We start from the raw sequence: 62,058 nt of genomic DNA on the forward strand, positions 1-62,058 counted from the left end.
TTGTTTTTCAGAGATCATCAGAAGATGTTCATCAGGGAATGTCTCCTTGATATGATCTCATTCTTGTGGGCTTGCCCTCTCTAATCGAGATAGGTGGTCAGCCACCTTGTTATCACTTCCTCTCTGGTCCTTGATCTCAAGGTCAAATTCTTGGAGCAACAGTACCCATCTAATTAGTCTTGGCTTGGCATCCTTCTTAGCAAAGAGTTGCTTGATTGCTGAATGATCAGTGAATACTGTGACTTTGGAGCATATTAGATATGAACGAAACTTGTCACATGCAAATACAACTGCCAGCATCTCCTTCTCCGTCACTGTGTAGTTGGCTTGTGCCGGAGTAAGAGTTCTACTAGCGTAGTAAACAGTTCTGAAGACTTTGCCTTTTCGCTGCCCAAGAACTGCTCCCAAGCCGAAATCGCTGGCGTCACACATTAGTTCAAAAGGAAGACTCCAATCTGGGCTTTGAATGATGGGTGCGGACACCAGCCTCGACTTGAGCTCCAGGAAGGCTGTCAAACTTTTTTCATCAAAATTGAACTTCTTGTCTTGCTCCAGAAGTTCACAAAGTGGTTTGGCGATTTTGGAGAAGTCTTTAATGAAACGTCTGTAGAACCCAGCATGTCCCAAGAAGCTTCTGATCCCTTTTACTGTGGTAGGGGGAGGTAGCTTCTCAATTGCTTCCACCTTAGCCTTGTCCACCTCGAGGCCCTTGCTTGAGATTTTGTGTCCTAGCACAATGCATTCTCTTACCATGAAGTGACATTTTTCCCAATTCAGCACTAAATTGCTCTTGACACATCTTTTCAATACCTGTTCAAGGTTATTAAGGCAAGTAGGAAAAGAGCAACCAATGACAGAAAAATCATCCATGAAAAATTTCTACTGCTTCTCCTACCAAATCAGTAAATAAAGCAAACATGCATCTTTGAAAAGTTGCAGGGGAATTACATAGCCCAAAAGGCATTCTTCTGAATGCAAACGTCCCAAAGGGGCACGTAAAAGTTGTTTTGTGTTGGTCTTCAGGAGCAACCGGGATTTGGTTGTATCCCGAATACCCGTATAAGAAACAAAAGAATTCTTTCCCAGCTAGATGATCCAGCATTTGGTCAATAAAAGGAAGGGGGAAATGATCCTTTAGGGTAGCATTATTTAATTTCCTGTAGTCTTGACAAATCCTCCACCCAGTTATTTTTTTGGTGGCTATTAACTCTTGTTTGTCATTTTCAACTACAGTAATGCCACCCTTTTTTGGAACGCATTGCACAGGAGCAACCCATTTACTATCTGAGATGGGATAGATTATACCTGCATCAAGCCATTTGATGATTTATTTTCTTACCACCTCCTTCATATTGGGATTCGGCCTCCTTTGATGCTCCACAGATGAGCTGTCAGGGTCTTGGAGCAAAATCTTGTGCATGCAAATTGTTGGGCTAATTCCTTTTATGTCAGCCATAGTCCAGCCGATTGCTCCTTTATAATCTTTGAGCTTTTGTGTGAGTTGAAGTTCCTGTTCATGGGTTAGCAAAGAAGAAATAATCACAGGGAGAGTGTTGTCTTTACCCAAATAAGTGTATTTCAGGTGTTCAGGTAAGGGTTTTAACTCCAAGGTAGGTGGTTGCTCTACTGAAGGCAATTTCGGTCTTTGCTCCTGCTCTGATCGGTTTAAGGATTCAAAGACCCTTTCTTTCCTTCCCTGGGGTTGGTGGAAACTGATGGATGCAAGGTATTCTTCCAGCTCTTCAAAGTCCTTCATGCCTATCTCTGGCTGCAAATGCTCCTGTTGTTCTTCTCTTATGACCGAGTCAAGGATCGAAATGCTAGAGCATTCCTCAGTGTTATCTTCATCAAACTTTATTGCTTTCATGACATTAAACTTCACTTCTTCTCCGTTTACACTCATAGAAAGTTCACCCTTTCTGACATTTATGATAGCATCACCGGTAGCCAGGAATGGTCTGTCCAGAATTATTGGAACTTCTTGATCTGCTTCAAAATCTAAGATGATGAAGTCAGCTGGTAGAATGAACTTGTCTTCTTGGACAAGGACATTCTCAATTTTTCCTTCTGGCTTGGCTATAGATCGGTCTGCAAGTTGAAGAGTGACTGTGGTTGGTCTTGCTGCTCCTATGTCAAGCTGCTTGAAGATGGAAGCTGGCATTAGATTTACACTTGAGCCCAAATCACAAAGTGCCCGACCAAGATAGTTCTTCCCAACTGTACACGGGATGGTGAATATACCAGGATCCTTTAGTTTGGGAGGAATTTTAGTCAGGTACTTGCACGATTGTTGAGTGAGGGCTACGGTCTCAAACTCTTCGATCTTTCTTCTTTTTGACAAAATGTCCTTCATAAATTTTGCATACGAAGGCATTTGCTCCAGAGCTTCTACTAGAGGAATGTTTATGTGAAGTTGTTTCATTAAGTCAAGAAACTGGCTAAACTGCTTATCCTCGTGTTGCTTTTTCAACCTCTGTGGAAAAGGAGGCTCAATCGGTTCACTCCTTCTCTTGTATGGGGGAACATAAGTTGGAACTGAAACTGATTCACTGACTTTTGTTGCTCCAAGGTCTGCTACAGGTGTTGCGTCATCCGGTTTGATTTCAGCAGACTCGTTGCTCTGGACCTTCTCTTCTGGTCCTGTCTGAGCTTCAAGGTGTGAAGGGTCAGTGGCTTCTTCAACTTCCTTTCCTATGGCTGTTTTGCCGGTTCGCGCTTTCGAGGTCGTGCCACTAAATCTGGGGGTGGTAAAGTCTTTCCATCTCGTAGGCTTATAGCATTACAATGCTCCTGGTTATCCTGAGACGGCTTTTCTGTGTCACTAGGGAGTGTCCCTGGTTGCCTCTGTTTGAGTGCTCCAGCCAGCTGACCAATTTGGGTTTCTAGGTTTCGCATGGCTACGCTGTTCTGATTCATGTACTCCTTGACAGAAGTCTCAAAGGATTGGGACTTCCCTTCACCCTTATCCCAGTTTTGTTGGTTCTGCCTGGGATACGGGGGTCGGTTCTGATAGTTTCCTCCACTACCTCCAGCATTATTCTGATTCCTCCAACCTCGGTTATTGTTCCCTTGATAGTTGTCATTGCTCCTGTTGTTGTTGTCATACCCTCCTGCATAGCACACAACAGCTAGATTGTTACAGTCCTCATATTCATGAGGACCTCCACAAGTGGGGCAACTCTGACTTGATTGAGTCAAGAGAAGTTGCTCAGTTGGTTTTTTCTGTTCTATGGGCTTCCCGTTTTTTATAGTGTTCTGGAGTGAAGCCATTTGGGCTGAAAGAGCATCAGCTGAGCTTAGCTCAAGAACTCCTGCTTTCTTAAGAGCACTGTATCGTGTGGAAGGCCATGAAATATGTTTTTTTGAAAGTTTTTCCAACAACTGGTAGGTTTCTGGATAAGTAAAATCCAAAAGATCTCCCCCTGCAGCTGCATCAACAGTTGCTTTCAATGGTGGGGTTAAGCCATGATAAAACGTGTGAATGATGCCCCAATCAGAAACTCCATGATTCGGGCAAATTCGTATCAACTCTTTAAAGCGTTCCCATGCTTCATACAAACTTTCTCCATCATACATTTGAAAGGAAGCTATATCAGCCCTCACTTGGGCTTGTTTTGCTTGGGAGAAAAATCGGGTAACAAACTGTTCCGCCAATTGCTCCCAACTGGTGATGGAGTTTGGGGGCAATGTTCTCCTCCATTCTTTGGCTTTTCCAGCTAAGGAAAATGGAAAAAGCCGCATCCGCATGTTTTCTTCCGAAATACCATGAACTTTGAAATTATCAACTATCTCAGTGAAATTGTCCAAATGACTGTGAGGGTCTTCCATGGAACTGACCAGCGTTCATAATCATTTGGAACATTGTAGGTTTCATTTCAAAGTTCGGGATATTCAAAGGAGGGGGAACATAGCCTCGTTCTGGACCATTTCTGAAGGGAGCAGCCATATCATTCAATGATGGCCCTCTTCCTTCATTCGGTCCTTGTTCAGGCTCATGATTATGATTTCCATTGTTATCATTGTTTACAACCTCCGCCATTGTAATGTTTCTCAACCTTTGAACTCTTCTTCTATTTCTGAAGGTTCTCTCGGGTTCTGGATCTAAAAGTACTATTTCCAGTCCAAGTTCTGTAGGTTCTGTGCTCATACAAATGGAGGAGGTCTATCAAGACAAAAAGACTGCAATTAAACAACAAAAATGTTTCCTCAAAAATGCCCTTTCTTGCCAAATGATCCCCGGCAACGACGCCAATTGCTTGGTCGAACCGAGAGCTGCTCGGGAATATCTTTTCAGAGAGCAAGAGTGCAGAGTAATAGTCAGGATTGCCAACAGGAGCAATCTACTCTGACTAAGAGCAACCCTCTTCAACTATACGCAAGCGTACGTGTCAAGCAATATAGGGTACTGTAGCCCCAGATTTATCGTACTCAGGGAGCAGTTGTGAAGTAAGAAGCGCTAAAGGAAACTTAATTTGTAAAATGGAGCAATAAAAGAAAGTACTATTCTCAGCTAAGCTTCACAAAGAACAATCTCTGGGCAGCTAGTTAAACAATGTTAACCATTCTGAACCAGATGAGAGCAGTGAATGACTTAGCACGGTTATCGAATAAAAAGGCATCAATTTAAGTAACTTCAAGAGCAGTCAACGAAATGAAAGTAAGAGCATCAGCTGGTAAAACACAGTTCAGTTATCGTGAGGAAAAGGTTGTGATAGAAGTTTGAGTTAAGATTAATTTCAGAAAAAGTCAAGTAGGTGTTACGGGTTCCATGTTTTCATCCCTTTGGTTAACCCTGCTTGGTAGCATATTTTACAAGTGGATTTTGCTCCTTCCCTTGTTTTGCTATAGGTAAGCAGAGGGTAAGGCCTTACTCTCCACGTTACTCCATAGTACTTGGAGTTATATGCAAGGAAACCATGCTGCCTTCTCAAAAGAGCATGGATTCACATGGCAGTGCTCCCTATTCCAGGTGTTTCTCCCTCCTTTCTTCAGGCTAAACTACCCCAGGATCTTGAGAATGCTCCACACGCCCTTGTCAGTGTTTCATCAACCGAGTGGTCCCGGGATGAGGTTGCCAGCCCAAAGGGTTTCACAAAATCAATAAATTAAACCAAAGAGCAACTCAAAATTCATTTATAAAATATGTGTTCCTTACAAAGTTATCCTGAGACAAAAGGGATTACTTCTATGGAACCCTCACCTACTTAGAGGAAGTTAGCTCCTAGTGAGCATTTTTACAAAAAGAAAACAAAGAGATGACGAGTCCTAGGATGGGCGCTGATAATTTCCTTTATGAGGATTGCTTGTTCCTTTTATAGGGTTCTTCATTTGATCTTCATTGTTCCTTTCATCAAGGGTCGTGCTTTGTTTAAATCCTCTCCAATGGTAGATTTGCTTCTTGCCATCTCAGCTCCGAATAGAAATCCTCTCCAATGGTAGCCTTGCTTTTTGCCAGCTTGGCCTTAAATGGAAGTGGTCCCCCTTGCTTTTGGCTCCCTTTGTGAGTGGGAGTATCGGATTCAGGGAGGCACCTCCACTCCTTCTGCTGCAGCTGATGTGGCAGCTTTTGATTGCTCAGCTTCTTTGCTTTCGTACTGTAGCAGAGGTAGCACCTCCACCTTCTCTGCTGTGGCTGACGTGGCGGCTTCCCATTGCTTCCTTTGACTGCTGTTGTACTACAGCAGGTTTTTTTTTTTTTTTTTTCTGCGCAACACTCCTTCTTCTCTCTTCATTTTGTGGTTCCTTCTGATGGGCCTTAGTTGTCCTGAACAAAGAAAACTAACCCAATAGTCATATGTGAAAAAGATAATGTTAAATTTGCTCCAGGTCTACCTTAACTCCCACTTTCGGTATTGCTCTGCTCCACTATTCAAAACAGTTGCTCTATATGGAAAGAAGAAGGTTGAAGGGAGTGATTTATAACCAAAACATGGGTTTTGTGGAACAATTTACACTTAATGGGCCTCAACTCTTGAGGACCATCACTAGGATATGTGTGGAATTGGATCTGAGCAAACCTTTGTATGCTGAATATAAAATAGAAGGAAGACTAAAAAAGATCGAGTATGAAGGATTGCATATTGTTTGTTACTCTTGCGGTCAATATGGCCATAGGGCTGAAAAATGCCCTAAAGGCACTGATGTCAATGGGGGTGTAGGCAAGGAAGAAGAGGCAGGGAATGGAAATATGGGCACTAATGAGGAAAGGGAGGTCATTCCAAATCAGGACATGGATGGCAATTTTGGGCCTTGGATGTTAGTTAATAAACAGAAAGGAGCAAGGAAAGGATCTAACTACAAGGCGGGAGAGAGCAAAGGCAAGGAAAACAATTCCCAAGTTGGGAGACGGGATAGTAGAGCAAGTTTCAATGTGTTGAGGACGATGGAACCTGATAGTGAGGATTTGAGGCATGTGGAGTTTGTCAAGGAGACACAATTGGATCTGGTGAAAGTTCACGAGGAGAAGTCTCATGATAGAGGAAAAAAGACCTTAAAAGAGAAGCCCACTTTAGTTGAAACGTCCAAAGCCTATCAATTAGTGTGGGATCATATTCAGAGCACAACTGCTTATAATAAGCAGGGAATGGTTGATAACGTGGAAATTCTGGCTTCTAAAACCCAAGCGAATAAGAATAAGGTGGAGGGTTTACAGGAGAAAAGGAGGAATCAGGATGGAAAAGAGGATGCTCAGCATGAGCATTTTCTTCTAGTTAATAATGGTCAGAGTTCAAAGGAGCTGGCTTCAATCCAAAAGGACAGGGTGCAAGTTATATCTGATTTGAATCATTCAAAGCAATCTCAATTAATGGAGACAGAAGGAGTTCCTGAACCAAAACCTCCAGACCAAAGCCAGGGGGTGCAGGGGAATCATAAGCTGTATAAAGGGCAACATCCTCAGTCATCTGATAACATTGCTCTGGAAGGACATTTGTCAGAGGTAAATACAGGTATGGCTATTGATATAGCTGATAATTTGCAAAGGGATAATTTGTCACAGGTTCAAGATAAGCCGGTAGCATCCCCTATGGTTTCTTAATGTCAGTCCTATTCTGGAACTGTAGGGGAGCGGCCAACCCCAAAATTGGCCGTACTCTAAACCTGATGGTGGAAAAGCATTCATGTGATGTAGTGATTTTATTGGAGACTCGAGCACAGAGTGATAAATGCAAATCTATTATGAAGCAGCTGAAATTTGATAAAGCTATTTTCGAGGAAGCAATTAGGTTTTCAGGTGGTTTATGGGTGATTTGGAACTCAAATAAAGTAAAGATTGATTGTATCTCTCAGTCTAATCAATTTATCCACATGTGGATTGATTTTGGTGGTGCGAGTAGATTTTTCTGTACTGCTATATATGCTAGTCCTAGGGAGGATCAGAGACATATGATGTGGGATGCTGTGAAGCTGTTAAAACAGCATATACATGGGCCTTGGCTGCTAGCTGGAGATTTTAATGATATAAAACTAGAAATTATTACTTGGAGAATGTGTACATCCTTCTATGCATTTTTTCCACTACTTTCTGTATGGAAAATTATTAAACCTATTAATAATATTAATTATTATGTTTATTGGGTGGAAAATTATTTAACATTTAAAATTCTAATTTTTTAAATTTGAATTTTGAATTTGATAAGTGAAAAAAGAGTTCAACATTTAATGTTTCGGTAATGGGAAAAAGATATATATATATATATATATATATATATATATATATGAAATTTGAATTTTAATATAAAATTATAGATTAAACAAAAAATATAAGGATGCTGATAGTTAAAGGTTGCATACTGAACTTGGCACAGAGGGTTTGTCTGCCCCGCCCGCCAACACGTTTTTATAATTAAATTAAAATTCTATTATTCTTTTTTTATATTTAAATTCCTAATTCATATTTCAATTTTTGTCAATAAAAATTTATAAAATTCCAAATTATAACGACACAAATCCTTGCAAAAAATAATTATTTATTATTATTTTATAAATCTAATTGTAATAAATGAAAGTTCATCTCTGAGATAAAATATAAAAACCTAGACGCAACTATAAGAGCCTTTTTGTGTGGATAAATATAAAAACCTATTACATCCTAATAGTTAGAGGTGGCAAACTGGGCTCGGCCCGGAGGGCCGGCCCACCAACACATTTTTATAATTAAATTGAAATTTCATCCCTCTTCTTTTATAATTAAATTCCTAAATCTTATTTTGATTTTTGTAAATACAAATTTGTAAAATTTCAAATACAAACGACAAAAGTCCTTGCAAAATATAATTATTTATTATTATTTTTTAAATATGATTGTAATAAATGAAAGTCCATCTCTAAGATAAATATAAAAACCTAAATGTGACGATAAGAACCTTTTTTTATGGATAAATATAAAAATCTATTGCAAGCTGATAGTTAGAGGTGGCAAATTGAGCTTGGCCCGAAGGGCCGACCCACCAACACTTTTTTATAATTAAATTAAAATTTTATCATTCTTCTTTTATAATCTAATTCCTAAATCTAATTTTAATTTTTGTAAATACAAATTTGTAAAATTCAAAATACTAATGACATAAATCCTTTCAAAAAAATAATTATTTTCATAAAATGCTGATAGTTAAATGTTGCAAACTGGGCTTGGCCTAGAGGGCCTGCCCGCCCCGCCTGCCGACACATTTTAATAATTAAATTAAAATTTCACTATTCTTCTTTTATAATTAAATTCCTAATTTAGATTTCAATTTTTGTAAATACTAATTTATAAAATTTCAAATACTAACGACACAAATCCTCGCAAAAAAAAATTATATATTATTATTTTGTAAATCTAATTGTAATACATGAAAGTTCATCTCTGAGATAAAATATAAAAACTTAGACGCAACTATAAGAGCCTTTTGTGTGGATAAATATAAAAACCTATTACATCCTAATAGTTAGAGGTGGCAAACTGGGCTCGGCCCACCAACACATTTTTATAATTAAATTGAAATTTCATCCCTCTTCTTTTATAATTAAATTCCTAAATATTATTTTGATTTTTGTAAATACAAATTTGTAAAATTTCAAATACAAACGACAAAAATCCTTGCAAAAAATAATCATTTATTATTATTTTTTAAATATGATTGTAATAAATGAAAGTCCATCTCTAAGATAAATATAAAAACCTAAATGTGACGATAAGAACCTTTTTTTATGGATAAATATAAAAATCTATTGCAAGCTGATAGTTAGAGGTGGCAAATTGGGCTTGGCCCGAAGGGCCGACCCACCAACACTTTTTTATAATTAAATTAAAATTTTATCATTCTTCTTTTATAATCTAATTCCTAAATCTAATTTTAATTTTTGTAAATACAAATTTGTAAAATTCAAAATACTAATGACATAAATCCTTTCAAAAAAATAATTATTTTCATAAAATGCTGATAGTTAAATGTTGCAAACTGGGCTTGGCCTAGAGGGCCTGCCCGCCCCGCCTGCCAACACATTTTAATAATTAAATTAAAATTTCACTATTCTTCTTTTATAATTAAATTCCTAATTCAGATTTCAATTTTTGTAAATACTAATTTATAAAATTTCAAATACTAACGACACAAATCCTTGCAAAAAAAAATTATTTATTATTATTTTGTAAATCTAATTGTAATACATGAAAGTTCATCTATGAGATAAAATATAAAAACCTAGACGCAACTATAAGTGCTTTTTTTTTAGGATAAATATAAAAACCTATTACATGCTAATAGTTAGAGGTGGCACACTGGGCTCGGCCTGGAGGGCCGGCCCACCAACACATTTTTATAATTAAATTAAAATTTCACTATTTTTTTTTTATAATTAAAATTTCACTAGTCTTTTATTCCCGTGCATCGCACGAGTTATACTTAACTTTGAAGGAGTTTTTTATGTAGGGTGCTGATTTGGAATATTATTCAAGAAAACTTAACGTTCTAAATGAAAAATCCATGTTATTTAAGGTCAACGTAAAAAAAACAATTTGGAGTCATATAATGAGCCAAGATATCATGTTTCATGTGTTTGAAGCAGCGAAGCTATTGTCACCTCATTCTTTGAGTCTTTGGTGGACCCGAATGTATGTTGTTGTTTTTTAAAAATTTATTATAATGGGTTCTTTATATTGTTACAAGTTTTTAGCATGTGTATTGATTTGATGCTGTTTAGACACATTTGTTCCAGTGTAAGCAAAAAATATGACTCATACGTGACCATTTGATTAATTTGCTTTCAAATCCTTTTCAGACAACGTTTTTTGGGTTCTAAAAAAAAAATAACCCATTTTTTTTGCTTAGACTATTACTTCTGGGTGTTAACATATTAGCGTAATTTATTTAATGAGCATTTGCATTTTGTATCGTAGGCATAAATATGATGGTAGAAGAGGATGTTCCTGGTAATGCATAAACATAGAAAATCACATGTTTGGTATGTGTTGAACTCATCCCTCCAATGATTGCTACGTAATGATACTGAATTAATAGCGTTTTCTTATTATAGGTACAAGCTGATCTTTTAATTTCATATTTGCTTAGTCTGTTTGTTACCTTGATTTTATTAGTGGCTGTTATAGTTAACAATAAGTTGTATGCATTTTTCTCTCTTTAGCCATCCTCATTTTAACATAGTCAACTATGGCGTATTTATTTTTTTCATAACTCATCGAGTAGATAACTATATTTGATTTGCATAATATTGATCACTCTGGATAGCAGATTTTTGTTTATGATTGATATTTGTAAAATTCTGTGTTAATGTTGTAGTTTTTTCCACCTGAAATATAAAACAAGATAGCAACACAGGTTTTTGTAAGTATAAGGTTTGCAGTGCGATTAACCAACCACGGCAGACGAAAAATATTTTGTTCTTTTTCCCCCGGGCATCGCACGGGTAATTCACTAGTTTATTTAAATACAAGAGTCAATGCAGGCATGCAGCCAACCGAGCCGAACCTCCTTGCCTCGGGTCTGAAGCCAACATCTTTAATTAGTCAAGCCTTTGGAATGGACTAAATAATACTCTTTCGCTTTGAGGATCTATAGTTGAGGAGAGATATTCTTACTATCAAAATCTTCTGCTACCAACTTACTACCTATCTAATCACCATCGGATCAATATTTTCTCTTTTTTCAAAAACTTTTTAGCATTCTCTCTCTTTGATTCAATGGTTATTAGATGAGTAGTAAGTTAGTAGTAGAAAATTTTGGTAGTAAGAATATCCTTCCTCTCTATAGTTAGCGCATATTTGAATTTTTTTTAAGTTAAAAATTATTTATAAATAAAAATTAGGCCAAATAAATTTTAAAAAAGCTCTTATAATGAATTTTTTTTTATAAATGAAAAAAAAGTTAAAAGTTAAAAGTTCTTAGAACGGATTTTTTAAGCTCTTATCTACTTTTCTTGAATTGTGTGCATTTTTTTGAAATGACGAACTATAAAAATAAAGAGAGAATTTTCTTGAAATATGTGTTTTTAAGCTAAAAATTTTAAGTAGTCACCAAATAACTTTTAGCTTTTTTTAAATTTTTTTTTCCTTTAACTTATAAATAACTTCTAACTTAAAAAAAGAGAGCAGTTATTTCCACTACATTAAATGAGCTTTCAAACTAGTGAAGACTATATATAGTTTATGGCCACTTCTTAGTTGTTGCTTCATTGAATTTGCTTCATTAATAGGATGACCGTGACAATGACCCCCTCTTTAGTTGGATTATTCATTAATAGGATGACCGTGACAATGATCCCCTCTTTAGTTGGATTATAGGAACAAATGCCCTAACCAAAATATGTTGCTATGACTTCAATCTTCAATAAATATATCATCGTAACCCGCAAAAGAAAAGTTCCACTTGAGTAGCCTTCTCTTTTCAATTGCTACCATCTATCCGGAGAACATGTTGCTTTTAGCATCCATCAGAAGAGGGAGCCCCACATGCAACGTGTACATAACTGTGGCATTGTTGGGGTTTGTCTTCTTCGCCACTTTGATCCCCGACACGTACACATTTTTTCAAGCAATTGATACTGTTCCGCAGACCCCTCCAATGGGCAGTGCTCTGCTCCATCCCTCTTAGGGGTATTCAGCAGACTCTTGTTGCATTTTGGTCCCGACACCTCTACCTAGGCCTCATACAAACTCTTCTTGTTGTTCCTCTTGTTGTGTTCACAGTTTTTTTGGGTACCCTTCTTGAGATCCATGAAGCTTCTCTCAGCTTCATTCTAAGGAAACCAAGGCTTCAGAACCACCCCACTAGGAGCCATAGTGGGTTTTCCAATTTGCTTCCTTTGCTTTTCTCTTTTTGGATTTTGATGGAACCCCAAAAATACAACAACAAATAACTCTAAATGCAAAGACATTTTGTATTGACAAATGAAATTGGAGACTAGCTCCTTACAATCCTACTAATAGAAATACAATAACAGTGCAGAACAATGGCAAAAAAATAAGACAGCAGCAAATAACACCAAAAGACCTCAGTTACTCTAAAGCCAAATATCTAGACCAAAGAGATTCTTTTCCAAAACTCCACTCTTAATATTCTGAATACATGCATAAAGAAACCTCACCCTAAACATCTTTATATATACTAATTCCTAATTAATGGGCTTGATTACTTTATAGAAGGCCCATCAATACTCCCTCTTTAAAATTCACCTTGTCCTCAAGGTGAAGGAGGATAAGGGATATAAAAAAAAAACTTCCACCTGGGTCTCATTGTTTAAAGCATATAGTCCCAGTTGTCTTTGTACCCAATACTCCCTTGCAATTTGTTGCCCCTCCTTGCTTCTCTATTGTGGTATTTCCTGTAACATTTTTTTTTCCATAAAACAAGGAATAACTCCCCCCTCTTGATGCTCTGTTTTTTGCTGCATTTCCTGCCACAAAACAGAGGATATTTGTTGCAGCCGTGGAGGGAAGTCTTCGTCCCCTAATTCTGGTCCATGCAGCTTGCTCTTCACTTGGCCCATTATTATTTCTTGAGCAATGACAAGTCGACAAGTACCATTACGTTCCTTCCTTCTATCTCTCCCCAAAACTTCAATGAATGACTTGATGTCAGTACCACAGTGCTATACACACTTAATCGAAGAGCCACTACTTCTCCATTGCTAATGACTATGCCCAAATGTTCTTCTGCAAACAGATTTGGGGCTCTTGCTCCCAAAAGCATTATGTGGATGTGTTTTGGGCATACGTGATCAAGAGAATTTGGTTCATCGCACTTAAGGCACAAATTCTGCCGTTGTTTATCGTTGAGCTCTTCTAACGTGTATGTATCACTTGAATTTCGCACCCCTGTGGCCTCCGTTCCCGTTATGATCTCGGGAGTTATTTGCCCCCTTTCTCTCATTCTCTGAACTGGGCTCGACTGGGCTCCTTTCCTTGGTCCTCACTATTAAATTTTGTCCTTGTCTTCCTGCTTGGGTCACATTTTGCTGTAGTATTTCCAGCCCATTTTGCCCAACTGTATTTCCGAAAGTGGGCCTTATATCATTATTGGTTGCAGCCCAATTTGCTAATGCAGTTTGGGTGTATGGTTTAGCCCCATACCCAGACCCACATCCAATCTTCCCAATCGAAGGACCAAATTGTTAACTAACCTTTTCCTTCTCTTTGATATCTTCTTCTCCTTCTTCGTCTTCTTCTGTCACTATTCCTTTTTGTTCTGCATGTTCATCTTCGTCTCTTCTTTCTTTTCCGTCTTCTTTCTCTTTTTCTTCATTTATTTCCGCATCTCTGTTTTTTCTCGTTCCTACAACAACATTGTCATCCTCTTCTTCTTTCATTTTCAGATCTACTTTTCCCCCGTCAACAACTTCTTCCTCCTTCTCTTCTTCTTTTTCTTTTTCCTTCGTTTCTTTTCTGTAGACATTGTTCACCTTGTCCATTGCAATTTCAGCCTCTTCTTCGATTATTTTTGCTCCTTCTTTTTCTGTTTCATTGATTTTTTCTTCTTCAATTTCATCACCCCCCGTTCTTCCTTCGTTGTGCACTCCATTCAGATTTCGACTGTCATAACACTGATCTATTACATCCTTGAGTCTCTGAATTATTCCTTGCAATTGACGGATAGCGTCTTCCACCCCTCACAATCTTTCTTCCCTCACTCGATCCATGCTTTTTCCACTTTCGTGATTTTTTTTTTGTAGATCTGGACCAGAAGCACTCCCTAGATCAGAAATGCTCTGATACCAAATTTATGGAACCCCAAAAATACAACAACAAATAACTCTGAATGCAAAGACATTTTGTATTGACAAATGAAATTGGAGACTAGCTCCTTACAATCCTACTAATAGAAATACAATAACAGTGCATAACAATGGCAGAAAATGAGACAGCAGGAAATAACACCAAAAAACCTCACTTACTCTCAAGCCAAATACCTAGACCAAAGAGATCCCACGATATCCTTTTCCAAAACCCCACTCCAAATATTCTAAATACATGCATAAAGAAACCTCACCCTAAACATCTCTATATATACTAATTCCTAATTAATGGGCTTGATTACTTTATTGAAGGCCCATCAGATTTTCATCATTGCTTATGAACAGCTTGGTGGTTTTGGGACTTTGGTCCTTCTGGGTTTGGGCTTTTATTTCACCTCAAACCATATTGTTTCTACTTTGTCTTCTTTCAGTAGCAGCAAGAGCAGTGAAATCAGTGTTTCTTTCACCAAAGGAATGTGAAGAAGTTGGAAATTATTGTGGCAGTTGGGCTAATTGCTTGTATGATTGTTGGATTTTCAGCCGCGATGATTGTCTTTTCTTATAAGATTGGATTTGAAGGGAAAGATGCGATGATTTCTCTGAAATTGCATGTGAAAGAGAGCAATTATGATGAGAAAATTGGTGTCAAGAAGTGGTTTTATGATAATTATGTTGCTTGGACGATGGATAGTTACGCTACCAAATTATATGAGACACTGTCTGATTTGGCCGCACAATATAATATGACTGAATTTAAGACTGACATTAAGCATTTCGTTATTACCCGTGAGGATTTAGTTGAGAAGGCCAAAGGATTTGCCATTAAAGGAATTGTATCTCAACATGTTTTGGCTTGTAATAGAGTTATGCTTGGAAGCAGTGCCAAATTTATGTTCTCCATTGCAAATTTCATAATCTCCGGAGCTGCAGAGGTTTTCAATTTTGTATCTCAGTTAATGGTATTCATTTCGGTTTTGTATTATCTCATCATATCAGAGTCTGGTGGGGTAATAGAACAAGTGTTGTGCATACGTCCAATTTCAAACTCTACAAGGGTCAGGTGTGTTCAAGTTTTGGATAAAGCTATTTCAGGAGTTCTTTTGGCCCCTCTTGAGATTGAATTTTTTTCAGGGATGCCTTACTTGGCTTCTATTCAGATTGTTCAAAATACATTTTTTTTGTACATGTCAATCGTCTTTGCCTTCATCAGTACCCTGCTGCCAATGTTTCCATCTTGGCTTGCAACAATCCTAGCAGCTATGCAACTAGTGCTTGAAGGCAGATACGTCGTTGCCAATGTCTTGTTTGTCATTCACCTTTTCCTCATATATTACGGGGCATCAAAAATTCTGGAAGATGTGCCTGGAAATAAAGCATATCTTACTGGGGTGAGCATCATTGGGGGAGTGACATTGTTCTCATATGCTCTAGAGGTAAATTTTTAACCTCTTGTCTCCCACTCTTGAATATTATAGAAGCAGTTTGTGCTTCAGTCTATAACTCTTGATGCATTATGTTTTACCTGAATCTCAAGCAGTGTTTAAAAATCCGGCCCGGCCATCGACCCCGTCGAGGTCAGGGGTTACGGGGCCAGGGGTTCAATCGGGGGGTTAGGGGGTCACTATGCTGACTCGGTTTTATATATTAAAAAAATATAAATATATATATCCTATATGAAAAAATTAAAAAACAAACCACCAATCATCAAAGATTTAAAATATACTTAACATAATTCACCAATTACAACCACAAGTCAATATTACACAACCTAATTAAAGTATCAAGATACCAAAATACAAAACTCATATTCTAATGGGGTCACTACACTTACCCGATTTTTCCTCTTTTGAGAAGGTCTCTGATAAAGGAAAATTTAAAGGAAATAAGAATGAGTTTTTGTTTTCCATCGACGACCGTAAGAATTTCATTTGAACGGGTAAATTTTTTACCTTTTCTAGAAGATTCACAGCAGCGAGGTGAAGATTGAAAACGTCTAGGTCGCTAGGAGAGAAGAGAAAGATTAGATTTACGTTTGCAAACATTTTTATATTATCTTTTTTAATAAAACAATGTTGTTTCATGAAAAAAAATTTATAAAAAAAATACATGCAGTGACCCCCTTTGACCCGGGAGTCACTGAAACCCGGACGGGTTTTGGGGTTCAGAGGGGTCGATATGCATATAGGGTCCAACTTGTGACCCCAACCCTCAGAGGGAAGGGGTCAGGGTTGGCTCAGGTCAACCGGGGATGGGTGGGGTTTTAAAAACACTGATCTCAAGGTTTAAACCCATATTGTTTCAGAGTGTTTGACAAATCTGTGAGTTAAGAATTTTATATCAACTTGCTTCTCTTGGAAGATTCTTGTTTTAAAATTGAGAACTGGTGTACCTGCATAACTTGATTAAATTTCTAATTCCACTAAGCTTTGAAATGTGAATTCCAATTGAAGACTTTGGTAAAAACTTTGTTTGGTTCAGCCTATCAGTGAGCTTCTTTAGATGCACTTCTCTTGTATCCAATGACATTCATAGATTTATTGGAGTATGATATTTTGCAGGGTGCTATTTTGGGCCCATTGATAACTACAGTTATGATTGCTTTGACGGATTTGTATGCTGAATTTGTTTTGGAAAGAAACCAAGCACAAGGTGTGAGAGGGGAGACTTAAGGAGTTCGCTCTCTTTGATTCTAGGATACAGTCATCTGAATGGTGTATAAAATGTATATTAGAGAGAAAAAGAGACTTAAGGAGATTACTCTCCTTGATTCTAATATAAAATCATATTATGTTAAAACTTCGCCTTGTACTATTATGGGCCCTTGGTGTTTGGAAATTGAGTTGTTTGAGGGTCCAGTTATACAAAGAAGTGAGTGAAAACTTAATCTAATTAATTGTAGTTAGATAATTGTATACGTTATTAATAAATTCAAAATTATTTTTTTTATTACAGAATAAATAAATAAAAATTATAAGTACAAATTTCGTTGAAAATTTTTATAATTTTGTAATAAAAATTATTTCGCTGAAAAATCTTGTAACAATTTTTGACGGAAAACAAATTCCGTTGAAAATTTTCGACGAAAAATGAATGAAATTCTGTCAAAAAATCTTGTATTAATTTTCGACAGAAAACAAATTACGTAAAAAATCTCAACAGAAAATGAATGAAATTCTGTGAAAAATCTTGTATTAATTTTCGATGAAAAACAAATTCCGTCGAAAAATTTTATAATTTTTTTTTAAAATTTCTCTCTATAAAATTAATACCAATTTCTGTATTGCACCAGATAAAAAAATATAATCAATTTAAACAACATATCAAAAGAAAATCTTATTAATCAATACTTTAAAGTACAAAAGTCCGTATCATATATTAGGCTAAGTATTAAAAAAGACTTATACAATTTACGGACGGTGTACAATAAGTATATATTGTACATGTATAAAATTAATAATAAAAATTAACATATCAATATACAATCCTTCTATTCTAACACATACAATATTCAACTTCACCAAATACTCAAACTTAAGAGTGATAAGTTTTGTAAATTAGGATCAGAATCTTCGTCTTCATACACATGAATAATGATTTTAAGTGGGTGAACATAAAACATTCCTCCCTGGTCAAGGCTCTCTTTGACTTCAACCCTTATTGGCTTTTTTCTATGTCTTTGACTGTCTTCTTCTTCATCAGGATCATCAACTTCCAATTTGGAACTGTCCACGGTAGGGGAAAATTTTTGACGGAAAATTAATTCCGTCGAAAAGTTTATAAATATAATTTTTATTTATTTATTTTTATTATGGGTTTTCGTCGGAATTTATTTTTTGTCGTAAATTTTCGACGAAAAATGAATTCTGTCGAAAATTTATAAATATAATTTCTTTTTGATTTATTCTTTAAAATGGTTTTCGACGAAAAATGAATTTCTCAACGAAATTCATAAATATAATTTCTTTTTTGATTTATTTTTTATATAGGTTTTCGATGGAATTTTTATATCGTCGAAAAATTCATAAATATAATTTATTTATTTATTTTTTATATGAATTTTCGACGAAAAATGAATTCTGTCAAAAAATTCGTAAATATAAATTTTTTATGATTTATTGTTTTATAATGTTTTTGACGGAATTCATTTTTCGTCGAAAATTCTCGACGGAATTTGATTTCCGTCAAAAAGTACATAAATATAATTTCTTTTAACATATATTTTTTTAAAAAATTTCCATGGAATTTGTTTTCAGTCAAAAAAATTTGACGGGATTTATATTTCCATCGAAAACTTCAACGGAATACTTTTTTCGTCAAAAATTTCGTCTTTAATTTCGACAGAATATTTGCCGGTGAAAAATTCCGTCGAAAATTGAGACTTTTCTAGGAGTGAAATATTAATTCTTTTTCATTTATTTTTTTCAAAAGTTTTCGACCGAATTTATTTTCTATCGAAATTCATATAAAATCTGCTTGTGTTCCTTCTCTCTCTCCTGTTTCCTTCTCTCTCTCCTGTTTGCGTTTTTGATTTTTTGTTGCACTGCCCGACTTAGTGAAGTTCAGGTCGAGGTAATTGTCGAGATCCGAGATCCCAAAATCTTGTTGATTGACTTCCGCGAAAAGGCTTCTTAGCCGAGCTTGAGGGAACCGAGTTCCCAACAATATGAACTCTTACCCCATTTTGAATATTGGAGAATGACTAATCATATAGTTAACGTTGTATATCATTGGGAAAAATGTTTATCCTTTTAAATGACATAACTTATATTCTTTTACTCTCACAAAGAGGTGGGACTCACACTTTTATTTTTTTGTCAAATCTCTCTCCTCCCTTATCTGACACAACTTTACTTCTTTTAAAATGACACACACTTTTTCCTATATCATTATATAGATTTTAAAAAGCTCAAAACAATTTTATTGGTCAGTTAGAAATTTTTTTAAAAAGACGATTTTACTTTGGAAATAAATCCCCATTATTTATCTATAAGATAGTGTGATTATATGAAAACCCCTTTGTTACATACGATACTTAACCCTTACTCTAAATATATATTTGGTTATTTGTTAACATTTTCTTTTGGAGGAGAGGATAGGATTGTTAGTGTGAACGATTTGAAAGATACAATTGGACATAACTACATGATACATGTATAGTTGAATTTGGTCGGCGTGTATGGTCCACAGAATCTTATTGTCTTACAGTTTTGATGCTTTATCATGGTTGCTTCGACTGGTTTAATAATAATACCGGGTATCATAGGGAGTTTTACGAATTCACCTAACGTCAACTTTGAGCCGAACTTTGAATTTTGGTTGGACCACGCCCTTATCTTTGGATATTATTTGTTAATACACTTCCAAGGTCATAAACTGTCACCGTGAAGCCACGTTGTACGAGGATGTGACCTCGGGCCGAGGTAAATTTTAACAAATTATATTTATCATGTATAATTATATAATTAATTATAATTTGACCCAGTTTAAAATTATAATTTGGCCCGGGCTAAAATTTGTAATTTGGCCTATCAAAAAATAAATATTTAATGAGAGATTTGAGTAAGTTGTATTAAGTCATGTGTTCTATTTCAATTTATATAAAAAAAATTAAAATATAGGAAAAACTTCAAAAAAAACTCTTAGGGAGTGTTTGGTTGAGGAGAAATTTTTTAAATACTAGGGAAATATAATTACTAGGGAAATGGTTGGAAAATGAGTTTGGTAGGAAAATGTAAAAAAAGTTGTTTGGTTGACCGAAATATTACCAGGGAAATTTATTTAAATTTGCAAAATCTATGTTCGCGAGAAATTTCGTACCTGTTTTTCACTTTCCCAGTTATCTCAAAATACCACATCTCAAGTGGTATTCTGTAACAGTGAATTTCATCCAAAAATCAACACAAAAGTCATTTCCCCATCTATCCTATTTGCCTAGTATTTTTTTTAAAAAACCTGAACCAAACGTGGTATTCTCCAATATCCACTTACACTTTCCCATCAATCCCAAAATAATCCTTCAACCAAACACTACCTTATAACTTTTTTCATAATCATTTATCCTCTTTCCAAAATTTTGAATTATTTATCCCCCTAACTTAAAGTTTTTTTATCATTTACCCCCTAACTTAGGGGGTAAATAATAATAAAAACTTTAAGTCAGGGGGTAAGTTATAAAAAAAATCTAAATAAAGATGTAAATGATTCAAAAAATTTGTGAGGGGTAAGTGATAATTAAAAAACTAATAAGACTTTATTTTTGAAGTTTTCCCTAAAATATATTCAATAAAATTTAAAAATATTTAATAAAATTATAATTCTTTTTCATGCTTCCTGCTTAAGTATAAAAATAAATACACATATAATTTTTTGGCCTGGACTCCGGTTGGAGGCTGGCTCCGCCACTACGCGTGTATATCCGTTAAGAGGCTTCCCCATGGTTACGTGGCACAGGATTAACCTTTCCTTTCTCACCCTAATGCAATGGCTGATTTAGTGTTGACTGTGTTGTTACTTGCCCCGTGATTACAGGCAGTTTTCCATTTCTTACCTCTCTAGTGCTCTCACCCTTTTGCTTGCCGAGAAAGATTATCGAAACAGAAAGAAATAGTGACGGTTATTTTCACCGAGAGACCAATTAAAAGAAAAAGAGAAAGATGCTAGCGTCGTGCTAGAGCTTTGTTCGATTCCATAAATAGAGTGCGAGGGAACAGATGCTAGCGTTCCTAAGCCCACTTTACTCCTAATTTTAATTTTAATTGATTAGAAATTAAATTGTAATTAATTACAATCATAAAAATAATAAATTATTGTATTTATAGCAATATTATTAAACTCGGACATATCATTAGGTGAGATATAGGTTATTGATTCAACGGTTTAAAATGAATTTATGTAAAGATATATAATAAATGATTTTTTTTTCATTCAACATTGGATACATTATCTCCATATATTAACCCTCAATAAGATGTAATTTTGGAGTAACAGAATATAACTTTATCTCAAGAATTATTTTTCTCAATAAATATATATATAAAGCAATATGATAATTAAATAATATTTCTCAATGGTTAGCACTGTAGGGGTGTAAGTGGATCAATCGAATTAATAGGAGTCTATGACTCGGCCTATTACATATAATCAAATAGAATAGAATCAGACCTAAAAACAAGCATATTTAGAAAGCAAACCATAGGCTTTCTTTTACGTGTCGGGCCTATAAGCCTAAAGACAGACCTATATCATATTATTTATTTTAAAATATATATATATTATTTTACGTGTCGGGCCTATAAATCTAAAGGCAGACCTATATCATATTATTTATTTTTAAAAAAATAAATAAAATATTATTTTAATTATTAAATGTCTAATAAGTTTAAACAAACTAACATGTCTTGGGCCAAGACTTTTTTTAATAAAAAAATATATAGGCCAAACCAAACTTATAATTTGAGTCTATACAAGACTAACAGACTAAGTCAGACTTAAAATATTTTATACAAGTCAAACTTCTAAAATCTAACCCAACCCAGATTACCAAAAAAAAAAAAATCTAACCCAACTCAACTTATTTACACCCCTAATTAACATGTAATTTTTTTTTTTCTTTTAAATTCTTAAGTCGGTTGAAGTGGACCGGTTAGTGGTCACTGGTCATGTTCGGATTTTATTGTTATTACTATTATTTTTGTCATCCGGAAGCAATAAGTAGCAAATTGATGGAAACGCTATTTACCTTAATTAGTGACAAAGATTCAAAGTTGGTGGTAGCTAGCCTCCCTGCTAGACATTTTGCCACAGAAAAAAGGACCACATCTCAGATGGCAATGTCTCTTCTTAGTTCTTAGCGTTGCTTTAGCATTTAGGGAGCATCAGACCCACAACAAAAATAAATACCAACATATGCTCTGCTATTCACAACTTATGCAACAAAGCGTTAGGAGCACACTCAAATTGCTATTAACATATAAACATAAACGCTGAATTTGGTAGAAAACTTTAAGCATTTACTTATGTTACCGAATTTGGAGATTCTACTACATGGTACATGCGTGTAGAAATATCAACTATAATGAATAATCCAAGTACCAAATAACCACCGTTTCTTTTAATTGGCTAATTGGTTAGCATGTACTATAATTATTACAATTGGAGGCAAATAATAGTCATAAATAAGGAAAATAAGTCATTAATCCGGGAAAAAAGCAAAACGGGTTGCACTTGAGATTCAGAGCTTCAAAGTTAAAACATAAAAGGAAATAACAGAAAAGTATCATTTTGCATCTTCTTTAGTTTCCTTGCTAAGTTTCTAAGCATGTATATATTCTATTTACAGAATCATGCATCTAAATTCGGAAAAAAACCAAGGTCTTCTTCCCCTTGATGAATCAACAACAGAAACATGGAATGGCCATTATTTGAACCGTTGAAGTTAGTCTTCCTTAAATGGCTAGTACAAAAATATGAAAATAATAATGGTCAAAGAGGGTACAACATATTGACAAATTATATAAGCGAACCGTTTGTACCTTTGTAGGCCATCATGAAATCCCCCCTTTACATAGATGTCTGAGGCCTCACGTAGATGCATTGGAATATGTCTGAAGCCTAAAGAGGACCAAAGGCACATAATTAATGTTATTATTATTATTTTTGGTATGTATCACTTGATACCTAAAGGTCGAGATAATGTGCAGAGCTTCATGCTTTTGTGGTCCCTCCTCCGAAGAAAATAGGGTAGAGAGAGGAGAAGGTCCAGATAATATTAAGAGAGCTTCATGCTTTTGTGGTCCCTCCTCCGAAGAAAATAGGGTAGAGAGAGAAAAAATAAAAAGGGAAGGAGAGAGAGGAGGGAATAAATTTGCCTAAGGCAAACAAAGCCAAGCCAAACCAAACCAAAATTCGTTAAAATCAGAAATAGGTTGCGTAATACCATTCTAGATGCATAATCCATAAGGCCAACTGCACATTTTGAATTATTGTGAATATCAAAATAAAAATACCCACCACCTCTGCCATGAAGTGTAAATCAAAAGAACTCATATGATCAGACAGTATAATTTTTTTCAACAAAGAAAAAAGTTTATTTGCCACCAAAAAATTTTGTCATAAATTTTGTCACAAATGATAATTTTGGACACAAATAATCAAATTTCGTCACAAATAAATTTGCGACTCAGGAATTTGTGACAAAATTTACTTGCGACGTAAGAATTTGTGACGAAATTTCATAAAATATTATCACTAATAAGATTTTTTGTTGTAGTAGATTTGAGTAAATTTTTAATTCTTTCAGTTAATCTAAGAACAGTTAATAACGAAAAAGAACTGAAAGAAGAACCACTTGTGTAGCCCACCTTCTCTGTTAAGGAACATATTTAAATTGAGTCACTTGAGTGATGCTAGTCACTTGAGTCACCATAGCGTGTGCATAACCGTGGCATTGCTAGGTGAATATAAAATGGATTAATTCCTAACTTTTCTACAATCGTTTTTTCACAGCTTTGAGTCAATTTTTAATTGTTAGGTGAGTAGCCAGCCTTAGCCTTCTCTGTTAAAGTGCTGCCATCAAAGAGTATAGAACATGGTGCCTTCGGCATCCATAACCGTGGCATTGTTGGGGTTGGTCTTCTTGGCCGCTTTCTTCCTCTCTACTTCCACATTGCCCAACCAATTGGTACAGCTCCGCAGACCCCTCCAATGGGGAGTGCTCTGCTCCGTCCCTCTCAGGGGCATTCAGCAGACCCTTGTTGCCTTCTTGTCCGAAACACACCAGTTAGGCCTCATACAAACTCTTCTTGCTGTTCCTGTTGTTGTTATCACGCTTTTATTAGGTACCCTTCTTAGGATCCGTGAAGCTTCTCTCAGCTTCTATCTAAGGGAACCAAGGCCTGAGAACCAGCCCGGTAGTCGGTTTTCCAATTTGCTTGGTTTGCTTTTCACTTTTTGGATTTTCATCATTGCTTATGAGCGCCTTGGTGGTTCTGGGGCTTCTCTCCTTCTGGGGTTGGGCTTTTATTTCACCTCAAACCATATTGTTTCCACTTTGTCTTCTTTCACTAGCAGGAGGAGCAGTGAAATCAGTGTTTCTTTCACCGGAGGGACATTAGAGAGGTTGAGAATTATTGTGGCTGTTACGCTGATTGTTGGGTTTTTGACTGGGTTGATTTTCTTCTCTTATAAGATTGGAGTTGAAGGGAAAGATGCAGCGATTTATCTGAAAATACATACGAAAGAGAGCAATTATGCTGTCAAGAAGTGGTTGGATGAGAATAATGTTGCTGAGATGGTGGTAAGTCACACTACAAAGTCATATGAGACATTCTCTGATTTGGCTGCACACTATAATTATAATATGACTGAATTTGTGACTGCCTATGAGCATTTTGAGATCACACGTGGGGATTTTGTTCAGACAGCCCAAGAATTAGCCATTAAAGCATTTCTATCTCAGTGGCTTTCTGCTAGAAATAGAGATGTGGTTGGAAGCAGCGCCGAGTTTATGATCTATTTTGCAAATTTCATAATCTCCAGAGCTGCACAGGTTTACAATTATGTATCTCAGGTAATGCTATTCATTTCGATTTTGTACTATCTCATCATATTTGAGTCTGGTGGGCGGCTAATAGCACAAGTGATGGGCATGCTTCCAATTTCTGACCACACAAGGGAGAGATGCGAAGAAATTTTGAATAGAGCTATTTCAGTTTTTTTGGCCATGATCAAGATTGCATTTTCTCAGGGATGTCTTACTTGGCTTCTATTTAGGTTGTTCAAAATACATTTCTTGTACATGTCAACTGTCTTTGCCTTCATCAGTCCTCTGATACCAATATTTCCATCTTGGCTTCTAACAATCCAAGCAGCTATGCAACTAGCGCTGGAAGGCGGATACTTAGTTGCCGTTGTCTTGTCTGTTGTTCACCTTTTCCTCATGAATTTTGTAGCGTCAGAAATTACGAAAGATGTGCCTGAGAATTTTGCACATCTTACAGCTGGGCTGAGCATCATTGGGGGAGTGACGCTGTTCCCATCTAATCTAGAGGTAAATTTTTACCCTCTTTCTCTCACTCTTGATGCCATCATGTTTTAGCTGAATCTCAAGGTTTCAAACCATATTGTTTCGGCATATAACAATTAACAAATCAATCTGTAATTAATTTTATGCACTTTATGTCAACTTCTTTATTCTTAGTTTCATAATTGGAAAACTGGTTTACCTCCATAACTTGATAAAATTACTGAGTCTTGGGTTTTGAAATGTGACTACTACTACTTGTGTCCCATGAGACGTTGATAGATTAATGAAGGATTATGTTGTTTCGCAGGGTGCTATCATGGGCCTCCTGACAACTGCTGTTGTGATTGCTCTGAAGGATTTGTATGTTGCATTTATTTTGGGAAGAAACCAAGGACAGCGTGTTACAGACTGAAGTTGTTGTGGAGGGATGAAGAGAATTGGAGTTCAGTCTCGTTGATTCAAAGATATACACATGTGAAGGGTATATGAACTATGAAGTGTTCGGAGGAAGACACTTTCTTAATAAATAAAGGGTGATTTTATGTTAAAATTTCACGATGTGTCCTTTTTTGTTGTTGTTGTTTGGGACTATGTACTTGATGATACACACACATATATACACGTGTATATATATATATATATATATATATATATATAAAATGATTTTATATATTAAAATTTTAGATCACATTGTCATGTAATTTATCTTTCAGGTCATACATTGATTTCAGGAATATGTTGTTTGGTAATGTGCTACTGAGGTACCACTAACAATTAATGTTTAAAACTATAGACTTTCAAGAGACTCCGGTTATGTTGAAGAAATGGTTGAAAACTTAATTTCATTGCGATGATAAATTCACAAAAAATTATTTAAAGTCAATTGTGTAAATTATTAATATACTTAATTTTTTTTGTTAATCATTAAAAATAAAAATTAAGTAGCTAAAACGAATTAAATCAAACAGTTATTTTGAAAAAGAAAGCTAAATTATGAAAAATCTAATTTTAATTTAATAGGAGAAATCTCATTTTGATATATTCTGTGGTGGAATTACAAATTCAAATTCAGATTAATTTTTAAATAATACTTGTGAATTATATAATTTTAATATTTTTAAAAATATTTTTTCAAAGAAGATTTATTTTTACAATAAATCTACAGTTCCCCAAGCTTTAAGATAATATGATTATATTATATGAGCTCTTACCTTACTTGTAATATTAAAAGATGACGAATCATATAATTAACATTATATATCATTATATAGATTTAAAAAAGTTTAGAACAATTTTATTGGGCAATTGAAAACATAGTTTTTACTTATGATTTTTTGAAAGATGATTTTAAAAATAAAATAGATCCCCATTATCTATATGTAAGATAGTGTGATTACATGAAAACCCTTTGATACACAGGATACTTAAAAGATAACATATCATATAGATAACTTCGTAAATCAACACATCAATTAATTTTTATAATATTTTTAGTGCAAAAGCTTATCAATAATGAAGACTATCATCGGGTCTTAATCCTGTCCCTGGCCCAGAATAGGTTTATACCTACGTTAGGGAGGGTAACTATCGTGTCATCGTGTGTGCCAGTCCGTATCCTCCTAGATTCAAGCGCCGGCGAGGCCTTCCTTTTATTCATGGCTGGACGCCTGGACCCACACCCGCACATGAATGATAGTGATACTCATGATACTCATACCATACTGAAATGAATTCTTTCATTTGCAGAAAACTCTTTCCCTTTTACTTTGTTTTTGTCTCCTTGCTCTCCCTATTGAACCTGCAAAATATTGTTGTTTTCGCAAATTTATTTTCTCCTTTTTTTACAATATATGTTCTTACTTAGTATTATTATTATTATTATTATTAAGATTTTAATTTATATCAATTTATAAATCACCCTTTCATTTGAAAGGACAACGTCTTAAAGCGGAGACTGAAATTGTTGTGGCCGCATGAAGAGGCTTGGAGTTCAGTCTCGTTGATACAAAGATAGAGTCATGTGAAGGGTGTATGAAGTGTTTGAAGAAAGATTCTTAGAATAAAGGGTGAATTTGTTGGAATTCTTATAGAATTCAAATGTTATAAATAAGAAGTTGGGCGTAAAAAGATGTATCTTTTCATTCTCAAACAGACATATTTTTCACCGCAGAATAGACACAATTCTTCCACCACGAAAAGACATCATTCATCGTGGCCAGTCATAGTTTATAAATATGGAAGAAAATCATACGAAGAAAAAAATTGATTTATCTCTTGTACCAAAACTTTGTCAAAATATTTTTTGAAATCATTTGCATTCATTATGTACGATTGATCAACGTCCATTGTGTTCGCTAGTGATGTTTCTTCTGGCAATGTCACAATCGAAACAAAAGTAACTCGTTCTATGATATTTGTCTACGAATATCAGGCACCGTTGAGGGTGCAAAATTGTCTTAAGGACATAATATCTAATACTGACTCGGGTTTGATTTTCTATAACTTTTATGTCTTGCATATTACATTTTAATTTTCTTTGATTACATATGATCTTTATGATTTACTGATACCATAATTACCAAAAACACAAATTTTACACTATGACGAATAACAGAATTTATGTTAGAATTTGAGGATGTGTGCTTTTTGTTGTTGTTGTTTGGGACAGAGAGAAATTAAGAGAAAACATATATAGCGTATGTCCTTGATGCATATATAAAAAATGATATTATGTTAAAATTTTATATCATATTGTCATGTAATTTATCTTTCCCGTCATATATTCATTTTTAAGGAATATGTCGTTTGGTAATGTGCTATTGTGGTACCACCATGTAATAATTTATGTTTGGAACTTTAGATTTTCAAGAGTCTGGTTATGTTGAAGAAATGGTTGAAAACTTAATTTCATTACGATGATACATTCGAAAGTTTTTATTTAAAGTCAATTGTGTAAATTAATTATTAATATACTTACTTTTTTTTGTTAATCATTAAAAATAAAAAAAAAGTAACTAAGATGAATTAAACCAAACAGTTATTTTTTGTTAATCATTAAACATGATTAAATGTTTAGTGACATCTCCCCCTCCCTCCACTTAAAATTGTTACATTTTGTTATTGTATATTTTTGTTGTTTCTTCAGATTGTGTCTAGTTGTTCTTTTTCCTTCTCTTTTATTTAAATAAAAATGTGAAAACTATATTAAAATAAAATCTGTATGGTGTTAAACTTGATTCACTTTGAGAGGTGACTCATAAGAGCATTTGTAACAGTAATTAATGTGCAACATTTTTGACATTTATATACCAAATTATAACGTGAATAGTAAAATTTATTAGACTATCACGCGTTGGAGTTCGTTACGACTGGTAGCAAACTTGATAGTCAATGATTTCGTGACATGTGGCACACTTTCGCAGAAAAAGCTGACTAGGGGTAGCGAACTTCGTGCGCTATGTGACACAATCTCATTGCCCGATCAGAATTAATGTACCAATCACAATAAAAAAATGAAAGAAAATGACTATTTAATTAATATATCAATCATCAATCACAATTAATGTACCAATCATCAATTAAAATTAATGTATCAATCAACAATCACAAATAATTTTGATTGGTACATTAAATTGCGATTAGGACATTAATTATTTGTAATACTTTTTTTTTTTTTGTACATAATTATTTGTAATACTATTGTTACAAATTCGAACGATGTTTGTGAGAGATAAAATATGCTAAATGAGGTGTCATTGCCTGGATCTCAAAAAGTTATGTGAATAAAATAAAAAATCATTTGATTTGGATATCCGAATCAAAAGTTATAGTCTTCCAAAGTGATTGGTGATTGGTACAATCAAAAGTTAATCCTTTGGTACACTAATTATGATTGGCGATTGGTACATTAATTAAATAACTATTTTCCTTTATTTTCTTTTTATTCATTGTGATTGGTACATTAATTCTGATCGGGAAACAAGATTGTGCCACATAGTATACCAATTTTAAACTCGTAGCGAACTTTGTCCAATCAACTTTTCTTACGAAAGTGTGTCATGTGTCAAGAAATCATTGGTTACCAAGTTCGCTACCAGTCGTAGTGAACTCGGACACGTGTCAGTTAGTTTTTCTTGTGAAAGTGTGCCACGTGTCATGAAATCATTGGCTACCAAGTTCGCTACTAGTCGTAGCGAACTTCAACGCATGGCAGTCTAGTAAAAAATAATGTTCGCGTGACAGATTGTATAAAATTACAAAAAATGTGGCAATCTGGTCACTCTTCCAGCATTTTTAAAGACTTTGTCCTCTTTGCCAATGGCCTTGTAGGCTAGTGAGACCCGGCTTCCATCCCCTCACTAGGTTATAGCACCTCCTTTGCAACCTAAAAAACAAATTTCTCCTCTCACCAATTAATATAGCCTTTTTTGTCAACCCATCTATGTCTTTTGTAAGACTCGCACCATTAATTTAGGAATTAAATTAATTAAATGTGAATTTAAAAAATAATTTTATAGTTGACCCTAATAATTATGAGAAGGCTTAAATAATGATAGTAAATGATTAATAATGTGAAAAGTCATTTTTCTGACGAAAAGTGCAGATACCGGTTCTGCTCCACAGTATAAGTGCGTACTGATGAAGTATCCCGAAAAATTATAATAAGTATGGTAATAGTCCTAGAATAATAATTAGGACTGGAATACAAAGTTTGAAGTCGAAATAATGAGGACGGGTGTCAGGACTGATACCGGCTACGTAAAAATGCGTACCGGGAAAGTGCTGCGAAAAATAAAATAAAAATATGACAAATCATAAAAAATTGGCTAGGTTCAGAATCCAAAGTTTGGGGATTAAAATGATAAGCGTAGCTATTACAGCTAATACCGACGATTAGAACTTCATACGAGTATAAATAGGAGTGGCACAGGTTTCTAGGTCAGAAACTACACACTCCTACATGCCTCCATTCTGATATTGAGCTCTCCACCTTGGTGCCAGCTTCCTCTCCCTTCAAAGCTTGAGTATTTTGCTTGTGAAACACCAAAGACATCATTTTTACTCTTGATTCTCCTCCTTTCTCTTGTAAACACTTGAGATATAGCCTTGTGAGGATGTTAGACACCTCCCTTCTGAGTTGTGGCCTCTGTTTGTGAGGGTTACTGGCTGACTTTGTGGTTGTGAGTGGGAAGGCTAGTTTCATTCACTTTGGGGCTTCAAGGTGCCATTTTTATGGAGAAAGAACCAAGTTTGTAGTGTATTTTCGTGGCTTTGAAGTAGCAGAACCTTGGAACTGTGTTGGAGGCTCCAAGTCAATGCCTTTTTCTGAGTTTTGAGCCTTGGAGGTAAACCATGATCACCTCATTTGTATTTTCATAATTTTAACTTGATTAAGCCACTAAATGAGGAAACTTGAACCATTTAAGTTAATGGATGATAATCTATGCTTAAAAGATGTTAATGAACCTCTGTTTGTGGAGTTATTGAACTCCCAATCACATTTGGACACTTAAAAACAGTGTTTTGCAGTAAACTGCTCGAGTTTCTGCATTCTGTCCGATAAGTATTCGAATACTTTTCGTGTAGTATTCAAATACTCATCAGCAGGTAGTCGAATACTCATTGAAGGAGTATTGGGATACTTTTCTGGGAAGAAAAGTATTCGGATACCTTAGTGGAAGTATTCGAATACTGTGAAGTATTCGAATACTGTGGTAAAAGTATTCGGATACCATGTGGTATTCGAATACCTTAGTGAAAGTATTCGGATACTTTCTGGAGACATGGAGTATTCGAATATTCATCGGGGAGTATTCGAATACCTCCTGCAAATTTTGTCTTAAATCACTTAAAATGAGTTGGAAAGCCTTAGTCACTTAATGGAACCTTGGACAATGAATATTAATGATTATTTATTGTATAAACATACTGTGATTGTGCTGTTTGGTGACCTTGAGCTAGTGACTCTTGGTTGGGACGGTTAGCTTAAAAGGTAAGCTTTCGTGTCCTCAGTTTTGTCCATTATTGGTTCCACCATAAATCATGGAGGGATGATTTATATGCATGATGTTGCCTTTCTGAAATTACGATTTGATGAAATGCTTTTGAGCTGTTAAGTGCAAATGCCTTATGATATGTATGTAGTGTTCCACCTATACGGTAAGTTTGAGTATGTAGCATCATACAATATGGTGATCCTGTGGGTGGGTACAAGGAGGGCCTTGTACTACTGTGGGTTGTAGACGTATGTAATTCCTGCTTTTTCTCTGGCCAGTAGGATTCTGACACACATTACATGATTATATGCTGCATTGCACATATTTTGGAACTTATGCTGCTTTACTCCTTTTGAACTTTATTGCACATGTAAGTGAGCTTGGGGTGGTGAGATTCTTGAGGACCCCTTGTCTTACTGAGATTTCTTTTTAAAGATCTCACCCCACGTTTGGGGCACATTTTCAGGTTCAAGCAACTCGGGGGTTGATACCTCGGGCGGCAGAAGGCAGGAGCTTAGTTGACTGATGCATGCTGATTATACTGTTATGATTGGATGCTGATTTATGTTTTATTGTCATTATGCTGATTGTTGAGCTAAGACTTTGTTGGGCTTTGTTGCCTTATTTGGTGAGCATAAGAGTTGTCCATGCCACATTGACTTGACTATGGTTGATTAGACTTGAGTTGTATAATTGTATTAGGATATTGTCCGGTCTACGTGTTGTAGTTCCGTGACTAGATACACACTTAATTATATTATGAGGTTATTCAGTGTATTTAGCTTTTATTGCAACTACATACAGGCATTATATTTTATAAAAAGATTAAGTAATCAACTTGGTTAATAATAATGACGTCATAATTGAAAAGAAAAAGTTAGCTTCTGCATTTAATTAGCTGCACCACTGATACTCCAGGTGCACACGGGGTGTTACATCTTTTAACCTTTAATATTTAAATAGATTGTAAACATGGTAGGACTCTCGTCTTAACAAAGTATAAGACATGAGTGCATGATGCATCACTAGATGGCTAGAGAGAGAAAATTTGAAAGAGAAAAGAGAGTAGGAAGATAGTTGTAAGAACCCGCACCGCTAAATAATTAATTAAATAACATTACGGATGCCAGAGCATGGAGTTAATAAATATTATGCATAATTATGGTAAACCAATTATCTAGAAGGTAGAATAATGCTTAAGTCGCTTTTCTGATGAAAAGTGTATATATTAATTTTGCTTCACGGTATAAATATGTATCGGTGAAGTATTACGAAAAATTATAAAAAAAATATAAATCAATATTCCTAGAAAAATATTTAGGTTAAGGATATAAAGTTTGGGGTAAAAATAATTAGCAGTGATGTCAGAACTAATACCGACTATTTCACAGTAGAAAGTGCCTACCGGCAAAGTGTCTCGAAAAATTAATGTAAAAATATGATAATCACTAGAAAAATGGGTAGATTAAGAATATAAAGTTTGGTAGACAAATAATTAATGGATGTAATAGAAATAATATAGGATGTTCTAAGTGTATTAATGCACAATTGGGTTAGTGGAACTCATCTAAAGTGACTAAAACCCTGCTTGCTTAACCTTATGCCTTATTTTACTCTTTTAGAAACCATAGAAGCTCCACACACTCTTCAACGACAACCACACTCATCTTCTCCCAAGATTGCATCTTTCTCTCTTGAGGCAAATATCAAACACTCACAAACCACCATTTCTTCATTTCTAGTCTTGGAAACACTACAAAGTTCGAATTGTGGGGACAAAAATAGCACCTTGTTTGCTGTCTTGGGGGATTTGAAAGGTTCCATTTCATTTTGAGGGAGTTGGGGTATTACCACACCTTGTTTTGAAGCCTTTGTGAAAGAAAGAACCAACCTTGATGACCCAAATTCATGCACATCACTTGGCAGTGGTAGAGAGTGGAGTTTAAGCATTTTAAGTCATCTTCTTTCTCTGTTTTAGTGAGCCTAAGGTATACATCAAACATCTCTCGTGTTTCATGTGAAAAGCTTAACCTTTCCTTTGTTCTTCAAGATAGAAAGTATGATTTAGGTTAAAGGTTGAGTGTTGAAGTTATTTTTGTGTTTAAAACGTGTTAGTATGTTAATTAAATGACTAAACAAGTTTGGGGGATCATTGGAGGTCAATTATACCTTAGAAACTCAGTTTTCCGCATTATGTCGAATAAGTATTCAAATACTTTTCAAGTAGTATTCAAATATTTTCTAGAAAAATGCAGTAATCGATTACTTCGCGAGACAACAGCGACCTAATTTACTAAAATCGCAATATCTCGAGCTACAAAGCTCCAAATTGAATGAGGCTTTGACATAGGTGAAGCTAACACATAAGTATAGATACCTGTAAATTTTTAGATCCAGTGGATAAGTGAATTGTTGCATTTTATATTTGAATTCGCGACCCTATTGCTGGAAATTCAGTTTGTTGTAGGAACTTTGCGAAAGACATAACCGGAGTTATACAACTCCAAATGAGACATATAATATGTCATTGTAAAGCTGAAGATGTCTAGTTTAACATAATAAAATCTTAGAATTTTCTGTAAATATTTGCAGTTAAAGTTTCGAAAAGAGTAAACACATTTTAATGCTTAAGGCTTTGAGGAAAGCCTGCAGTAAGCAAAAATGAAAATGAAAACATATTCCTTTGGACTTGAAATTATAGAGCATGAGTATTGATGATATTTATGTTATAAACAGACCTTGATCCTACTGTTTGTGAGTTGTGAACTGCTGTTTGAATTTTAAGCTTGAGTATACTAACTTGACAGATAAGTTTCGTGTTCTCTGGGTTAATCCCCAATATATTTTGAAGGATTCATATAATCGAAAGGTCATTGACCTATTAGATAATGTGCTATGTGAAGATAAATATATAGATATTATATGATGTAAAATTGTCTTTTAGGTCATATGGTGAGAGGGAGGTAATTTCCCCAAAAGAAAGTAGGTGAAAACAGGGAGATATAGTCTGCCCCAAGTGGAGGGCGATAAGGGCGCTAAAGTTCGCCATATTCGTGAAATAAAGGAAAAACCTTTACCTTTGGGCGCTAAAGCGTGCAAGTGGGTGCTAAAGCGCGCTGAAGACCTAGAGAGGGCCAAATTCTTTGCAACTGGGCGCTCAAGAGCCCAGTTGAGCGCTAAAGCGGGCTACCCGAAATAAGCAAAAATGTAGTTTAGTAAAACTTGCATAATTTGAGCTACGGTGCTTCAAATTGAGAGTAGTTTGAACTCACGCGTAGCTTAACCTTATGCCAGTTTGCGCTATAGTTATGGTATTTGTAAAAACACAGTCCTGTGAAATCGTAAACCGGCACGGGTTGGCGCCAGTGTGGCGCCAACTTGCGCCAACTCTCTGGAAATTGTACTGAGGAGCACGGCGCCATCTTGCGCCAGAGTGGCGCCAGTTTGCGCCAACTTTCTAGAATTTGGCCCAAGGTTTACCCGTGTGGAGTCACATCAACAAGCTTTTTACAATTTTGTAGTTTTCACTTCTTCTACCTATATAAACACAACCAATAGGTGAGAAATATCATTGACATGGAAAGAATCAATATAGTAAGCAAATATGTATATAAATTTCGCTTTTATGACTCAATTCTTATCAATTTCAGCTTAGAAAACTACATCTGCCAGAGGCATATCAGCAGCATACCTTCTGAATAAGGTACCTTCTAAATCTGTCTAGCAACCTCCATTGAAGGAGATTGGGCATTCGAAGAAGTTTTCTTCTCTTACAAGACAACAAGGTGGTGTGGATTTCCATTGGAGGACTTTTGTTCTTCAAGTCTGAAGAATTGATCAAGAACGCATTTGATCAGGAATAATAATCCGAATAAAGGTATCTACTTTAAACTCTAACATGTCTATTGCATGATTCATGGGTTAAACATGATTGAGGGTGGGCAAAGGTTGCTTCTTCCACATAAAAAATTTAATTTTTCTCTCTTTTATGTTCATGGCCTACAAAGGCAACTTACGAGTATGTTATTGGGCCTCCAATGGACCTTCTATATTTTGTCCGGATCAGGTACTTTCTTTGCATTCTAATAAAAAGTTCGAAAAGTTTCCTTCTTTTTTTTTAATTATATGATGGCAACTAAGTATGACATATGTAATATACAGAATATACATTTTTTCTTTTATACAAGACAAATTAATACTTTTAAACCACATGGCCATTTTAAACTAAATAAGCAATAAGTAATAGTGAAAATGAGGTTTTGAGTTCCGCCTAGTAAATAATAGTCAATGCTAAAGAAATCAAAATAATAATATGAACCATAATTTTGAAAATTAAAATTTTAGAGTGAATTGGTGGGGCAATGTCCTATGTTGCATCGACACTGACACGGAACATGAGACACGACACGATATGACATTCTGACATGTTAATTCTAAAAAATGATAAATTTTAACATTTTAGGACACATTTTGATATTAAATAATATTTTTAATTCATGTAGTTTATATTATATTTAAAATTCACTAATTTAACAAAACATAAAGCTAAACTTATAATATCTATTAAATTTGTAAAAAAAAAGAAAGATATTACAAATATTTATATTAAACTCAATAAAATGATAATAATAATTCAACAAATTTAATAGTTGAAACAAAAAACACAACTCAACATAAATTTTGAGTCTTTGCGACGCATGTTGGAGGGTCGGTGAGTGTTGAAGTGTCAGACACGATATGTCAATTTTTTGAAATATCGATGCATTATACGCAATACTTACTAGAAAATCCAAATTTCAATGAAACACCTTAAGGGGGTGTTTGGTATAGGAAACTTTTTTTTTTACCAGAAACAAGAATTTTCTCAGAATATGTTGGGAAATTTTTTTGGCCGGGTAAGTTAAAAAAGGTGTTTGATAGGTCAAAATTTTTCTGAGAAAATTGGATGAATTTTACTGATGTTATGTGTAAAATTTTACCACCACAAAGGTAAAAAAAATTTCCACCCCATCCATGGTAAAATTTCACTCTTGGTCCATGTTTAAAAAAATTAGATGGGAAAAAATTGTGTTCAACCCCTTCTAACTCTTCTACCAAACATGGCCATATATTTTTACCTACCCTCTTTTCCCGGTCAATTTTTTCCCCTCCTACCAAACACCTCCTAAGGGATGTTTGTTATGAGTATTTTGTTTGGAATGATAGAAAAGTGAGGTAGGAAATATTTTTTTGACCATTTTTGATATGAGGAAACTTAAAAAAATTCCATTAAAATTATTTTCCCATCATTCCCATTTGTAACTACACACTTCAAAAAAAAAAATTCCACCTCACCCATGATAATTTTTTCCCCATGAATTCAAAATTTCATTTTAACCTTTTTAGACAAAAATGCCTTGTTGTTTTATATGAGTTCAGAATCTCATTTTAAAATAATGGGTACTTTGATATTTCAGTTTAGATTTCTATTAATATTTTACAATCAATCAAATATAGTATCAGTAAAAATAATCTAATTTTTTCAAAAAAAGTTTGGTCTATTAAACACCTTTTCATAATTTATTCTGAAAAAAAAAATTCATCATATTTTCAAATTTTTTTTTAGGTAAAAATAATTTCTCTCGTACCAAACATACTGTATGTTCTGGTTCTTTAAGAATGAAAATTCATAAATTAACCGACAGAAGCTTCTTGATGCAGAATTCAAACTATACACGTTAACAAGTTTATTTTCCTAAAGCCTTAACCACAAAATTTCAGGCATAAAGCCAAATTTAGCGTAAGCAACCAAGAATGCTTACGTAAGTGAGAACGAGAACACGTGATTGTTGATAAAAACTTTTTTATAAAAACTTTATAAAAACTTTTTTTTTGGATACATTGTATGAAAACATTTTTTATTTAGAGCAGGATATTCTTACACTGGTGTAAAAGTTAGAAGTCTTACACTCAATCTTGACTATTGATTCACTTGTATCCAATGACTCATATTACTAAAAAATTTGAGCCCTTAGATATAAATAAGATCAGTAGACAAGATTAAGAATATAACTTACACTGATATAAAATAATCCTAACCCTTTTTATTTATTGTTAACTGTAATTACATTTTATTGTAACCACAGTTGTAATAACTATATTTACCTTTTATTATAACTACAGTTATTATAATTATAGTTAGATTTCTATAGTCAGAATGTTCTGACTATAGAAATCTAACTATAGTTATAATAACTGTGGTTACAATTTTAAACTAACTACAGTTAACAGTAATGTTTTTATACTTATTAATTGTCCATTTTTCGTAGAGGCTATGAACCGTACGTTCGGGATGGGGTGATTGTTTTCAAGCAGAGTAAGGCAGTAAAATCTAACAAATTGATAATGAAGTGTCTGGAGAAGATGAACCTCCCCTCAATTTATTGCAATTAACAGTAATTCAGAAAATATTATATATGTCAACATATTTAGTGATTAGGTTCTGGGATGGTGCCCCCGAAATGTTTTTTTAAATAAAATTTTAAATACATTAAAAAACAAAAAATATAAATAAGAAAAAAAATCTTCAACTTAATATAAAAAATTATTTTTAATATTTTTTTTTATCAAACTGATTTGTTGTATGACATCATAAAATATCCAATAAAATAAAATATATATTATCCTATTCCATCGAATTCATTTTCATTCCATCCGTTGTTATATAAACTTTATTACTATACTTAAAAAAAAAGAAAAAAAAATTCTGGAATTCGAACTTGGTAACAGAGGCTACCAATCAAGTCCGCCTCTGTACGAGTAAGGCAGCCAACTGCGCGTTGCCACTTGTCAATGAGTCATGTTTAATTAGTCAACTTTTGGAGTGGACTAAATAATAAATACTCTTTGGCTTTGAGATTTTATACTTACTATCTGGCTTTCGAGGGTTACTATGATATTTTAATCAGGGTGTAAAGTGCCTTGTTAAGGAGTGTGAGAACTGAGAAGAGTTCCTTCCTTATTTAAGGAAGCATAAGGAGCTCCTTGTTGAGGTGTATTTGAAGTAGCCCACATTAGTTTGTACCAAGAAAAAAAAAGTACCACTTGAGTAGCCAGACTTCTCTGTTAAGGAACATGTTGTGTTCAGCATTCATCAGAAGAGCAATCCCCACGAGCAGCGTGTACATAATCGTGGCGTTGTTGGGGTTGATCTTCTTGGCCGCTTTAATCCTCCGTACTTCCACATTTCCCAAACAATTGATACAGCTCCGCAGACCCCTCCAATGGGCAGTGCTCTGCTCCATCCCTCTCAGGGGTATTCAGCAGACTCTTGTTGCATTCTGGTCCCAACCCCTCCACCTAGGCCTCGTACAAACTCTTCTTGCTGTTCCTCTTGCTGTTTTCAATGTTTTCTTGGGTGAGGTCCGTGAAGCTTCTCTCAGCTTCATTCTAAGGAAACCAAGGCCTCAGAACCAGCCCACTAGGAGCCATAGTGGGTTTTCCCATTTGCTTCGTTCGCTTTTCTCTTTTTGGACTTTCATCATTGCTTACGACCACCTTGGTGGATTTTGGGCTCTGTCCCTTCTGGGGTTGGGCTTTTATTTCACCTCAAGCCATATCGTTTCCACTTTGTCTTCTTTCACAAGCACAAGCAGTGAAATCAATGTTTCTTTCACCCGAGGGAAATTGAAGTGGTTGAAAACTATTGTGGCAGTTGGGCTGATTGCTTGTATGATTGTTGGGTTTTTGGCGTTGATGATTATCTTTTCTTATAAGATAGGAGTTGAAGGGAAAGATGCGGTTATTTCACTGAAATTGCATGCCAAAGAGCACAATTATTCTGAGAAAATTGGTGTGAAGAAGTGGTTGGATGAGAATGATGTTGCTCGGATGATGGATAGTTACACTACCAAGTTATATGAGACAGTCTGATTTGGCCGCACAATATAATATTTCTGAGAATGGCATTAAGAATTTTGTTATCACCCGTGAGGATTTAGTTGAGAAGGTCAAAGGATTTGCCATTAAAGGAATTGTATCTCAACGTGTTTTGGCTTGTAATAGAGCTATGCTTGGAAGCAGTGCCAAGTTTATGTTCTCCATTGCAAATTCCATAATCTCTGGAGCTGCTGAGGTTTACAATTTTGTATCTCAGACAATGGTATTTTGTTGGGTTTTGTATTATCTCGTCATATCAGAGTCTGGTGGAGTAATAGAACAAGTGTTGTGCGTACTTCCAATTTCAAACTCTACAAGGGTCAGGTGTGTTCAAGTTTTGGATAAAGCAATTTCGGAAGTTCTTTTGGCCACTGTTGAGATTGCATTTTATCAGGGATGTCTTACTTGGCTTCTATTCAGGTTGTTCAAAATACATTTCTTGTACATGTCAACTGTCCTTGCCTCCATCAGTACCCTGCTGCCAATATTTCCATCTTGGCTTGCAACAATCCCCGCAGCTATGCAACTAGTGCTTGAAGGCAGATACGTAGTTGCGATTGTCTTGTCTGTAATTCACCTTTTCCTCATAGATTATGGGGCATCAAAAATTCTGGAAGATGTGCCTGGGAATAAAGCATATCTTACTGGGCTGAGCATCATTGGGGGAGTGACATTGTTCTCATCTGCTCTAGAGGTAAATTTTTAACCTCTTGTCTCTCACTCTTGAAGATTGTAGAAGCAGTTTATGCTTCAGTCTCTAACTCTTGATTTATCATGTTTTACCTGAATCTCAAGGTTTTAACCCATATTGTTTCAGCGTGTTTGACAAATCTGTGATTGAAGCATCTTATATCAACTTGCTTCTCTTGGAAGACTCTTGTTTTAAAATTGAGAACTGGTTTATCTGCATAACTTGATTAAATTTCTAATTCTACTAAGCTCTGAAATGTGACTACTGATTGAGTACTTTTGTAAAAACTTTGTTTGGTTCAGCCTATCAGTTAGCTTCTTTAGATGCACTTCTCTTTGTATCCTATGACATTCATAGATTTATCGGATTATGATGTTTTGCAGGGTGCTATTTTGGGCCCATTGATAACTACAGTTGTGATTGCTCTGAAGGATTTGTACGCTGAACTTGTTTTGGACAGAAACCAAGGACAAGGTGGTGTTTGGGTGGAGACTCAGAATGTTGGGGAAAGGGTGTATAAAGTGTATGCTAGAAAGAAAAAGAGCCTTGAAGGTGTTCGCTCTCTTTGACTCTAAGATACAGTAATGTGAATGGTAAATAAAATGAGTTAAGAGAGAAAAAGAAACTTGAGGAGCTAGCTAGCTCCTTGATTCTAATAAAAATCATATTATGTTGAAATTTCGTCCGGTGCTATTATGGGAAAATATTGTTAGTAATACGGAAGTAGTTATCACTCGATATATCCTATATCAAATATAAAAAAATAATAATAATGTACTTACATAATCCTTATTTTTATAATTATTTTATTTCATATCCCTATTTTTTCCTTTTTTACAAATGAGTCAGTTAAAACTTAATCTCATTAATTGTAGTTAGTTAATTGTTCAAATTATTAATAAATTTAAAGCTATTTCTTTTTTATTACAAATAAAATAAAATAAATAATAAGTAAATAAAATAAATTAAATCAAACAATCATTTTGAAAGAAGGTTAAATTGTGAAACACCTGTTTATCAAAAAAAAATTGTGAAACACCTAAATTTAGTTCGATAAGAGATTTCCACTTTTATTTTGGAAACAAATCCATATTACGCTGCATATGAAGACCCTGTGATACACAGGACACTTAAAGATAACAAACTATACATTAACTTCGTAAATCTTCACATCAAATAATTTTATTCATATTTTTTCTTCTTTTAAAATTATTATTATATTTTACTTTTTTTTGTAAGAGGAAAACAATTAAAAGACAAGAATATACACAAAAACTATTACTTTTACAATTAAAACAACACATTTGAAAACTGCAACACATCATTGAGCAAAGGAAACATAATTAAACAAATAATACACTAAATCTAAATAATTTAATCAACATAAATCTAAAATGAAGAGACTTCGAAGTTCGGTCTGTGTTTGGGGAAGACACCTTCTTCTAATATAAAAATGTGTGCGTGTGTGAGAGAGAGTACATAAATGTCATATAATATATGTCCTTAATTCTTATATATATAAAATGAGAGAGTTATATTTACAAATTTTTTTTTTACAAACTCTTACAAACTACACTAAGTATGACTGGTCATATTTCAATCAAGAGTGTATGACCAGTCATGCTTAGTGTAATTTGTAAAAAAAAATTTATAAACGAATCATTTCCCATAAAATGATGTTATTTTAAAATTTTGTGGTTTTGAATTTTTTTTTTCCTGCATATACAATAATGAGGAGTAAGAAAATGGAATCAAGACAGAGAAACAAAAATTGGTGGACCCCATGTTTTATTGTGAATGCTGGAAAATATCTTCTCCTCGTGCAACATTATTCTTATATAACCCAATTGATCTATTTAGTGTGATGTATAAGGCCTAATAATATAAACTTATACCATATGTTATGATATTTTTAGTTGTTTGGTATGACTATTGTACAATATAAATTTATATAACACAATTCCTTTATACATCAAAATGATATATAACTTAATCAGGTCTAAGGGGGTGAGAATAGACCTGATAAAGGATTGATGTATTAATATTGTTGACCAGTGAAATTCTCAAAAATTAATATATTAATATTAAAAAAATTAATTTTTTTAATTATTTTTAAAATATTGAAAAAATTTATTTTTATAAAATTAATATATTTTTTGGACACACTGAATGAAATTTTTTGTAAAAGTTAATATCACATGACACATTTAAAAGAATTATATAGATTTCTATTATTAAAAGATATTTTTATAAAAAAATATTTATTTTTATCCTATTTAGTATTATGCAGTGCATTATCAAATACTAGAAGATATTATCTTATACAATATATTATCTTATACAATACTATATCAAACGCAAGATAATATTAAAATTTAATCAGATCTTATATAATCAGACTTTATATTATCAAACCTTATTTTATACTGTGCATCCAACCTGCTCTAAAATTTTAGATCGGATTGTCATGTAATTTATCTTTCGCTTCATACATTCATTTAAGGAATATGTTGTTTAATGTTTGAAGCTTCAGATTTTGTGTGTGTGGAGATCATCTGCTTCAGATTTTTAAAGTCTAATTATGTAGACGAAATGGTTAAAAACTTAACTTCATTACGATGATACTTTCATATAAAATTATTTAAAGTCAAATGTGTAAATTATTAATATACTTAAATTTTTTGTTAACCATCAAAAATAAAAATTAAGTAACTAAAATGAATTAAATCAAACGGTTATTTTGGAAAAGAAGTAAATTATGAAGAAGAAAAAACTAATTTTAGTTTAGGGTTTGATGTTTGTTATTTTAAATGACAAAAGTTATTTTAGGAGAGAGATAGACACATGTAATGAAAATCATGAGGGAGAAAGTGAGTGATTTTTTTAATTTAAATTTTAAATAAAAAATTATTATTTTATGTCCATCTCTATTTTAAAATGACATAACTTTATGTCATTTAAAATGACAAACACTTTTTCGTTTAGTTTAATAGGAGAATTCCCATTTTGATAGATTCCGTGGTGCAATTAGAAATTCAAATTCATATTATTTTTTTAAAATATTTGTAAATTAGTTATTTTTAATATTTTTTAAAAAAAATTCGAAGAATATTTGGATTTAAAATAAATCTACAATAGATTTAAGATAGTATGATTATATGAACTCTTACCCTACTTTGATTATTGGAGAATGACTAATCATATAATTAACGTTGTACATCATTATATAGATTTAAAAATTTTAGAACAATTTTATTGGACAGTTAAAAACTTAATTTTTAATTATGAAATTTTTTGAAAAGACGATTTTACTTTGGCAATAAATCCTCATTATTTATCTATAAGATAGTGTGATTATATGAAAACCCCTTTGTTTCTTAATCCAAAAATTATATTTGGTTATTTATTAGATATTAGGCATAAGGGTAGTTTAGTATTTCAATGATATTCTAGATCTTTCTCTTTTCTGTTATGCTCTTCTGTATAAGAGCCTCATCTGTACAAATTAATCAACCAATCAATGAAATCAATATTTTCTATTTTCTCTCTTTTACCTTCTAATATGGTATCAGAGCAAACCTTTTATCCTCCATGAATGGAGGTTCCGCTTAGGGGTGTCAATATGGGTTTTGACACGCGGGTCGACCCGCGACACGACACGAAAATTCGTGTTCGGGTTGACCCATAAAAAAATTCGTGTCGTGTTTGTGTTGAAAAAAATGACACGCAAAAAATTCGTGTCGTGTTCATGTTTATGAATTCGTGTTCGTGTCGACCCGTATTATTTTTAATTATTATTATTTTTTTATTTTTTTATTTTATTTTTTAATTTTTTATTTATTTTCGATCTATTTTTTTAATTTTTTTTGTCAATTACCATTTTGTCCCATATTTTGCGTGTTATTCGTGTCGTGTCGTGTCAACCCGCAAAAAATTCGTGTCGTGTCAGTGTTGAAGATTTTGACACGAATGAAAATTCGTGTCGTGTTCGTGTTGATGTATTCGTGTCGTGTCGAATTCGTGTCGTGTCGAATTCGTGTCGTGTCAACCCATATTGACACCCCTAGTTCCGCTGCCTCATTTTTTTCCTTTGTTTTTTTTCTTCATCGATCTTCCTCTCCTTTTTTGTCATTGTTCCTTTCATCTTCTTTTACGATTTCTGATTTTCCTGATCTATGGATTATCTCCATTATCCTAGATATGTGATTTCTTCAATTTCCTAGATCTATGGTGTCTCCTTCTCCGGTCATCATCTCCATTATCCTCCATGAATGGAGATTCCGCTGCAATCACTATTTTTTCTTTCTTTTTCTTTGTTTCCTTTCTTCTGGATCTGATCCAGATCTATGAATTTTTTTTTATCATTAGAATTTATTTTTTTTTCTTCCAGATCGAATCGTTATCTCTGTTCTCCTTCTTCTCCTTCACTCTTTTTTTAGGAGTTTATGTCTATCACCGGTGCGTCTCGTCCCTTCTTCTCCGGTGCTTTACCGCCGCCGATTTTCGCGGTTGTTCTCCGCCTTTGATGGTGGTTGTTCAGTCTCCTTATAATATTTTCCAGATCTGTGAGTCACCTTCTTACTTCGCAATCTGTGTCTAATATTTTCCAGATTTTTTTTTCTTTCTTCATCTATTTTTGGTTCGCGAGCAAGTCACTACCTTGCTGTCCTTCGTCTTCGTTTTTTTTTGGACCATCGTGCTTGCTGTTTGAGTTCATGTTCCTGTTCGTCGGAACCAGATCTGGTTCAGGTCTCAGCCGTTCGTCTTCGCAGTCTTCATCTCGTAACCACTCTTTAGCTAGTACCCCTTATGTTCAGCCGTCTCTTAGGTCCTACCTTCAATCCCCATCCCTTTGCACAGTTGATGGAAACTGCTTACATTGGTCGACTCGGCACTGTGGAGTTGGCTTCTGCTGGTGTTTCTGTAACCATCTTTAACATCGTTTTTTTTTCTTTCTGACCATATCTCACTCGTTCTTTTTCTTTATCCACCTTTACATCAGATATGATTTCTTATTTTAGTTCTTCTCATGTTGCTAATGGATTTTTGGGGCTGATTGGTTCTATTTTTTTGGATGAGTGCCTTCTGTGCACCAAGTGTTCGACCAAAGTCTCCATTGAAGTTATTTGGATGAGTGATTTTATTTTTTGATTTTTTTGTTTTCTGGCTTGTATTTGGCCACTTTGATTTTATTCCCACATATGTTTGTGGTGTTATTCAAGTCTGATTTGGCTTATATTTGGTTTATTTCTGCCATTGTTTTGGCTTTTTTTGACTTCTTATTCAGGGGGAGCATTGATCATGTTGCTGAATTTCATTTCAGAACAGTTGATTTTGCCGATGTCCATCCCGGCAGTTCATATTAGGTTGCTGAAGTCCATCCCAGCCCTTCCTTCCTTTGCTGATGTCCATCCCAACACATTATAGCTGATGTCCATTCCAGCACTGTTTCTTTACTGGCTGATGCTCATGTTATTTGGTTATTATGTTTTCTTGATTTTTCTTGTTCAAGATGGAAGTTCTCTTTGTTCACTCTCCATCTTGAGGGGGAGTATTAGATATTAGGTATAAGGGTAGTTTAGTATTTCAATGATATTCTAGATCTTTCTCTTTTCTGTTATGCTCTTCTATATAAGAGCCTCATCTGTACAAATTAATCAACCAATCAATGAAATCAATATTTTCTATTTTCTCTCTTTTACCTTCTAATATTATTTATTAAAATTATATTTGGGGAAGAGGATTGGATCGTTAGTGTAAACGATTTGGAAGATGTAATTGAAAAACATGTATGATTGAGTTCCATTTCTATACTTGATAAGCGTGCATGGTCCGAAGAAGCTTACTTATTTTATAGTTTAGGTGGCTTGTCTGTTTTTAATTTATTGCTGGTTGCTTTAGACTGGTTCGATACTATAGTGTATCCTAATGTTTTGTCAGTATTGTGAGCACGTAACTGCAGGCTTTTGACTTTAAGCTTTCCTTTTAATTTAAAGATATTATTTGTTCATACGCTTTCCGGGGCATAAACTGTTATGTGTCTATTCTGTAAAGAAGCTTCCATGGCTACGAGAATATATTTAGGGGGTGTTTGGTTCAAGTTTTTGGAGAGGATTACCGGTAATCCTTCTTTGGTAAATGTAATTACCACGTTTGGTAGAAGGAATAAATTACGATTCCCGGATATCCAAGAATTACCGGTAATTTGATTTATAAAGAAAAGTCACTATTCAGATTACCAAAAATAATATGGTAATTCGAAATACCAATCAGAATACCAAGTAAAGGAAAAGCACAACAATAAATTTTGAAAAAAAAATACCCCAATACACATAAAAATCTAGACTCAATCTATCAATTACAAAAGTAAAAATAGTTTGGGGTTATATTTGTAAAATAACCTCATATTCCAAGTCATATTTCGTTCTAAACCAAATATGGAATCAGTAATTTTTACCCAATATTCCCGGTAATATTTTGGCGAACCAAACACATCTTTCGTAAGATTCCAAGTAAACTCAATTTCTACTGAATTCCCATTAATCATGATTCCCGGTCACCAAAAAATTTCTCCTGTACCAAACACACCCTTAGTAAATTACATATACCGAACTTGGTAATTTTTGTTTTCACTTTCAATTTTTTTTTCCGTCACATTACAATTTTTTTTAAATTTGAAAAAAAATACCAAATTCGATACTACTAAAAATATTCTCCATGTTATTCAAAAAAAAAAAAAAAAAAAAATTCTCCATGGTTACGTAGCACAGGATTAATCTTTTTCTTCCTCACCCTTGTTTGACTTTAATGCAATGGCTGATTAACTGATTTAGTGTTGTTGCTCCATGATTACTGGCAGTTTTCCATTTCGTGCCTCTCAGTGCTCTCACCCTTTTGCTTGCCCGAGAAAGACTATGGAAACAGAAAGAAAAAGTGGTGGTTATTTTCACCGAGAGATAAATTAAAAGAAAAAAAAAATGATAATGGACTATGGCCATTGAAATATAAAGCTGTAACGAAGAGAAAAAAAAAACAAAAAAGGTATTCACAAAGGTAATTTAAAGCTATTATTTAAAAATGTGTGATAAATTGTTAAAGAAATTAGACCTATCACATGTTTACTATTATAGTCAAACTTTCTTTAATAATAGAATAAAGTCCATTTTGGATTCCTAACAAAAAATATAGTTTTTATTTTAGTTTCTTACAAAAAAAAAAAAATAGTCTCGAGGTCCTTAAAAAATTCAAAATGAATTCATTTAATTGAAATTGTGATCCTTCATAAATTCAAAAAAGATCTACATTAGTCCTCAGAATGACTAAAATGGATCCACTTTGAATTTGATAGGAACCAGAAGACTAATTTTTTTTTTTTTATATAAAGAACTAAAGTGAGGATCATGTTTTTTTTGTTAGGGACTCAAAATAGGCTTTGCTCTTAATAATATAATGATATTTACGGTTAAATTATAGTAAAAGGAATTTTTTTTGGAATGTTTTTTTTTATGTTAAAAAAACACGCCTGAACTTTCCCATAACATAGAGAAATGGAGAAATAAAATAGTTTTTAAGCTTTAGCACAATTACTTAATCATGATTATGAAAAATATTTATCGACAATCGTTTTAATAGATCCACGGGAGTGTAAATTATTAAGCAAGTACACATGACCATATAAAACACAAAAAAATCCCCTACATTTTTATATGAAATGTGTGTTTCATATGTATACATATAGAGTGTGTGTGTGTGGAGAATTAATATATACCAGTGCTAAAATTAGAACGTTACATTCATTTTCAGTCATTAATTATACTTTTTATATAATGACTCATGTGATTAATATATTAAAATTGTTAAATACAAGCAAAAATAATGGCTAATTATGAACATAAAACTCATACTTGTTATTTTTACCTATAAATGCTGGTTTATGAAGAGTAAACAAGAAAAATATTTTGAATTGTTAATTCCTATCAGAGATGACGTAGAATCAATAATTTATTATCTAATGAATTTTTTAATTCTAATATTCTAATTGAAGTTATCAATATTTATTAAATTTGTTCCCATCTAGGGGAACATTGTCGTATCAAAATAAAGACATCGTTGATAAAAGGATAATAAAAAAGTGGCAGGGGCGGGGCGGCTCGGGTTACATTGATAAAAAGATAATACATTGTTGTATTGTATCAAATGATGCTTGTGATCTTGGGCATGGATTGACGACAGCACGGAGGGGATTCGCCTCGCGGTTCAGTCAAATTTGAACTTCAGAAACTTCCCCATCGGGGAGACCCAAGCAGCACAAAGTCAGTGAGTAAACATTATGCTTATTTTTCTAATTATCTCGTTATATATTATGTGCAGATATTCATATTTGTTTATTATTGATTATTACTACTTGTATCTTTTTTGCTGAATGAATCAAGTCTCTTAACTAATTGGTATTTTTAGAGAGGAGGGGGGGGAGTAACCTGCTATGTTAGTAAAACAAAGAATGTTACTTGAAAAAATCTGGTTATTTATATTGTATCACTTATGTTAGTAAAACAAAGAATGTTTTGTAAACAAAATTGATTTTTTTTTTCTCCGTGACTTTTACTCAAAAATGGAAAGGAACATCTATGAGGCTGCCAGTGTAGTTGAATTGGTGGGAAAAAAATTGTTAATCTAATTCCACGGTTATTTTGTTAGTATAGACTGGATTTTATTTTAAAAATAAAGAACAAAATATTGATTTGAATAAAATTGGGTTACGGTAAGAAAATGTTATGGTAGAATGAAACCTCAAATATGTATGTTGTTGTTTAATATAAAAACAAACTAGTATATTACCCGTGCGATGCACAGGAAAAAAAGATCAAAATTTTTGTCGTCCGTCGTGGTTGGTTAATCGCACTGCAAACCTTATATTTACAAAAAATTGTGTTATTTTGTTCTATATTTCAGGTGAAAAAATTACAGCATTGAGATAGAGCTTTGCAAATATCAACAACAAACAAAAATCTGATATTCAGAGGGATAAATAATTTTGCATACAACTACATCATAATACACCATAATACGTTATAATACACCATGTTAACATGAGAAAGAAATATAAAAAGAAAAATGCGTACAAATCATTGCTAACTATAACATTCATCAACAAAATCAAGGTAACAATAACACCTAGCAAATATGGATTTAAAATATCAACTTTTACCTATAATATGAAAACGCTATTCATTTAGTGTCATTTCATAGCAATCATTGGAGAGATGAATTCAACACTTACTAAATATGTCATTTCTTTTCAACAAAAAAAAAAATGTCATTTCTTGTGTGATTTTCGTTCCTTGTGCCTACGATACAGAAGGAAAAAACTCATTAAATAAGTAAAACTAATATGTTAACACCCAAAAGTCATAGTATCAGCAAAAAAAAATGAATGGATTAAATTTTTTTAAGGACCAAAAAAAATGTTGTTTGAACGGGATTTGAATGCAACTTAATCAAATAACTATGTATAAGTCATATTTTTTGCTTACATTGCAACAAAAGCATACGAACAGAATCAAAGCAACTACATTAATCTTTGAGATAGACTTTCATTTATTGCAATCACATTTAAAAATAATAATAAATAATTATTATTTGCAAGGATTTGTGTCGTTAGTATTTGGAATTCTAAAAGTTTGTATTTACAAAAATTAAAATCAGATTTAAGAATTTAATTATAAAAGAAAAAGGATGAAATTTTAATTTAATTATAAAAATGTGTTTGTGGGTCGGTCCTCCGGGCCGAGTCCAGTTTGTCACCTCTAACTATCAGCATGTAATAGGTTTTTATATTTATCCATAAAAAAATATTTTTATAGTTGCGTCTAGATTTTTATATTTTATCCCGGAGATGAAATTTCATTTACTACAATAAGATTTATAAAATAATAATAAATAATATTTTTTTGCAAGGATTTGTGTCGTTAGTCTTTGGAATTTCACAAATTTATATTTACAAAAATTATAATCAGATTTAGAAATTTAATTATAAAAGAAGAATGATAAAATTTCAGTTGAATTATAAAAATATATTAGCGGGCCGGCCCTCTGGGCCGAACCCAGTTTTTCACCTCTAACTGTCAGCATTTTATACTTGCAATTTTTTTTGCAAGGATTAGTGTCGTTAGTCTTTGAAATTTCACAAATTTGTATTTAAAAAAATTGAAATCAGATTTAGTAATTTAATTATAAAAGAAGAAAGATAAAATTTCAATTGAATTATAAAAATATATTGACAGTTTTCCACCTCTAACTATCAGCATTTTATATAAATAATTATTTTTTGCAAGTATTTGTGTTAATTACACTCTTGCAATAAAAAAAAATGAAAGTTTGTTTATAAAAATAAAAAAAATAAAAGTTTAATTTCTTTCTTATGTTCTAAATTAAAATTTTAATTTTTATAGTTATTAAATTTTAATAATTTTTTTTACAGAATGACAGACGTCATGTTTTATTTAAATTTAAAATTTAAAACTTTTTGTATTAATTATACATATTATTTTATATAATTTTTTTCTATTTTAATTTATGATTTTTATATTTTTTTTAATTGGTTATACATGTATATTAAAATTTTTATGTTAAATATTTTTTAAAAAAAATACATGTATATTATTTTAATTGGTTATATATGTATATTTAAAAATTTTATGTTAGAATTTTAATTTATTTTTTGTAAAGGATAAATTATGCCATTTTTTATTTTTCCTTTTAAATTTGAAATAATTTTTATCAACTATAAATGTTTTTTTTATAATTTTAAATATTTTATTGTTTAATCTATAGTTTTATATTAAATTCAAACTTATTATATATATCTTTTTCCACTGCATAAATATTAAATGCTAAACTCTTTTCCCACATATCAAGTTCACATAATTTTTCATTTAATTTATTTCCAAATTTCAAATTTATTTTACAATATAAATAATTTTGTTATTTTACAATTTTTTTAATGTTTTTGTTTTTTTATTCAGCATTAATAGGGCTAATAATTATCCAAGTAAAAAATAGTGGATATCCAACAAAAGAAAAGTATAGGTCTTTTTTACTCATAATATATAACAACAAAAAAGTAGTGGGACATTAAATGAGTTGTCTGCCACAATAAATGATTAACTTAATTTTCCATTATTTTTTATTTTTAATTTTAAAATAAATTATTATTTATATAATTTTTTTATTTCCAAATCCTTTCCCACCATTCCAATTTGAAATTTAAAATTCAAATCCAAAATTTGAAATCAATTCAGAATTTGAATTTCAAAAGAGTGAACAGTTCCAATATAGAAAGCATTTAAAAGAGCTGAGTAATTCAAATGTACAAATCAGTGGGACATTGAATGAGTTGTCTGCCACCATAAATGATTAACTTAATTTTTCATTATTTTTTATTTCGATTTTTAAAAGAAATTATTATTTATTTAATTTTTTATTTCCAAATCCTTTCCCACCATTCCAATTTGAAATTTAAAATTGAAATTCAAAATTTGAAATCAATTCAGAATTCGAATTTCAAAAGAGTGAGCAATTCCAATGTAGAAAGCATTTAAAAGAGCTGAGTAATTCCAATGAACAAATCGGTGAGACATTGAATGAGTTGTCTGCCACCATATATGATTAACTTAATTTTCCATTGATTTATTTAAAAGAAATTATTAATTATTTAATTTTTTATTTCCAAATCCTTTCCCACAATTACAATTTGAAATTTAAAATTGAAATCCAAAATTTGAAATCAATTCAGAATTCGAATTTCAAAAGAGTGAGCAATTCCAATGTAGAAAACATTTAAAAGAGCTGAGTAATTCCAATGTACAAATCAGTGGGACATTGAATGAGTTGTCTACCACTATAAATGATTAACTTAATTTTTCATTGATTTTTTATTTCGATTTTTAAAAGAAATTATTATCTATTTAATTTTTTATTTCCAAATCCTTTCCCACCATTACAATTTGAAATTTGAAATTGAAATCCAAAATTTGAAATCAATTCAGAATTCAAATTTCTAAAGAGTGAACAATTCGAATGTAGAAAGCATTTAAAAGAGCTGAGTAATTCCAATGTACAAATCAGTGAGACATTGAATGAGTTGTCTGCCACCATAAATGCTTAACTTAATTTTCCATTGATTTTTTATTTTGATTTTTAAAAGAAATTATTATTTAATTTTTTATTTCCAAATCCTTTCCCATGCAACAAAATCCCAAGATTCATAATAATTTTATTTTAATAAAAATCATTTCTGTTTTCAGTATCAACAAAAAATGAAAAAGCTTGAAAACTTTTACCTTCTTCAGATATTGAAATCACGAATAAACTGAAACGCGGAGCGTTAAATACTGGACAACGATTGAAATTTTATCTTATCTTACATTGTTTAAGTGCAACCTTTATATTTATATTAATTAAACCTCAACGAAATGCCTAATACATGATTGTTAAGCATCAAATGGCTTTACAACAACATCAACAAATTCCAATATTTACTTTATAACAAATTCAAACATCATGCACCATAACTGAACACCACACAGATGCAGCATAACATCACACAAATTAAAAATATTCAAGAACAGCTTCAACGATTAATTTGTAAATATAGTTCAACAACAACAAAAAATAATAATCCCAAATCGTCATCACAGACGTTCTTAAATTATCAAGCACAAAGAAAATATATCCACAACTCGCAGAATACAAAAAAATATCCCCAGCAAGCCTTAAAAAATCCTTGCAACTTTTGCAGTAGTATTGCAAAGATCGACAAACCCTTTCTTCCATCCTAGCACGTTTGCAGAAGAAGGACCCTCGATGCAGATAAATTTTAAACTCTTCACCCGTTGACATTTATTCCATTGATTACCATTCAATTTTTGTATCGGGTAGAAAAAAAAACATAGGAAAGCATTACGCAGCATTCAGGGTGTTTACTACGTAAATAACTAATCACAGTAGTATGAAACCTTCAGCCCTGGAAAATGAAAAAAAAAAGAATTAGTATACAAAAAATGAAAACTAATTCATAACAACTTCCTTGTAAAGTAAACAATAATAATAATAATATAACATTAGCTACACATATGAATGAAGAAAAAAATGTAGGCAAAAACCACACAACATGAAATACAACGAAACCTTCTTCCCTACAAAACGAAAAAAAGGGAATTATTATACAAAAAAATGAAAACTAATTCATAGCAACTTGTTTATAAAGTAAACAAAAATAATAATAATATAACATTAGCTACACATATGAACGAAGAAAAAAAATGTAGGCAAGAACCACACAGCATGAAATACGACGAAACCTTCAGCCCTACAAAACGAAAAAAAGAGAATTAGTATACAAAAAACAGAACACGAATTCATAGCAACTTGTTTATAAGGTAAACAAAAATAATAATCATACAACATCCGCTACACATACGAACGAAGGAAAAAAACGTAGGCAAGAACCACACAGAATGAAAAAAAACAGAACACGAATTCATAGCAACTTGTTTATAAGGTAAACAAAAATAATAATCATACAACAACCGCTACACATACGAACGAAGGAAAAAAACGTAGGCAAGAACCACACAGAATGAAATACGATGAAAACTTCTGCCCTACAAAATGAAAAAAAGATAATTAGTATAAAAAAAAGAAAACGAATCGTAAAGATTATTTACGTCTTGTTTATAAGAAAATAACATTGCAAAGATCAACAAACACTTTCCTCAATCCTGGCACGTTTGCAGAAGAAGGACCTTCCATTAAAATATGAAACGAATCGGATAAAGCCAAAGAAAACAAAAAATAATACCAACACAACAACCCCTACAAACAGAAATGAAGAAAGAAATCGTAGGCAAGCTAAAAAAATAAGAAACACGACTTCTCTATTTATACAAAATGAATGTCACCCAAAACTCTCCAAATCTTTTCCCACCACCATATTTTAAATTCAAAATTTGAAACCATTTCAAAATTCAAATTTTAGATCAGATGAGCAATAAGCAATTAAAACAGTTGAGTCATTCCATTTCAAAATTTACATTTTAGATTTCCAATGTAAAAAGAAATTAAATCAGATGACCAATTCCAATGCGACATTCAATGACTTGTCTGTCACCACAATTGTTTTAATTTTTTCGAATTTAAAAACTGATTTTCGATTTTTAAAAGAAAAAACTTTTTCCAACTTACCAAAGAAGGAAAGTTTGTAGGTGCCATATAGTGTGAACAGAAATCCCAGAATTAAGCAGGGAGTGACACATGGCAAAAGCTTCCAACATTGAGCTCTCCTTTATATATATATAGAGATAGTTATGTACATATACGTTGCCACTGCACATTGCAATATTGCATTAAAATACAATAATTAAAATATAATAAAAAATGATATCACTTGTATTTGTTGTGCTTATGGTTATTTATGTTGTTACAGTAAACATTGTGATAATTCAATTTCGGTTATGGGTTTTGTTTACTTTGACTTAGCTAGAAAATTGAAGGTATATTATCTCACTTGTGAACACTCAATTTTGTCCCAAATATTTAAAAATAACAAAAAATACAAAAAAAAATAAAAAAGAAAAAGAAAAAGAAAATGTAAGTTATGAACACATATTTTTATCCTTCAATAAGGAAAAAAGGAAGAGAGCAATCAAAAAGATAGAAAAGGGAAGAAGGGCCATTTCAGAAAAAATAACAGCTTTGAGTAGGACCTGTTCCAGCGCGATATATCCTTCATCCACCGTCCGATCGAGCTAAAATTTTTTTAGCAAGATCTTGACTCATCGTTCTTCATATCGACTGGTGGTTTTCTTGATTGGATGTCTCTATCATTCCCAGAAAACTCAAATCCGCACCAGTTTTTTTGGACATTTCTGCAGCGAGCAACGATTTTGTGAGGGTCATTTCTCCCAAATGAATCGTCCGATCGTCCTCAAATTTTGTCAGCGTATTCCCCTCATGTAATACTACAATCTGACTGGACAGGTTTTCAAACTGAGCCTCCTAGCATCAGATATAAATTTTGAAAGATGGGCTGTTAGTTTTGTTAGAATAGATGCAATTTCGGGCAGCCATATTGCAAGGATCATTTCTCTCAAATGAACCGTCTGATCTTTCTCAAATTTGGTCGGCATATTCCTCGCATATGATACTTCAATATGACTGGACCGATTTTCAAGCTGAGCCCTCTGGTGTGAGATATGGTTGTCCCAAAATGACTGTCCACATTGAAAAAAATCAATTTTCCTAAGAAGTCCCACATTGCCCACTCCTTGTCCCTTCCCTCTATATAAAGAGCTCATTCCCCTTCCTTCCAACACACACAATTGGAGAAAACCAAACAAAAAACATAAAAAGACTCTTTCAAGAGTTAAAAAAAGACACTTGGGCTTTATATTAAAGCTAGTGTCATAGTAAAAACTGTTTTTGAGTAGAATTAGGGGGGTTTGTTAATTTGTCCGTGACGGATTGTTAACCTCATAGTACATTTTTGGGGGCATCAAGCTTGTTGAGTTGAGGCAATTCTCCACAACTTAGTGCCATATACCAAGTTTTGTCGTCTTTGAGGTAAGTCTGCTTACCTTCTCCTTTAGTTAATAATCGTCTATTTTTGTATGCTTTTTCATGCTCTTTATTTGCTTTATTAGTTTATAATTGTCTATAATTTATGCTCTTTATTTGTTTTTTTAATTTATCATTGCCTATTTTTTGCATGCTTTTTTATGCTCTTTATCTATTTTATTAGAAATTTTCTTATAATTCTTTATTACTTTTATATATTTTTAATCTCTTTATTGTTTTATTAGAATTTTTCTTATATAATTTAGAAACTTAATTCGGGATTAATTTGGCCGTGACGACTTGTTAATCTCATAGTTTCTTGGGTCATTTAGGCTGTGACAGCTTGATGATCCAAGCTAGTTTTATATTAATTTGATATTAATTTATTTATTTTTCCTAATTAAAGATTAATTTGGCCGCGACGGCTTGTTAATCTCGTAGTATTTTTCGGGTTATTTTAGCTGCGACAACTTGATAATTCGAAGCCATTAAAATGAATTTTTTTAAAATTATTCTCAAAAATTAAAACCAACTAGTATATATATTTTTTAAGAACGACGTAGCTTTGAATTCTTCACTGCACTGGAGCATACGTCAGAGCGGAACTTTTTCCGTCATATTTATTTTAAGGGATAAAACAAATATTTTTAAAAGCTATTAATAATTCGCACAATTAATTTAAGGTAACTGTTTTTTAAACGGATGTGTCAGGGGTGTAGTGAGATTAAGTTTCCACCATTCCCTGCGCATAATTAGACTCCCGAACCTTTGATCTATAATTTTAAAGACCAGTTTGCAATATAAGGTTTTCCAATTTTTCCAAAGTAAATAAAATTTGGTGGCGACTCCATTTTTTTAATTTTTAAATTTCGGGTCGATACAGATGGTGACTCCGCTTGGGATTTTAGAGAGTCAAGCCTATTTTAATTAATTGTGCGAATTCAGAGTAGTTTTTATATATTTGTTTTACTTCCCTTTAGTTTGTTATTTTGCGTCATTTTGTCTTTCTCTTTTTATTTTGCAATTTTTTTATTCTTGTTTCTTATATCTTGATATGTGTGTGATAGATGTGATGATTGGCTCCAACTTTAGAATGAGGCACTTTTCGTGTTATTATATTATTGCTCTCAATTGTTTGGATGATTGGGTTACACACAACACCTACACATTCATCACACACGTATGAGTGGGGCCCTATACCTGGGTCCGAGTGCAGCTTAAGATAGGAGATAGGTTGTGTAGTGGTAGCCATTTTGGATGTACATCCTGTTTGGTTATCGCGAAAACCTCGGCTAGAGTGTGACTCTTTCGTAATTATTGTCATTTTGGATGTACGTCCTGTTTGGCCATTTTTTTTAAATGAGATATTAACTCTAGTGGCCAAAATACTTAGAGTCATTCGACCACCAAATTAAAGTATTCACTGTATAGAATGACCTATTGACGATCCAATATTAATCAATTCAGGACAAAATGAGGCATATTCCTTCCCAACTCCTTATTTTCATTCTTGCACATGGCATATTGATGTATATATCCATATTTTACAAAACAACATTATTGTAACATTTATCTTTCATGTATTTGTACATTTTGTGAAACAAAACATGCTAGGCATTGCATTACCTTCATATTTCCAAAAAAACGCAAAAAAAAAAAATGAAAAAAATGAATGATAATAATGTTTTTTGGCAAATTCCTTTTGATCAAAGAAAGGCTATACCAATCAAACCTAAGTTCACAACATCAAATCTAGGATCATAATGGAGGCAAACAATCAAGAGGGGAGAGACATGTTCAAAGAAGTAGAAGAAATAAGTGAGAGATTGAATAAGATGGAAGAAACATTGAAAGGCATAGAAGAATTCCTCAATTTGCTAATGACCCAATCTATTAAGGAAGGGAATGCTCACACTGGGGCACATACTCACGCATCGACATGGTTCAACTCGGGGATTAATTCTACCTTAGTTCAGAAAGACAAGAAGGAGGAAGTCTGGATAGAGAAGATTGAGAAAAAGATTAAAGCCATCCAAGGGACATGTGCTTATGAATCTCTTGGGGTAGAAGAGTTATGCTCCTTAATGAATGTTGTTGTTCCTAAGACTTTGTTGTCCCAAATTTTGTCAAATACAATGGGAATACCAATCCGCTTCTTCATTTGAAAACCTATTGCACCAAAATGGCAATATGGTCCAAGGACGAGAGGTTTCTTGTTGGCTTCTTCCACGAGAGTTTGACTGGTCCAGCCCTAGAATGGTATATTCAACTAGATCATTCTAAGATATCTTGCTGGAAAGATTTGGCAGACATGTTCATGAATCAATATCGATTCAACTTGGATATTGCTCTGACTCGAGAACAGTTAGGAACCCTGTAAATTGAGAATGAGGAAACTTTCAAGCAATATGCCCAAAGATGGAGAAATCTCGCAGCACAAGTCTGACCACCATTGATATTATCAGAAATGTGTTCTTACTTCATAGGGACTTTGGGGTCTCTCCATGTTGAGTCAATGGCTGGCGTTGTGTACCAAGACTTTGTTGACCTTATAGCTGCCGGAGAAAGGATTTAAATTTTGGCTAAAGCTAAAAAATTATCCATAGAGAGTACAACCGATTCAACAAATGAGAGCTTGGAATGAACCATGGGGAAGTTCAATCCAATATCTGATGTGATTGCTTCGAAACTATTGTTTAGTTGTACTATTTTGGACTTATGTTTATTTTCTTGAGACATTATCTGAAATGAGTATTTGCCTTTTTTTCTTCTTCTTTCTTATTTTTGTTTCTATTCTTAACCTTTGCTTCAAATCCAATTGCTCATTCATATGCCTTTTACCTTGTTGTCTTCATTTTAAATTTCTTCTTAAAAAAAATAAACTCAAACCTTTCAAAACTTTGCACAGTACAAATTTTTTTTTTATTCTAGTGAATCCCTTAATGAAATCAACCTTGAATTTGATAAGCTAATAGATGCAATCAAATGAGCACAAGAAGATGATTGCGCTATTAAATCATCACAACTTAACTCCAAACAATTGTCAGATGAACGATGCATTTGAAGTAGCATGCGAAGGTATCAGAAAAGCATCTCAAGGATTGGTAGCAAATGCTCTCGCGCATCTTATAAGCAGTACCACTCTCCGTGGTCAACATTATAGACATTTGTCTAGACCAACCAATGTTGATAGTAACAAGAGATTTAAAAAAATGCGAGAAGAAAAAAAAGGAAGAACAAATAATAAAAAAAAGAGAAAAAAAAGCTCGTTAGATCAAAATTCCAAATGAATGTCTAAGCAAAAATTAAGGCAAAAGAAAAAAGAAAAAACTTGTTAGGCCTCAAACCCAAAAATGAGGCCTATGCAAAATTTGAGCAAAATAGAGATGTGTGTTCTCAAAAAAATTTGGCTCGGAATTCCTTGAAGAAGATCCCGGGGCAAGCCTTCATTGGGGCAAAATATGTGATGATGAATGTAGCAACATATACATTGGTTGAATCATCAAGTGGTCACACAGAATTAATTTGGTGAAAATTCAAGAACTAATATTGGGGCAAATTTTTGTGTTTCTCTCTTAATCTTTCCTCAATTATTCCCTTTCCTCTTCCATAATTCCTATCATTTCTTTCTCCTACCTCGTAATTTCAACTTTCATGTCAAATACATTCAATTTCTTTGTGTTGGGTCATCCATAAAAAAATTTCCTTTTCTACCCATGAATATTCATAAAGTTTTGTGTTGGACGTTTAGCAAGTGCACTAGTCGTACAAGTAATAAAATGATGAGTAAAGATCGTTCCCACGAGGAATTGTGTTCAAGCACCAATAAACCATAGAAAACTAATTTGAATCAGATAAGAATTTGTAAAAGTCATGAATAATTTGTCACCAGAAAATTGATTGTAAGTAATTTGACACAAAATAAATATGGATTAAGAATTAATAAAACAACAAGTAGTCAGAAAACAACTTTCCTCCATAATAACCCATGTAAAAACTGATCATATGATGAATTCTTTTCCATGTGATGTTAATCAACCTTACTTATCATCAAGATGTAATCCCTTACTACCCTGATAACATTAATCAGAAACCCCAATCCCTTGGTGATCTTTTTCTTAATACATGCATGAAATACTAAAGTCTTAAGATTACATCAGAACTCTAGCATCAATCCCTTGAGTACTAGAATTTTGATGTTGAGATTATTAGATACAGAAGTCATATAAACATCCCTGTTCTACATTACTTGATAGAAATAATTAAATCAGAAAATCTCAAATCAACACATGAAAAATACTTCATCATATTAATCAGATCAACATAATATTATCATGGAGTTCTATTGCATTCAAACTACAAAGACTCTACTCAGACATGACTAAGGAATAGACAAGAAAAGAAGAATCAAACTTCATTTCCATGTTGAAAGTCTTCAATCTCCAAACTATTACAAAGAAATCCTAATACAAAAACTAAAACGCTAAGAGAATTTAGAGAGAAGTCAGACTAAAGTTTAAGAGAGAGAGAGAAAATTGCAGATCTCTTACTAAGTGTGAAGGCTTTGCCTTTTATAGTGTTACAATTAAAAACAGAAAACTGATGTGGGCGCTAAAACGTCCATAAGTGACCGTTTTAGCGTCCATGCTTTACGTATGCTCAACTGCTTTCAACTGACAAAAATGCTAAAACGTTAAGGAATGACCGTTTTAGCGTCCAAACTTGGTGAATGCTCAACTGACTTTAACTGACTCCAACGCTAAAACTCTTGATTTGGACGTTTTAGCGGTGGAGACCAGAGTCCTTTTTCCACTTCAGAGCGCTAAAACGCTTATTGCAGGCCGTTTTAGCGCCCAAGACCAGCAATTTTCCATCTTCTAAGTGCAGCAGCGCGCTAAAACGCTCTGTGTGGGCGTTTTAGCGCTCATCACAGCAAGTTTTGGCCTCTTCCTGTAGCAGGGCGCTAAAACGCTCAGTGTGGACGTTTTAGCGCTCAACACTTAGGCAATTTTTTCTCCTCTTGAGCTCCAGAATCTTCTTCCTTCTCCAGTTGCCTTTCAAGCTTGCTTTTCCTACAAGAATCATACAAATTTCCAATAAAGCTCTTGAACTTGTAATTGAGGACATCTTAGGACATTAACCTTGTTTTTCATCATTTAATCACACAATTTGATCCTAATTCCTGCTAAAAACCATGATGAACAAAGGGTTCATCACAATTCCCAGATTTGAATATTGCTGTCCTCAGCAATAACTTTAAAGACAGAGAAAGACTTGAGATTTTTTACACATGAAATTTATGAGGTTGGATTGAAATATGACAGATCAACTTTCCAAGATACAATCTAACAACCCAGCAATCTATCTTTTACTATGACTTGCTTAACCTCATCACATGACTTTCAACAGATCAGTAAGATGAAATGCAGAGACCTTCAACACAAAACACCCCCTCACTCGGAACTTCTCAAAAATTGTGAGAATAAACTCTCTTGTACTCTAGTGTCTAAGGGTATACTCATCACTCAATCTCCACTGCACTCAAACTACTATAAGCTTGCCCATCTTCTCACTTTCCATAGTGACAGTGATTCATAAGCAGAACAAATGAGGCTTTGGTGGTATGACTTGACTAGGGATAGGATTCTGTATAGGAGAAGGAAAATGGCTTGGCACATAGTTGGCTAAAGGTAGGATTTGATGTTGCAGAAGGTTAGATAGATGAATCAGATTCAGATAAGAGGAGGATCACTATTGAATTTATCTATGTACTCCTTAATCCTTCTCATTCTCTTCTTCCTTTTCATTTACTCTTTTCACCACCTTTTCTACAACTTTTCTTTTTCTTGAACTTCCTTCCTCCTTTTCTTCCAACTTTCAACACTTTGTGTTGTTTTGATTTCCCTTTTTCCTCATTTCCTTTTTCTTTTCCTTTTCCAAACCAAGCACTTTGTGCCTTTACTTCCTTTTTCCTTTTCATTCTTCTTTTTCTCCAAATTTCCAACACTTAACACTTAATATTTTTATTCATTGCAGAAACACCTTTCTCCAACAGAGCTTTCATCCTTTACCCCTTATCTGAACACATAATCTGAAAACTTAGGATCTGGAATAAGTGCAGGGCTCTTAGTTTTATCACAACAAGTTTAGGCTTAAGGCTTCCATGCAACAGGAAAATTTGGTTCAAAAGAAAAATGCCTCAATAAACTCTACTTTACAAACCATGAACTATTTCAAGTTAGAAACAGGGCAAGTTCTAGAGTTACTCATACAGTGTAGTGCTTTCTGAACAAAAAATTTTCTGTATAGGCTCTATGTCTCACAGTTCAGAGTGCATGCTTGAATTCCTCTATATACATCAAACTGATCTCTCTACTCCTCACATAGCACGAGTCATGCAAACATATCATTTAGCACACATGCAAGGATTTCAAATTGCATCAAATTTTTTTGATCAATCATGTAAAACTTTGATCATCCTATCCTCATAAAATTCACATCATCTCAACTCTAAATCCAACCTTTGTACAGATACAACACTACCTAAACTACCTAAAACTACATTCACAAGAATTTAAAAGAAAGGA

The 62,058-nt window shown here is 33.4% G+C and overlaps 1 protein-coding gene, 1 non-coding gene and 2 pseudogenes across 2 annotated transcripts; all 4 read left to right on the forward strand.

The window, feature by feature from the left end:
- The first annotated feature begins 3,499 nt into the window (after positions 1-3,499).
- On the forward strand, positions 3,500-3,604 carry LOC133284247 (small nucleolar RNA R71). Its single transcript, XR_009747881.1, has one exon. It is a non-coding gene; the product is annotated as a small nucleolar RNA R71 (small nucleolar RNA).
- Positions 3,605-14,517: 10,913 nt separating this feature from the next.
- LOC133284244 (uncharacterized) lies at positions 14,518-16,898 on the forward strand (annotated as a pseudogene).
- Positions 16,899-23,815: 6,917 nt separating this feature from the next.
- LOC133284245 (uncharacterized) lies at positions 23,816-25,664 on the forward strand. Its single transcript, XM_061481239.1, has 2 exons — positions 23,816-25,276; positions 25,560-25,664. The coding sequence occupies exons 1-2, from the start codon at positions 23,816-23,818 to the stop codon at positions 25,662-25,664; spliced, it is 1,566 nt and encodes a 521-aa protein (XP_061337223.1).
- Positions 25,665-38,361: 12,697 nt separating this feature from the next.
- LOC133284246 (uncharacterized) lies at positions 38,362-40,425 on the forward strand (annotated as a pseudogene).
- Positions 40,426-62,058: the final 21,633 nt, after the last annotated feature.

Source organism: Gastrolobium bilobum, unplaced genomic scaffold (assembly GCF_033153095.1).
Source record: "Gastrolobium bilobum isolate Gb01-03AN ecotype WA unplaced genomic scaffold, APGP_CSIRO_Gbil_v1 utg35536, whole genome shotgun sequence".
Taxonomy (NCBI): Eukaryota; Viridiplantae; Streptophyta; class Magnoliopsida; order Fabales; family Fabaceae; genus Gastrolobium; species Gastrolobium bilobum.

Coding starts and splice junctions, on each gene's coding strand:
- LOC133284245 (XM_061481239.1), top strand. CDS start 23,816: ATGGTGCCTTCGGCATCCATAACCGTGGCATTGTTGGGGTTGGTCTTC. Junction 25,277..25,559: donor TGTTCCCATCTAATCTAGAG/GTAAATTTTTAC, acceptor GTTGTTTCGCAG/GGTGCTATCATGGGCCTCCT.